Source organism: Coptis chinensis, chromosome 4 (genome assembly GCF_015680905.1).
Source record: "Coptis chinensis isolate HL-2020 chromosome 4, ASM1568090v1, whole genome shotgun sequence".
NCBI classification, from domain to species: Eukaryota; Viridiplantae; Streptophyta; class Magnoliopsida; order Ranunculales; family Ranunculaceae; genus Coptis; species Coptis chinensis.
This window is the reverse complement of record NC_141459.1, coordinates 67,377,171-67,449,259: the sequence shown is the minus strand read 5'-3', so window position 1 is coordinate 67,449,259 and position 72,089 is coordinate 67,377,171. Positions and strand designations below refer to the sequence as shown.

The window sequence follows — 72,089 nt, the reverse complement described above, 5'->3', positions numbered from 1 at the left end:
CGGTCCTCGTTCGAATAGTGGATAAGATAGAAAGGCCAGTATACTTCCAGAGTAAGACGTTGTTGGACGCAGAAACCAGATACAGTCGAGTGGAGAAGTACGCCCTCGCCTTGGTATTTTCAGCTCTGTTTGAAGCCCTACTTTGAAGCCCACGCAGTCGTGAATCACGAACTTGCCGTTGAAGCAGGCTTTGAGAGCAGAGAAGTCGGGAAGAATGCTAAAATGGGCTGTGATGCTAAGTTCGTATGACATCCAATATCAGGTGAGAACAGCGGAGAAGGCTCAGGCAGTGGCGGAGATCTTGGCAGAGTTTCCCGCAGAGGATCCGACATGGGGGGAGGAGATGGTTTTGGAATCAGAGAGGGAAGAGGAGCCGGATAGCTTTAACCCATGGGATGAACAAAATGGTTGGAGAGTGTTTGCGGATGGCTCCGCGACGGATGTGGGCAGCGGGATTGGGGCAGTATTGGTCACGCCGGACAACAACCGGCTAGAGCTGACAATGAAATTGGGTTTCGCAGCATCCAACAACGAAGCGGAGTATGAGGCGGTAATCGCCGGCATGAGAATGGCCGAGGGCCTGGGGGTGAAGGAACTCGTTGTATACTCCGACTCTAATTTGGTAGTATGCCAGGCGAATGGAGGGTTCACAGCGAGGTGCCCGAGGATGGCTAGGTATTTGGGAGTCTTGGCGGCTCGGCGTCCGAGGTTCACGAATCCGCCGCATTATTTGAATCGAGGGAGAATCGCCATCGCGACGCTCACCGCGCGTGGCGCGGCGCCATGCCGGATCCGAGGAAAAAGGACCCTCCGAAAGAAGAAGAAGCTGGACAGGCCGAGTTTCGAGGAGGCATGGGGAGTGATAAACACCGCGGAGTGTGACGATGGGTGGATAATGCCAATCAAACGGTTTTTGACAGGGGGTGAGGGGATTTGCCCCAGAGAAAGACGAAAGCTGGAACAGACATCTCGTAGATACGTACTGGTGGGAGGGGAATTGTATCGGAGGAACTTCAGTGGACCTTTGTTAAGATGCTTGGGGCCGGAACAGGCTCAGGAGGTGGTCAGTGAGGTGCATGAAGGGGACTGTGGGAGCCACTCGGCAGGCAGGACAACGGTACATAGGTTGCTAACACAAGGCTACTTCTGGCCCCACATGAAAAGAGACGCCGTAGAAATCGCCAAAAAATGTGAGAAATGCCAGAGGTTTTCTCAGTCTATATTGGCCCCAGCAGAGCCACTGCACAGCGTATCTAGCCCGTGGCCGTTCGCAATGTGGGCCCTTGACATAGTGGGACCGCTGCCCATGGCTCGAGGTAAGAGGAGATTCTTGTTGGCCGCGACGGATTACTTTACGAAGTGGATCGAAGCGGTGCCGTTGCAGCAGGTGAAAGAGGTGCAAGTGATCAAGTTCTTGTGGGAAAACATCATATGCCGTTTTGGGGTGCCCTACACTATCATTGCGGATAATGGAACCCAGTTCACGGGATCAAGGGTTAGGAATTTTCTGCAAACGTATCATATCAAACAAGGGTTCTCGGCCCCCTACAACCCTGAGGAAACGGGCAAGCGGAATCCTCTAACAAAACCATACTCAACAATCTTAAGAGAAAACTGGAAGGCAAGAAGGGGGCCTGGGCCGACAAATTAAATCGGGTGCTTTGGGCGTATCGGACAACCCCGCGGACCTTGACCAAGGAGACCCCTTTTGCGTTGGCGTATGGAGTAGAGGCTGTGACACCGACGGAAATGGTGGCAGCCATAACTAGGACCGCGGCTGTAAATGATGGATCAAACTGGGGCATCCTGGCCAGAGACATGAATCTAATCGGAAGAGAGGAGAGACACCGCCGAAGTAAAGCCGGAAGAGTATCGGCCACCGCTTGCAAAGGCAATACAACAAGAACTTGAGATTGAGGAAATTTGTGGTGGGGAGACAAGGTGCTTAGGCAAGTGACACCCGCACAAAAGAGAAGGCCGAAGGAAAATTGGGTCCGACACGGGAAGGGCCATATGTGGTGATCGAGGTAGGGGTACTGTGCACTTACAGATTACAAACTGTGGAGGGCACAGGATGTGGATAGGCCGTGGAATGTAAGGTTGCTGAAAAAAATTTTACGAGTAGATGTAATGGGGGAATGGTTTGAGCTATTTGTACATATATAAAACCGTAGCACTTTTGAGTTAAATATTGTTGCTTGAGTTCTCTTTGCCCCTCAGAGTGAAGGGAAGGGAGGGGTTGAGCCCTCCAAGGACGAGAGGTCCCAATGTTAGTGAGGCACAATTAGGTGCCTCACGAAAACGAGTTCCCCGCAGTGCCGGGGTGAGAGGAGTTGCCCCGGACCTATAGGGGACAAAGGCGAAGGGAAGCAAAGAGGCTTCCATTGACGCCCGTGAGGCGAGTGCCCGCCCAGAGTTAGAGAAAGTAGAGGGAGGCCCGGTCCGAAAGTGGGGCAAGCAAATCAAACATTCCCTACCAGTGGGGTCAAGTACACTAATAGGGCCTGGCTATTGTTCAATCATGAGTAAGAGTAGCAGAAGAAACACTCCAGACAATCAAACATAACATAATATAAACATCCCGACAATAGGGGATGGAAAGACAGAAAAAAAAAATTGTAGCAAAAGGAGTGTTACAAAATAGCGTCGAGGAAAGCCTAGCCAGGGCCAAAAACAAGCTAATTTCCTTCTGCGGTGCTTTCTCGGACCACGGACTCGGCGGCCTCGGCTATGACTACATCCACCGCCTCATTTATCGCCTCAGAGACCAGCGTGGCTACATCAGACATGGCAGGAGGGGAGTCCGGGATGGGCACGGAGACATCGGGTAGAGGAGCCGCGGCAGGGGCTTTAGGAAGGAGACGGCCCTCTCGGGTAAGCCGGTCAAATTCCTCCTTGACCTTCTTGGCCACCCTCTTTTCGGCCTGGGCCCTAAAGCTGTCCCGGAGCTCGTCCATATCGGCTTCGTGTTGATTCAGAAGAACCGACACTTCCTCTTGATGCTTCAGGGAGAGGGCAGCCAGAGCAGCGGCGTGCGTCGCTTGGAGGGTCTCGCGCTGATTACTCAAGCGGTCATTAACCTGGTCCATGTAAGCAAGGTGGGCGGTTTCTGCACCTTTCAGCTCGTCCTAGGCCCTCAGTGTGTCCATCTCCGCGGCAGCCTTATCCTTCTCCAGCTGGGCGACCTCCTTGTCCAGTTCATCAATCCGCACCCGGGCGCCGAAGAGGCCGCGGATCATGTAGGAGATGTCCAAACTCATCTGTGGAAGAGAATAGAAGTTAGAATACTCAAGGAGAAGGGAGACACTAGAATGAAAAGAGAGGATCACCTTTTCCCAGCCCATGTAGAATGAGGTCCGATGAGACTCGAAGTTGCCACCGTCAGCGTATGCCATGTCTTTGGGGAGATGAGACCCAAAGAATAGGGAGGAGGCCACCGCAGGATTTTCCAAGGCAGAGTCGTTGATGGTTAGGTGGCGGTTGCGGAGTTTGAAAGTGGGACGAAGGGGGGAACGGGCCTGCGGGCACCGCTTCTCAATCGATCTGCCGCCTCTTTCCACGGCGGCCCCGCTACCGAGAAGCCGCGGTAGGCGGAGGGGCATGGGTAGTGGGGGGACCCTCTTCAGGAGCTGAGGGCCGTGAACGTTTGGGGGCGGTGGAAGGAGAGGAGGGAGCAGCAGCAAGGGGGGCAGTAATGGGGACGACATCGTCATCCGAAGTCAGCCAAAAAAGCTTGCGTTTGTGGGCACCATATCCGAAGAGTCTTGAGAGAAGCGCTTGGAAGGGAATGAGAGGATGAGTATTGGTCTTCCCAGGTGGTCAGGGATCGATATGGAGTAGGGGCGGCGGCGGGAGAAGGGTTCTTAGGAGCAGATTTGGGGCGGAGTGGGGGTTTCGTGGTACGGCGTTTTCCCTTGGGGAGTGGGTTGATACGTGGTTTTCTTTCTTTGGGAGGAGGGGGACGGAAAAAGGGGACGCAGTATTTTCCAATGGATCGCAGTTCGGGATCAGCCAATAGCGGGGTGGCGGTGGCAGGGTCAACCCCAAGTATCACGGCCTGAGCAGGTCCCAAATCGCGGAGCTTCTGGAAGGTGGTGGAAGAAATGCTGTGGTAAGGTCGCGACTTTGAGTTGGGGCGCCAACCTGAAAAAGAGAGCTGCCAAGTCAGTCGAGAAGACAAAAGATATACATCTAGGGGGTGAAGATAAAGAGAGAGACTCACCACTGGGAAGAAAAGCCAAGTGGTTAAGGTTCAGTTCAGAGGGAAGATCTGCGGAGAGAAAGTTGCCTGAGATATAAAGAGGGTAGTGGTGCCACAGTTTGTCAGAGGAAGTGATATGAAGAATAAAGTAGCGCTTCCCCGGATGGACGCAGAAAGAGTGATAGCCGACACCGACCTCCTTGGTGCTCTTTTTGATGAAAAAGTGAGCAGTCATGTCGCGAACCGTTATCTTGGGTACTTCGGAACAGTTGTAGTAGTTCGCAGCATACATGACCCTCCAGAAATTGCCGATGCCTTGACAAGGGGGGATGTTAAAATGATTACACACCTCGACATCGAGGCGGGTGAGGGGCAATCGCAGGCCGGCAACGATTTGGCCTACCGTGGCCACAAGGCACCCCGGCCTGTAGGGAACTAGGTGTGGGAAGTGAGTTAGGTCAAGCACATGCTCTAGGATGACGTCAGCGGGTATTCCATAAGCCGCTTTAACAGCTTCTAGGTTAGGTCTACGTCCGCGCGGCGGAGGCGGCGGGAGTGCAAAGGCTTGACCAGAGGTGGAAGGAGCCTCGGTCTGGTCGGGGAGAGGGGGGGAAGCACGGCTATGGGACTGGGAAGAGGAAGAGGTGGCGGATCTCACTGTCGACATCGCGGTCGGAGTGGAAGACACACAGTTACAACAAGGCGGATAAGGAAGGGAAATGAACAGACTCTAACGCCAAGAACCAAGGAGAAATGCGCAATATAGCAAGTAAAGGGAGCTAGAGAGAAGAGAAAACCAACCTGAGGTAGGAGAAAAGCAGCCGGAGTAAGAATTCCCACAGAGGAGACCGGAGAAACGACGATCACGAGAGCTACCAGGGTTGAAAAATAAGGAGAGAGGTAAAAGGGGGAAGTGGAAAGAAACTGAAAGGCAAGAGAAAGGCAAAGTGAGAGAAGAAGAATCGAGCGGGCTTTTTATAAGAGGAGAGGGTAAAAAGGTAATTTGAGGGGAGCTGAAATCGAGGGGACACGAAAAGGAACCAGCCAATGAAGGACGCGTGGATGCACAAGAATCGAGGGGGCGGCAGCTGTAGTCACATGGGAACTCGTGAATCCAGCGGTGAAAGGAAGATGGAAGGCCACAGGAAAAAGATTAATGGAGGGGGCTCTCGACTCCCCGACCAACATACCGTCGCGGACTCGAGAGGGGGCATCTGTAGTGACAGTATATATCAACTGAATAGGAGTAGGGAGTTGGGCCGAAGCAGCGTAGCGTCGTAGTCCGTGATCCACCAGATCAGGCTGAAAGCATGGGGTCGCGGTACGGAAACCCTACACATGGAGCTATTAGGACCGCGAGATGGAGGGACAGGTGGAGGGCCATGATGGAGGGAAAGAAAGGTATAAAGAGGAATAGTGGGTGAGAGAGAAGGGGGAGGATTCATTAACCTAGAGAGGGGAGGAACTAAAGGGAGAGGAAAGAAAAGAAAAGAAAGTTCAAGGAGAGAGTAGTGGGGAAGGGGAAGAGAATCCCTTCTGAACAAAATAGGTTGTAACAGTAACCGAGTTGTTTTCTTGAACTAATTAAATATCCCACAATTAACCTGCTTTTCTTAAATTTTGTGAGATTAGAGTAGCCCTTAATGGGTGGGAAGATTCTCACTATAGCGTAGTTCGACACATGGCGACAGATATGATCAACAAATTTGAAAAGTATTGGAGCTCTCTTTGATCTTAGCATAATGGCTGTAGGGAATGTGTTTGGATATATCCACGGTATAAGATGAAAAGGGCTGAATTCTATTTTCCTCTTATTTTTCCAAATGGTGTGGAAAAAGAAATTAAAATTGTTCAAGATCTTTGTGCTAACTTGTTAAAAGATTATCAAACTAATGAGAAATCAAATGTGGAAGCTCTTCATAGAGGTGAAACTTCAAGTGAAGGGTTTTCTGTATCACAAGGGGTTCATGGAAAGAAAGGATGTCGTTTAACTAATAAGTTCGACTTGTTTGTTTCAAGTAGTACTTCTACTACTGAACATATTAAGTCAGAGCTTGAATATTATTTGGAGGACCCTATCTTACCCAGAACAGATGCCTTCGACTTATTGGCTTGGTGGAAAACAAATGGAATTAAATATCCTACTTTGCTTGCTATTGCTAGAGATGTTTTAGCCATTCATGTGACTACCATTGCTTCAGAGTCTGCTTTCAATACTGGTGGTAGAATTGAAAGTCTGCATCATATAGTAGTAGACTCCTTCCAAAGACATGGGAGATCTTAATGTGTGCTCAAGATTAGTTATGGGGTGAAATTTCAAGTAGCTAAACCTACTTATGAAAAAGTTTAACTATATTTTTTTTGTTAGTTAATGTGAGCTAATTAATCATTTTGTTAAGGGTAAACAAGTACCCCCTTTCCCCTCTCCAAAAACACAGTAGGGGATGCCGGATGCCCTAATTTCTCATATGGGGGGGGATAATACTAGTTAACCTTTTTTTAATTCTTTTAGTGTTAGGATAAATGATAGAGAAAAGTATTTACATGAAATCATGTTGATCTCATTTTGATTATATATATTGATACAGTATTTACATGAAATCATGTTGATCTCATTTTGATTATATATATTGATACTACTTGCTATTATTTATTGTTGTAGGATGGAGGTTGCACTGGTCCTTGAGACAGAATCATGAAGTCATGAACAATAAAACAATTTTTTGGTTTTTGTGGTGGTCTGGTAGAAGAGGCTTCTGTTATGCTTTTTGTCTTCTGCCACCTTTTTTCTTTTAAAGGGGGAATTACCTTATATTAGAAAGAAACAATGAAATACAACAAACTTTTGTTTTCTATGTACGATTTATTACAGGTCGTAGGATCATAAGTTATAGAGTATGTACATAACTAGTTGACACTAGAAGTGGAAGGAGAACCGAGCAAGCCACCAGGACAAACATTATACCAGCCGTAGACCTGCAGTACCTTCAATTAGGGGTGTAAAACGGTGCGGGTCGAGTCAACCGCGGATCAAACAATAACGGGGCAGGGCGGGGGGTTGAAGGTCCGGCAGTCTCCTGCGGGGCAGGTCAAAATCTCAAGGTCCATACCGTCACCCAACCTGTTGGGGCAGTTCTTGGGGCGGGGCGGATAACGGGTCGGTTTTCTAAAATGGGTAAACAGCATCTTCTCCACCCATCTTTCTCAAAAAAAAAAAAAAAATAGAAAAACACCAATCTATGAAATTGATATACGAAACTCCATTATCCCATGCTACTGGACTTTGTGTATCCAGATCACCCTAAAAATCAAATCAATTATAAATTTCCAATATAAATTGAACAAAACTTACCTCCTTTTCAATGAGTTTGGTGAAGAATTTCTCAGCTTGAAGAGCTGAAACATCACCACAGTAATCAAGCCAGACTAAAACATGTCCTTTTATAATTTATATCTAATAGAAACAGCGCCGATGCGAAATTACCAGATGTGAAATTACCAACGTTAGATCGAAATCGAATGAGTCTTCAAAAAAATACCACTTCATTAATTATATAGGGCACTTGCTAATTTTTGTTTATAGTTCTTCATCAATTCAGAAACGTCGGTCGAATTACAAAAGTGGTAAGCAAAATTATAGTTCTTCGTCAGTTCAGAAATGCCAGTCGAATTACAAAAGTGATAAGCAAAATTACAAAAGTGGTAAGCAAAATTACAGAGTGACTTCGATCTAATCTAGATTTAAAAATTCCATTTCCTTTCTGATAATCTCTCCATCGTCATCTTCTTCTACAATTGTGGCATCTTCCGCTCTAAACCAATCTTCAAGGCTCACAAGAGACTCCACTAATGGTGGCACCATTCGGCTTCGATAATCACTAAGAACTCATCCCCCGGTAGAAAATATTGATTCCGATGCAACTGTACTCATTGGAACTGTTAATACATCACGTGTTATTCTTTAGAGTATTGGAAACCTTTGTTTGTTCATTTTCCACCAAACCAAAACATTAAAATCATCTCCAAATTCTGTAATATTGGGTTCCGATAGATATCGTACTAGTTCGGATCCAGTTGAACTAGTAGATTTCATACAACCTTGTAGAAAAGTCCATGTACCTCCTTGGCCAAAATTAGAACTACTAGGCCTACTACTACTTGTACTAGTAGTACTAATATTTGCATTATTAGCATCAATATGGTATTGAACATATTCTTCATAGAGTTCGACAATTTCATCTTTAATAACAGTACTAGTATCAAAACATTTAGCAATTTCAGTAGAATTTTGAAAATTACTTAGAATAATTGATTGCATTATATCTAGTCCATCATATTTTGCCCTAGGATCTAAAATATAAGCAATTTTATATAATGTCGGAGTTTTCCCCAATATTTCACAAATTTCTTTTCCATTGTTTCAACAATGGTTTCAAACCCACTAATACCTCTATAAGTATCAAAAACCATGCTAATACTAGCCAAATCATGTATTGTCATGTTAACAGTTATATAATAAATACCATAAAAGAAAACAGTAGCATCATTAAACACACTTAAAAAATCTCTAATCATTTCAGCCATATTCCAATCCTCATCATATACAGGTTGTGGACATCTTTTATCATTCAAATATTTTTTAATTGTGTCATAATAAGGAATAGCCTCTTTTAACATTTTATGAGTAGAATTCCATCTATGTTGGACATCAATAGGAAGTCTTCTAGGAGTTAGATTTGCAACACTACAGGCTTCATGAAATGCTTGATATCTTGATGGAGCATTGAAAATTTGCAAATTATCCCTAATACGAGTTACTACTCCATGAATTTCGGGAATTTTTAAACCATCTTGAACAATTAAATTTAAAATATGACAACTACAACGGACATGGAAAAGTGAACCATCTAAAGGCAATTTCAATGAATGTTTCAAAATATTAACGACACTATTATTTGAACTTGCATTATCTAAAGAAATGGAAAATATTTTATCATGAATGCCCAATCTATGAAGTTTCTCAACAATATAACTAGCAACTTCTTCACCCGTATGTGGATAATCTATTTGAGCAAAACAAACAATTCTTTTGTTCAATTTCCACTCCAAATCAATATAGTGAGCCGTAATTGTACAATAACCCATATTTTGGTTTGATGTCCATAAATCCGAAGTCAAACAAATTTTTTCATTCAAGTTTCTTAAAGTATACTTTAATTTATCTTTTTCCTCTATAAAAGTTTTGATAACATCCGCTCTAACCATATTACGTGAAAATTTTACAAATTGAGGACATAAAGATTTACGTACCATATTTTCAAATTTGGGGCATTCGGCGGTTGTAAATGGAATTTCTTTTTTCACAATCCATCTCACAATTTCTCTTCTAGCCACATCTTGAGCAAAATTAAAAGCAATAAGTTGACCATTGGGGCTCCTAGTTAAACTTGGTTGACTAAGGTCAAGTTTTCTTTTTTTAGCACAAGCTAATGTATGATCTCTAAGACTACTAGTACCATCATTTGCATTTGCACTCAATAACTTTGCACACATATGACATCTACCTTTTTTGTTCCATACTTTATTTTTATGATCATAAATTTCTAAAAGATCATAATTTTGCCAAACCGGTGATTTTTTTTTTTTTTTTTTTTTCTTCTAACTCCCTAGGTTGAAGACCTGCTGACGTTTGAAGACTATTAGGAGTTGGTAATGTAACCATTTCACCAATTGAGGGATCAAAATTTGGAAAATACCCCGATTGGTAAGTTGGATCACTCTCATGAATATTATCATTAAAATATGGATTATCACTAACACTATCTCCACCTTCCATATTAAAAATTTAGTGAGATAAAGAAAACTTGACTATGAAAATTAAATATTGATACTAATACACATGCATAATATATATTATAAATAACAAGAAGGGGGTTTTTGGAAGAGATATATAATAAATGACAATAGTTATAAAAAAAAAAGTGAAGAAATAACTAACCGGAATATAATTGTAACTTATGAAGTCCAAAATAACTTAAGAATATATCTTGAAAGAGTAACTTGATTGCTTGAGACTTGAGTGTTGAGTACTTGAGTGTGAGAGCTTGAGAATAATATTTAAAATTGAGAGAGTTAGAGAGTTTGTGAATTTGTGAGATAAAAATACAAACAAGTGGGTATTTTTCATTGGAAATTGACAATTTTAACATCAAAATATAGTTGTTGGGGTTCCAACTGTCATATATTAAGGCCAAGAGAGTCATTTTCTCAAAATATAGTTGTTATAGTTTTGAATGTTGAGCAATTTACAATTGTAACATCAAAATATAGTTGTTGGGGGGTCTAATTGCCATATATTAAAGCCAAAATAGCCATTTGTGATTTGTGATATCGATTTCACTCGAAGTTGCATTCTTAGACTCCTAGTTTGATGATTGGAGAGATGTACGACCAATGTCTACAAAATTAACTAAAACTCAAATTAGGACTGTACTCGGTAAAACGTGTAATAACCAACGTGCCACATGTGCTGATGACTGATGTGCCTCTCCTCATATAGTTTTCACATGTGGTGATGATTGATGTGCACAGTATAGTTGGAAAGTTAATTGTAGTACACTCATAGTCCGGATTTCAAAATCGTCCCAAATCAATGTTGGACACAATTCAAAAAATTGCAAGGTTGGGTGGGGTCATGTCCTATTTGACCATTGGGGCGGGGTCAACGGGTGGAGTAAATGGCTTTTGGAACAATGCAGGTCGGGCGGTTGGACAGGTCGGGTTGGAAGACAATACCTACACCCATACCCAAGCCGCATAGAAACGGGGGCGGGATGGGGTCAAAGATGGTTTACCTGCTGGGTGATGGGTCAACGATTTTTTTTACACCCCTACCTTCAATTGTTTTATTGCCAATTTTGCTCCACTTAAGGACTCCATACTTGTGGCCCGCCATATTGGAAGATGTTATTTTATTTTATTTTTTTGTAAAGCAGAGTTTTATGTCATTATGTGTACTTGCAAATTTAATCTACCTAGACTACTGTGAAGGCTTATATATTAGTTTTTATTTTATTAAATGTTCTAAATTTTTTGAGTACAATTAGTTAGTCAGGTGAGTATGGTGAATATGATGAGTACAAGTCATGATTTTTTTTTTTTTTGTTTCAAAATTGGTTAATGGGGAATGGGGAGGGTATGGGACCCAATATCCATACAGGGCGGGAATGGGGAATCCCCGACTACTCTCAAGTAAGGATTGGGGTGCGTATGGGGAATAAAATTGAAGTTGTGGATGGAGATGGCAAACCCTCTCCCGACCTGCCCCATTTGCATCCGTATCCATAGTCTCACAAAGGATGATGCATTAGGAAAATTGTATGAGTGTCTTTGTGATTAATACAAGTGGGGGTCTGCCTAACCCTAACTTACTATCATTAAAAATATTTTTTTTTTTTTTTTAAACCAAGAATCGACTAGAATAATAATAATAATAAACCAAAAACTGTTCTTTCACAAACCATAATACAACCTAACCACAACTCAGATAAAGACTAAACTACCCTTTTGTGTAGATCACAAGGTCTATTTATATTGTAATAAAATGATACGAAACTAAAATAGCCTATCTGCGTGTGCCCATAACTTAGAGAAGAAACCATCTGCGCCAGCCCATCAAGTGTACGCAACTAAACAACTGAAACATCATCCGCATCTGCTAGAACCTATACTGCATTAGTTTGTGATCGACTTTATCATACATTCTTTTTACTAATATGAATAAAAAAATCAGAAAAAAAAAATAATATTAGAGCATATATGGCCATAACCTAAATACCCTGTTATTATATTATTACGACATGGGCCAAAAACTAAAAAAACCCTTAATTAATTGAATATAATTATGATATGTACAATTCAAGAATATCTTGATTCTCAACCATTTCAAAATTTTAATCCAATACACCTAAGTACTCTATTATACCCATCTACATTTTGGTTCTCTGGTGGGTCAGGAACTTTTGGAACAACATCCCGAAGCCTCGCTAGTGGACCTGTAATCTCTCTCAGCAGAGGAGCTATATCGGTTATAATTCTTGAAATATTAGATGCGGGGGGAATCCACTCGATGCGTTCCTCCAAATAACCTGTTTTAGTGAGGAATTCCAAGGCAAGTCTTACTCTCTCTCCAAACTCTTCAGGTGGACTCTGTTCAAACTTTTAAAGATAGTAGTTGGGAGTTGAATGAGCAATGCGTGCAACATGTCCACAAACAATGTCTCTATGGAAGTATACAGATGTTGAACAGATAAACAACTTTCCAGATCTAAGTAGTCTATGATTACACTAGCTTGAGACGTCATAGTACCAGGATACAATTTCTCCCTCAATGTTGTAATGATGTTTATTGCATGGGGCACACCCGGATCCAAATCAGAAGCAAGTTGAGCATTTGTGCGAGCACCAACACCAATGAAGTCATTGGGTAGCAAGCAACTAAAGTCACCCCCAACCCACAAAGCTTTTGCGTATGATTGTCTTTTGTTATTTTTCGAATTTTTGGGTTGTAGAGTTTCGTCGATGAAAAAAATGATTTCCTTGGCTTCACGAAATACATTTAGTATACTTCTAAGATGGCTAGGTATGGAAGCTTCAGCAATTTTTATGAGGAGTGCAATTGAAAGAGAACACACTTCAATACGAACATCATCTCGATATTTAATCTCCATGGGCTTCACATTCGGAAAAGGGTAATGCACATTGGGAGAAGGATATTTATCTGAAAGATATCGCAATAAATGATTTAGTGACTCACTATGAAAAACCTCCTTCCATCTGATTATATCATCAACTCCTCTCCGCACTATATATACTCACTAGCTGCAATTACACCTTCATGAAGAAGATCCTCAAAATATTCCAGTTTATCCTTTTGGAAGCCACCAAAAACCAAACGCACCAGCACTGATGGGAACACAATCGACAACATAACTAGCAAGACCACCCGCAGGATTTGAGTTGCAAAAAACTTTCGTAGTCTAAGCCACTTGGACCCCTTTCCTAATGTTTGATTCATTTGTCTCTCTTCATCATCATACAGGAAAGACACAATCATATTTTCGAATTCCATCCGACTATACAAGCTTAGCCATCTAAAGACAACCGCAAAAGTTCCTATGATGACAGTGATAATTTGGGCTGCAACTATTAATTTCATAGACCAATGATAATCAGAATTCCCTTGACAGAATTTCAACTGCTTCAAAATGAGTGATCTAAATGTAGCTTGCATTATAATGACTAAACACGTTAGGCAAACTGTGCCATTGGCGGCATTGATTGGGTGGATGCTTATATTAAATTGTGGATCTGAGCAATAAGCATACAAGTAGCACAATTTCAATCTTTCAAACATGCTATTGCTGCCCTTTGTGAAGAGATCCTTATATCAATCAAAGCTAATTCTCTTCTGAACTTTAAACATCAAAGCAATGTACCACATCATCAGGAGCAACAAAAACATTAAAACCAAGATTATGATATGTTCCTTGAAGAAGAGGACAATCACACCAGTTCGTAGTTGTATACAGAAATTGACAGCTACGATAATTACAAATAGGCTCAAAGACACCATATTTGTGAAACATTCAGACTCGCTGTTAACGCCAAGAGAAGGCACTAGAAAGCCCATAGAGATGCATAAAAATGCAGTCCCAGTAAGTTTTGAAAGTTGATCTCTGGGACTAGGCATACTGGTTGTTAGATCGACTGTGAGTTTGGTTGCTATACCAAGCAGAATGAGTGTAAGAGAATTGAGTTGGAATGACTTACAAGGAAGCCATTGCTTGATAGTAAGAGAATTGAGTTTGAATGACTTACAGGAAAGTCATCCCTTAATATCCCAAAATCCAGATCCAATATCATAAAGCATCATTAACGCGCAAAAGATCGAAGCTCCAACAATGTATAAACCAATAGCAGGCACAGGAGAAGAATAGTGAGCACCTTCTATTTTTCCATTGATGCAACCATGGTTTGCCATTTTTTTCCTTTGTTCTTCTGTGTGACTTTGTCTCAGACGCGGAGAAATAGTGGGCTCCGCTTATCAATGCAATTGGTAACAAGCTGAAATTCTTTTTACAGACCAAACGCATCACTAATTTGTAAGTCAATGGCTCACTAGTCTGAGCATTTGCAATGAAGGTGAATATAATCCCCCCCTTATCATCACCGCCACCTCATCACTTATTCACCCTCTTTTCACCAAAACGGTGAAAAACAAAGTGAAGCTGTGTAATGCAAAGGTGAATAAAATATCTCAGACGGGATGTTAGATTCTGTCTAGAGGTTTTTGATTGAGACGGAATGTAACATCTCGTCTGGTATTTTATAACGAGATGGGATGTCTGATGAGTCAATATGAACAAACGCGAACAAGCTCCATTTTCACTTTCTTCCCAACCTCCATTGCGATTTTCTAGCCTCCATTAACAACTTTTTCTCACAAAATTCAATTCCTAATGACTGCTCCATCCCCCAATGCATTCCCACCAACCTCACCAAATGAAGAGCACTCCCGATGGTTTGGAAATGTCAAAATATACAAAAAAAGGGGCAAAAAGGATCGTCGTCAAGAACACAAAATGTGGGCGAGGAGGACGAAATTGAACTTGGGTTCAATTTTCCACCGCATTGTGAAATCGAGGAACACCCACCATTAGCGTCAACATCGGTCCCAAGACGTAGCAAATCGAAAGTGGGTGAGTCTCAAAATAAGTTTTAGATTATTTTTTATGTTAATTATTATTATTTATGTTAGTTTATATCAAGTTTGTTGTTGTGTAATTAGTTTGAATTTGTCGCATTGTTTTAAAAAAAATTAGTTGTAATTATATCGTATTACGTATTGGTTGAATGTTTACACCTATGGAAAGTGCGTTGTGCACTTCCAAATGTTGTGTCGTGGTGGCGTTGTATGAAATCAAAAACAGATCCTAATTTTTTCACGGTTACCAACATTATAGTTGCCACACCATTTTGGAACTTTTTGAATTCTAATTTGGGACAAAATGATCAAGCGTTGTTGTTTGGAATAGTTGAGCAGTGGTGGCAAACTACCCACACATTCTATTTCCCATGGGGTGAGCTTGGGATTACCCCTCTTGATTTCACAATGCTCACGGGTTTCCCAATTGGTTATGGAGATGTCGTTCCTTTTTATGAAAATTTAGAGGTTTTTACTACGGCGATGAGTTTCTTTGAAGATTTTGATTTGGTAGAAGATGATGAGGAAGACGGGTTTTTAAGATTATCGACTGAGCAGTTTAAGGGAAGAGCTATAAGTATGAGTTGGTTTACTTCGAGATACTTGAATAGGCTCAAGGAGAAGCCGAAAGACTATCATATTGGTGAGGAGTCGATCCACGAATATGTACGTGCCTTCCTCTTCTACTTTGTTAGTGCGGTATTATTCTGATATGCTGCTAGTTATTTACGTATCGAGTGGATGGCCGCTGTCTCAGACGTAGAGAGGATGTAGGATTATGACTGGGGTCAATCCATCTTGGCATACCTTTACCGCCGGCTAGACCTCCACAAATTGAGGAGACTAAAAGCCGCTAAAAGGCAATTTGTGCGACTTTGTTTGGATTATACCGGCAAGTCTTATTTATTAAGTTATTATTTCATTTCATTTATTTATCTAATTATTAATGTTGACATATATATATTGACATATATATATATATATATATATATATTATATATATATATATATATATATATTTTATCTATTGATTTAGTGTTGGTGGTACGAACATTTTCGTGTGATGCATCCTGTGTTGAAGAGGTTGGAAGAGAATGAGACTCATGACCTGATTCCACATATTCAAGCATGGGGGCTTCATCGTAGGCAGAGGGGGTATGAGGATCTATCGCATAATATTCATAACACTCGTCAACAGATTGAGATTTTAGGAGCTACCCGGATTAAGTGGCAACCCTGGGCCGAGTCCTTCATATTTCAGACCCTTTATGCGGATATTCCAGATGTTCTAGAGAACACTGAGTACTGTAGACTATCCTATATGTGTCATAGAGCAAGGTTTCTTTCTCGGGCCGCTTAAATGATACTTGTAGGTCAGATAGAATCGCATGGTACCTTGGGGACGGATGTTGGCGGCAAGTATCTGGAGAGATTGTTATACCTTACCCACCACCCATAGATATGACAGCCTCTGATATTCTTCCTGCTGCTCTTTCACACTATAGAGCAAACCCAAATGATTGGCTAGACGCATCAGCTTTCATTTTTACGGGAGACTATGATTTGTATTGGAAGATGGTTGGTCGAGGTCTCTTGCTAGGTGCTTTATACCGGGGCACCAATTTTGAAGGAGTTACTTTTGAAGCATTGAGGCCTGACATTCATTTCCTAGAAGGAATGGAGTTGCCACAGTCACAGCCCAGGGTGTTTCATGATATTCAGATGTCGCAAAGAACTACACAGATATTTGATGGTCTGACCTTTGGCACTGGAGCATGATTACTTCTCAGGGGCAAGATATGAGCATACCTATTCCACCAGTAGATGCCGTATTGGTAGCAGATTCGTCAGTACAGTTTGAGCAGTTAACCAAGGTTAGTATGGTTTGAATTTATTCATGATTTTTTATTATTATTATTCACTATAACCCCTAACATGCATTTGTTTTGTTAAACAGGATGAAGTAAGGTCGGAGCTCCTTAACTACAGCTCTCTCAGTTATGCCATGTGTGCGTCCTTCATGGAGTCCTCTCATCGCAATTTTGAGTACTTACAAGAAGAGCAAAATCGAACTTTGCAGTTTCAAAGACGTGTGCAAGAGTTGGAGAATGTTGCAAGTGCTGATATTCACCTTTTTGATATGTTAGAGATTTGAATCTCTTCCTTGGCCAAAATGCGAAAACAAAGTATTTCCTTACTCACAATCTTCATGTTCATATAATTTGGAGTAGGGATTCGAACCAACCTAAATTCTACGACCACTTACAACTTAGTTTTACTCCTTTAGGAAACTAGTAAGTTTAACTATGATTGTGTAAATACTAAATACTTGGTTTCTTTACTACACAAAAATTGAAAACATTAAGTTACGTAAACATGCAACTAAGACACGATAAAATTTTACTTAAAACGAAAGTGGAGAGTTAATTCTCCTCATGTGAAAATAACTTTTGTTATTTGATTTTAGTAAATGCATCTTAATTTTCCTAGAACTCTTAGACAAGTCCTAATAAAAGAAAACTTAATCCCTAACATATATGACTCATCTCTAAGCTTCATACATGCTAGCATGTAGAACCAAAGCAATAACTTATCTCTAAGCTCATCACTTTGATCTCTAACTAGACTCTACACCAACTATCATTTTGGGATAAGATGTAGGTCTAGTTGTTCTTCCTAAACAACTTACTAAACCAAATAACAAAGATTTTCCCTCACATGAGTATTATTAACTCCCCACAAAGGGAAGGTTAGCTCATGATCCTTGGGATAAAGGATAACAAGTGTAGAATGTAAAAAGAGAGAGAGAGAGAGAGAGAGAGAGAAGAAAAAAGAAGAAAATATCTATATAAACTCACTTGCATTTAGATTTGTTTTTTAACTAGAAGAACACAAGGTTTCCTCCATTAAAACTATTACAAGCTTTCTACCAAAAACTAAAAACTAAAATAAAATCTAAGACTAAGGAACTAAAATAATACATGGTAAAGGAAAAGAAGTCAAGGGAGTAAATGGAGTGTCCCCCCCTTGTTTTGTTTTCTTCTCCATTTGAGAGAAATCTCATTTCCTCCCACGTGAAACACCAAACTACATTTACTTCCTTCTTAACCACACAATCCACAACAAAGTGACACCTATCTTTTTTTCACTATTAACACCTAATCTCATCTAACTTTATTAACTACATGCAAGGTGTCACTTTTGCACCAATTATTTGCAACTTTGTCTTGACTTGCATGATGACTCATCAAATCTTACGGGCCTGCATAGTGTCTACATGCAGTCCAGTGGCGGTTTGGTTTTTTGACAATTTTACAACTTCCCGTCTATGCGTAGAGTTCATCGCCCTAATTGTCTGAGCAGCTCACTTGTCGCATTCGGAGTCCTAGTTCAAGAGGTGGGAGCTTCAGAAGTTTGATGCTGCTGTGCGGATTTGTTGGGCTTCACATGGCTGATTTGGAATGATTCATATATACATCGTTCCCTGTACTTTAACGCAGGTTTAACCAATATTTTCATGTTTACTGCGAAGACCTGCAAAAGTATGAAAACATACTTATTTCATAATTATTAAACATATAATTAACCAAATTTATATGTCTCAATGGGGTTTAATATTACAGTTTTGGGTGTTTATCAAGTGCCACACCTCAAGCTCAACCTCAACCTCAACCAGAGAGGCGAGAACGACGTAGGGGGGAGAGCTCTTCGACCGAGCCTTCTCGTAGGGGGAGGAGGTCTAAGTAGATATTTTTTTGTACTTTGTAATAACTATGCGCCATTACTTGTCTTATGGCATTTGGGATTGTTGTTTGTAACGACTTTTTTATTAGTAGGTTATTTTTTTGATGAGTTTTGGATATGAATATGTCATTAAACAAAGGAGGTTATGTCCAAAAAATTTCAGAAATTATAAGTTAGTTTTTTTTACCGAGTTTTTGTGTTAGACTTGGGTGTTGTTCATGATTGTTGTTTGTCTTATTTATTATTTCCAAAGTATATTAGTAGGTTTTGGATATGAATATGTCAATAAAACAAATGAGGTTATAGAAAAAAAAAATTCAGAAATTATAAGTTCGTATGTTTCCAAAAATTTCACATTCGTTTCACTCATTTCACTCATTCCAAAAGTTCGTAGGTTAGGCTAGATCTCGCATTTCACTTATTTCCTGTCTTGGTTGCACCTGAAAATTTTTTGATGGAATATCACTCATTTTTGCAAGTGGTTTGGTTCTGATAGGTTCTGACAGGAATTGTGTATGGTGTAGACCGAGACGGAATGTAACATCCCGTCTGGTATTTTTAGACCGAGACAGAATGTAACATCCCGTCTAGTTAATAGGTCCTTCTCACTGCACCTTTTACTATTCCATACATTGGAATTATGGATGGTGGCCCATAAATTGGAATTATTGAGGGTACATTTGGATAGACATTTGGATAAAATGTGTTGTCACTTAGAGAGTGAACAAAAATCTGATAAAATGTGTTGTCAATTGGAGAGTGGACCAAAATCGAACTATCACATGTGACCTTATCACATGTGATCTTACATTTCATATTTCGCTTTACTCTTCTTTCTTTTAGATGAAACAAACAAACAACCATCTTCTTCCCCACAACCAGGCTAAAAATAGAAAAAATGTCTAGAGAAGAAAAAATTGCATTTAACCAAAGGTTATGGGGAGGATCTAGTAGTAATAGTTCATCTTCTTGTTTTACCAGGTCGTCTTCTGGTACTTCTGCTGAAGATGACTACATAGAAAGAGTAAGAGATGAGCATAATGATATGGTGAGGCGAAGGAGGAGGTTGCAGTTATTATCCACTGTTGGGGCATTAATGACTCAAGCAGCCATTGAAATTGAAGATGTGGATACAGACAGTTCCGGCCCCCACAAATGTGGCCCAATAAAATCCCAATTCAATATAAAGCTCACGCTCAAAGTCCATGCTACAAAAAAACCCACGCTCAAAGCCCATGCTCAGAGCTTATCTACAAAAAGCCCACGCTCAAAGTCTATGCTCAAAGCCTACATACCTACACATAAAATCAATATCAATTGCGCACATGTTTTGCGAGTCAAACAACTTCGTCCACATTCAAGATTCACTCCCATCAACTTCATATCGTGTGATAGTTCTCCCGCCAGTTCTCCAACTTCATCCCACGATTAGACAGTTCTCCCGCCAGTTTTCCAAGTTCATCCCACGATTAGACAGTTCTCCCACTAGTTTTCCAACTTCATCCCACGATTGGACAGTTCTCCCGCCAGTTCTCCAACTTCATCCCACGATTAGACAGTTCTCCCGCCAGTTTTCCAACTTCATCCCACGATTGGACAGTTCTCCCACTAGTTCTCCAACTTTATCCCACAATTGGACAATTCTCCTGCCAGTTCTCCAACTTTATCCCACGATTGGAATATTGGAGAACGAGGAAGTAACTATCACCAATCCTACCTATAAAATCCAACCTTCATCATTTTTCCAGAACTACGCATCGAGACTTGATCCCAAGACAATACAATATTTGGGTACGTAGGCAACTTCAAACCGAAGTCCAGTCTCAACTCTCACCAACAACCATCCCCTTCACAATCTCTTCCGAAAAGATCACTTCCAACCCAACCGGTGTGTTTTGGCAAATCTTGTCGAAACGTATTTGGCGCCGTCTATGGGGATACCCTCAACCACAAAACAAAAGTTATGTCAATGGCTTCTCGAAAAACAAACAACGGTGAAAGTATCCCTTTTACCGCACAAGTTCAGCACTCCCCTTCTGTTGGGAATTCACTTTCGAAGTCCGATGGTCCTCAGCCATCTGCGACTGAGAGAGTGGATATCTATGTATACTATCCATCAACTCAAGTCGACCGTCGTCTCCGACAATTGGAGAGCAAGAATAACAATCTAAAGAAACAGCTGCGTCAACTTCTCGAAGATGATTCAGGGTCCACGGCAAAAAGTGTTTGGGATCGTTTGAACACTGAAGCATCTCTGTCAAAGACTCCAAGTATAAACTCCCACACCAAGAGAAACCGTGCGAGTCGCTTATGAAAGGCTTCGCGCAAACAGAATGTGCAACATCGAAAGCCAACACTTTCTAGTGTAATCATAAGCGAATCCACAAACTCCTTTGACGACCTTGATGCCGATAACCTTTGAAGGATCACCAACTCACAAAAGATCTCATGACGAAAATCGGTTTAGCCGATTTGAACCGTACTAAGGGAGATCAGCAAAATATCTATATAGGTGGGCAAGGTAGACTACCCAACCAACCAAAAACACATGAAGTTCCTACCCCAAGCTCTAGGAGGGGTAGGCAAGCCACTGCAAGTCCTCGTCACAACAGCAGTATGCGCCGATCTCGACAGCAGCACTATCCACCAAGCAGTTCTAGTTCACAACCTAGTCGCCCAAGTTGTAGTCCCAATCCAAGAGCTTATTGTCAGCCAAAGTATGTTGACAATGGTAGCCATGGAGATGGAGACTCACTTGCATCAGGTCAAGAAAATAGTTGTGACAGTCCAGCACTCCGTCTGTATTCTCCTGATGTTCACCATAGGAGACGAAGGAACCGATCTCCACTACTGCCTCAGTCACCTTCACCTGCATGGACGGGTCGACGAGAACTCACTCCACCTCCTCCAAAGAAATCTTGGCCAAAACGTCCACAGTTCGGTCGTGACCATCGTCGAGAGAATGTTCCATTTTTTGAACGACGTCTCCATGAAATGATACTGAAAGCTGTTAATGATAAAGAATCATGAGAAAACAAAATATGAAATCTCGCTATAGAGAGTGGTATCGATTCTCTCTTCTCTCTCCAAATCCAAACAACCGTTCATCACAAGGACTTTAAGCAACCAGAATTTGAAAAGTATGATGAGATTGATGGAGATCCTTTGATGCATCTTGTTAATTACAGAATCAAGATGATCTTATAGACTTTCGACGATGCTCTTCTTTGCAAGTTATTCCCGTCCACACTCATTGGAATTGAGTCGATGAGATGGTTTAACATGCTTCCAGAAAGATCCATCCACAATTTTACTGATCTTGCATATAAGTTTGCCGAGCATTTTCGTCAAAATTGGAAAGAACCAAAAAATATTGATTCTCTATTCAGTATTAAACAACAATAGGACGAAAAGCTGAGTAAGTTTGTTGTGAGATTTCAGAAAGCGGCTATTGAAATTCTAGATGCATCTGATATTCTTGTCATTTATGCTTTCAAGGAAGGCATTAATTATGATAGGGACGGCGTTTACAACTCTATAGTAAAATACGTCCCAACAACTCGTTATGAACTTTTTGCTCGAACTCAACAGTTTATTCGAGTTGAAGATGATGCATCGGCACGAGTTCATAGAGATAGGGATCGGATAAGCAAGCCGCAGGAACAAAGTCAAAAACCAAAGTTTCAACAAACTACCGATCAAAAGTTCAAGAGTGATAGTAGGCCACAACAATGGAAGGCAAAGAACAAAAGAAATTTCCCGAGTTAAAGCTTACCACCCTCAACGAGAAGTATGTTGTTATCTATGAGAATATTAAGGGGAAAGAATATCTTATCTCCACCTTTTCCTCTCTCCGAAGATACCAAGGCTGCACGTGAAAAATCACTGTGGTGCAAATTCCACGACGATTTTGGTCATGAAATTGAACAATGTCGATCTCTAAGGGGTAGAATCCAAGGTTTGATCGAGAAGGGTATGCTCCAGGATTACGTGCTGGGTAAAACGAAACAAGTTTTAGTCGTGACCGCACACAATGTAATCAAAGTCGGTCATGCCAAAGTTGATTCAATGTCTAACACCCAGCGCAAGAATTTCAATCACTCCAAGATCACTGATCTCAGCCACCACTATGTTAATAGTGGATATGATTTTCTCCACGGTATGGGTACTGAAACTTATGAGGAAGGACCTCTATGTTGGACTGACAATGATCTGATAGGAGTGCACCATCCTCATTATAATGTTGTTGTAATACAAGCTTTTGTTGGAATTCATCGTGTGCAGAAAATCATGATCGATACAGGTAGTTCGGCAAGTGTGATCTACAAGCGTTATTACAAAGGACTTAATCTCCCCGAGAAAATGATAGTTCCCAATCCAAATCCAATCATTGGCTTCGATGGGACAGCAGCAAAATCAATTGGTAGATGCTCTCTTCCGGTGACATTAATGAACAAGGAAGTTACAATTGATTTTCTTCTCATGGATTATAACTCCTCCTACAATGTCATTCTGGGAAGAGATTGGATCCACTCAGTGGGAGCTGTCGTTTCTACTTTCCATCAGGCTATCAAGTTCTGGTGTGATGGTATGGTATACAAAGTTCGAAGTGATCAGATAGCAGCTTTAAAGTGTCATAAGTCTGTACTCGAAGATTATAAAGATTCGAAAGTCAAGGGCAACACCATTCTAAATGTCGATGGGGTAAAAAACCAATTACACAATTTCATTGGCCGGGTAAACACTATGGAGCAGCGTTTAGGTGGCCCCCCGACCATCGACAGGCTCCTCGAAGTACAGATCGACAACAAGGAAGAAGAAACCACTTTTATTTCTGTGGAAATTTCCAAGAAGGAACAGGATGAACTCATTGAGCTTTTGAAGAAAAATTGCACAGTGTTTGCATGGACGGTCGAACAAATGTCGGGGATTGATCCTTCACTTGCATGTCACAAGCTAGATATCGACAAAACATAAAAGCCAGTGCGTCAGAAGCCTCGCCGAATGGATCCCGATCGAAAGCTCAAAGTGAAAGAAGAGATCGACAAACTTCTAAGTGTTAATTTTATTAGGCCTGTACTATATCCGAAATGGATATCCAATGTAGTAGCAGTCCCTAAGAAAAATGGGAAACTTAGAATTTGTGTTGATTTTACTAATGTCAATAAAAAATGTCCTGTTCACCCGTATCCCTTGCCTCGTATTTCTGAAATGGTTGATGCCACTTCAGGGTTTATACAAATTTCTTTTATGGATGCCTCAATTGGATTTTATCAAATTGCATTAGTTGAAGATGAACAAGAACTTGCAACTTTCATAACAGACCAAGGCTTATTTTGCTATAAGGTAATGCCTTTCGGTCTAAAAAATGCACCGGCAACATATCAGAAATTCATAAATACATCATTTTCAGACTTCTTAGGCAAGTTTATGGAAGCTTATATTGACGATATGGTCATCAAGTCACATGAAGAGTTTTCTCACCTTCATCACTTGCAAAAATTCTTTGATCGGCTTGTGTATATTCGAATGCGTCTAAATCCAACAAAATGCGCATTTGGGTTAGCATCGGGTAAATTTCTTGGATATCTTATGACCAAACGAGGCATTAAAGCTAATCATGATCAAATCTGTGCAATTACCGAAATGCCCTTGCCAAAAACAAAGAAGTAGATCCAACAACTTACAGGTAGGATAGCCACTTTGGGTAGATTTATCTCAAAATATTCAGATCGGCTCCACCCCTTTTTTCAAGCCATTAAGGGATCACCACAATGGACAGATGAGTGTGACATAGCTTTTCAGAAAATGAAAGAATACCCAGTACAGCCGCCAATTCTTGCTAGTCCGACCACCGGACAAACAATTGGCATCTATTTGGTAGCTTCAGAAATAGCTGTGAGTGCCATCTTATTCATTGATGATGAAAATGAAAAACCAATTTTCTTCATAAGTAAGACCCTTACAGCTCCAGAATCAAGGTATTCACAAATTGAGAAAATAGCTCTCTCACTTGTCCATAGTGCACGAATATTGAAGCCTTATTTCCAAGGGCGTATCATCAATGTCTACACTAAATACCCCGTGAGAAAAGTTCTTCGAAATGCTGATTCGAGTCGATTAGCAGAATGGGAAACATATTTGAGTGCCTACGAAATTATCTACAAAGCCCGATCATCTGAGAAAGGCCACGCAATGGCATCACTTATGGCCGATTTTTCTGTCGATGACATACCGACCATGGAAGAACAGTTTGAGGAACCTCCTCCTAATCCACAACAAGGATCGGCTGATCCATCCACAAGTGCCGACCCTTCTTTATGGATTCTACACACGGACGGTTCCAAGAACAAATCAGGTTCAGGTCTTGGTTGTGTTTTGATTCGACCTGATGACGAGAAAATTGAAAAATTTGTTCACCTCGGATTTTGCGCATCAAACAATGAAGCTGAATATGAACCGGTTCTTTATGCAATGCAAACAGCACTTGACCTAGGGGCGACAAAGATCGAGTTATTCACTGACTCAAAGCTTGTTGCGAATCAATTTGGTGGATCTTTTGTTGCTCAAAATGATAGGATGGCTGCATATGTCCAAAAAATGCATGAGCTATCCATTCATTTCAAATCCATTACAGTTCACAATCGCTCTCGCAATGATAATCGTCACGCCGATGCCTTAGCCTATCTCTCTACCGCAGTTGATAACAACAATGAAAGAAAAATCTATATTGATTTCCAACCTTTTCCAAGCATAACTGTTATAGAAGAACATTTTCAAAACTTATATATTGCTCATCTATGCTATTTCCAGACGACATCTCGGAATTTCAAATTCGAGCAAGTAAATGCCGTAACAACAAGGAAAAGAAAGAGAGAAGAGCTAGCTCAATCGGCCGACACAAGTTCAGAATCTCACTCAGAGGAAGCAGCTCAAGAAGATTTAGCCGACCATCAAGATTTGTCCGATCGTCGTTTTGAGAGTGATTCTCCACTCACACAGGATGCCGACCAAAGCAATGTTGATATGGAAGATGAATCCCATGAAGCAGATAATTCTCCAGAAGTACCACATTTGGATCTCCAATCTATCGATGGTCATTCTTCACCAGATGATTAGAAAACTACTTATTTAGAATTTCTGCAACATGGAACTCTACCTGAGGATTTGTAACTTTCCTACAAAATTAAGAAAGATGCTTGGAAATTTGTCATAATTCCAAATTCTAAAGGCAAGCTCCTACTTTATAGGAAAGCAAACAATTTCAGTCCTCTTCTCAGATGTCTTTCCAAAGATCATGGTCATCTAGCTCTCGAAGAAATACACTCTGGACTTTGTGGAAACCATTATGGGGGATGTAGTCTTTCACATAAAGCCATGACTCAAGGATACTGGTGGCCTAGCATGCAAAGACACTCAGCGGAATTTGCACAAAAATGCATACCATGTCAAAAACATGCAAATATGGGCAAACTTCCAGCAACGAAACTCCACCCAATTCTAAGCCCTTGGCCTTTTGCAAAATGGGGCTCGGATATTGTGGGACCCCTACTAAAGGATCTTGGAAGTGTACGATTCTTATTGGTTGCGACTGATTATTTCACTAAATGGGTAGAAGCTCAACCGCTTGTCAACATCTCAGCAACAGATGTACGGCGTTTCTTATGGAAAGACATCGTTTGTCGCTTTGGAATTCCATCTAACATCGTCTTTGACAACGGTAAACAATTTGATGTGGAAGAAATTCACAAATTTTGCGCCTCACTAAAAATTCAGCATAATTTTTCTGCTCCATATTATCCACAAGAAAATGGACAAGCAGAAGCAACCAATAAGACGATTCTCTCGACTTTGAAGAAGAAGCTTAATAAAGCAAAAGGAAATTGGGTTAAAGAGTTGCCAGCAGTGCTTTGGGCTTATCGCACCACTCCAAAGCATTCTACCAATCTTTCCCCTTTCAACCTAGCTTATAGCATGGATGTTGTCCTCCCGACAGAATTAATTGCACCAACTACAAGGACAGAAGCGGTACAAACTGGAAACAATGATGCTGCTCTAACTTTGGTGGCAGACTCAATCGATAAAACTCGAGAAGAAGCTTTACAATGTCTAATAAAATATCAGGCAGACATGAAATGCAAATATGATAGAAAGCTTCGCCTCAAGAGTTTTGAACCAGAAGATTGAGTACTTAGCTAAAAACAGAAGCTCATTGAATCTGGGAAGCTGTCAGAGAATTGGGAAGGACCGTTCATCATTGATAGGCGAGCATCTAAAGGGTCTTATTTCCTTCGTAAAATCACTAGAGAAAAATTTGCCAAGCCATGGAATGCTTTTCATTTGAAAAAGTTTTATCGTTGAATGTTTTGTTTTTCATTCATTGTAATCATTTCATAATTCAATAAAATTCGATCCATCTTTCGTTTTAACTAGGAATCAAGTATCCCAAATTTCATTACGTTATCATTATACTTTAGGGGCGGCAACACCCCAAATTTCATTACGTTATCATTACACTTACACTGTGGGGGCGACGACACCCCAAATTTAATTACGCTATCATTACACTGTGGGGGCGACGACACCCCAAATTTCATTACGTTATCATTACACTTACACTGTGGGGGTGACGACACCCCAAATTTAATTACGATATCATTATACTATGGGGGCAGCAACACCCCAAATTTCATTACGCTATCATTACACTATGGGGGCGGCGACACCCCAAATTTCATTATGTTATCATTAAACAATGGGGGCGGCGACACCCCAAATTTCATTACGTTATCATTATATTATGGGGGAGCGCGACACCCCAATTACGTTATCCTTAATACTTATATCTATTTTGCCGACCTACCTCAAGGCCAGATTATCCAACTTTTATATATTTTGACCGACCCCTTATATTTCGATATATTCTGATTACCAATTTAATAAAAAAAAAATAGATAAAATCCAAATATCATGAATACAGTGGAAAAAATAAACATAATCGAGAAAGAAATAACCGTAACCTAACCTCACATCATCCTAACAATAAAAATTAAAAACTTCACTCAAGAAGTTGCGGCATAATGCTATCCTCCACTAGAACTGGAACACTTTTTAAATCCGACGGTGATACATCTTCCAATTTCCTATAACACATAGTATAATAATCTGACAACTGCTGCAATTTTTCCCGTTTCTCAAAATCTCTCGATTTCCAAAGTCTAACACTTGCCGATGCTTCATGAAATAACGACCCAGATTTCTTTGTTTCAACTGCATGCTTCTCAATCATATCACCCTTCTCTTCACACCCAACCCTAAAATTTTCCACCCTCTCATGATATTTATCTAGCTCCTTCTTCAAAAATGCATTCTCTTCCAATAGTACCTTGTTGTCTCCTCTAATCCCCTCAGCCTCGTAAACTTGTTTAGCCAATTCCAATTTCTCACATTTTAAAATCTCAACTTCATCACTCAAAACCTTTTGCTCCTTGAGAACAACAATTTCTTGATTCTGTTTCGACAATTCAGCTTTCATAATATTCATTTTCATCTCATAGTCGTGTAAAACTACTTCATTTCTCATAAGTACTCCTCTCAATCGTTCATTCTCCTGAAAGATGAGCTCTTTCTCCCTCCAAATATTTCTCAATCTCGCATATTCACTAGTTTTAATCTTATAATTTTCTTTAACTTCTAAGATTTCTTTAGCACAATCCCCAAGCTTCGACGCCTAAGAGAACAAAAATAATGTGAAAAAAAAAACACACACACACACACATGCACACACACACAAAATTACCTCTGCAAGCTTTGAATTCAACATATTAACTGTTTTTACAAAATCTACACTTCGTTGATAATCCAAACACAATAACTCTGGATATGAAATATTAGACAAAATGATTAAAAATAATAATATATAATAATAAGTAAATACTATAAAAATAAATATTCAACATCTAACCTTTAATTACCAAGGCTTGCATGTCTGGAGTGATGAGCACAGGCATTGTAGAATTGCCGCTCATCCCTGGCTGCAATGAAGAAGGTACAGTTGAGCCAACAATGATGTTGGTACTAACCACAGTAGACACTTCTGTTGACACACCTGCATCAGTGTCAACAAAAGTCGGCAATCCAGCATTAGTGCGAACAATAGTAGACACTTCAAAATTTGTACCAACAATCGTTGACACTTCTATTGACACACCTGCATCGGTGTCAACAACAGAAGTCGGCAATCCAGCACTAGTGCAAACAACAGTTGATACTAAACTCGACACACCAGTAATGGTGCCATCTGCAGAAGTTGCTACACCAGCATTGGTGCCAACAACAGGTGTTGGAACTCCAAAACTACTTCCACCAAAAGGAGTTGGCACTCCAAAATTGATCCTGACAACAGAAGTTGAACCCATTGTATCTCCACCATCGTCAACTTTTCCCATCTACATTACCAAAAGAAAAATTAAACAATCAATAACGAAAATAATTCTAAATCACAAAAACAAGATCAACACTAACATCAAGTTCAGATATACTGTTAGTCATCGCTTCCCCACCGATATCATCATCATCATCACTATCATGCAAATCAGTAGTTTTTTGTGCCGGAAGACAAAAAACCTGTCATAATGAAACGTCATTCCAAAACATATTATATGTATTACATATATGATATTTTAAAAGAAATATTATATACATGCCATTTCTCGATCCTCAATCCCTTCCTCAATTTTACTTGAGTTATCCCTAGCTATATTTTCCCTCTTTTTTTTTTTTTCGCGGCTTCTTTTCTTATTTCTAATATTTTTCTTGTCCGCTATCATCCGAAATCATCTCCTTCTACTTCTTCATCATCTTCACCATATCATCTACAATAACATTCTTTCTCTTTTTTTGAGCCACGATGGGGTGCTAATTCCCTAGGCTCATTAAGCAGTCCAGTTTCTATATCATGATAATAATCTACAATATCGTCTGGAAACGACAGATAATAGACATCAGCATTATGACTAAACAAACTAACAAATTTCTTTTTTATCATCTCGCTACTAAATAATGATATATTTGGAAACTTCAGAATATCCCCTATAAAAAAAAGCGAACAAGATAATCATAATGTGATGCTAACTATTTAAAATAATTATAAGAATATTGAGTTAACATCTTACCTGATATATTGTTAGGATAATCAATATTTTCGAACCTCCAATTGCCTTTGATCTTAAAACCATACAATTTTGCATTCTTGTAGTTCGAAGGCATCCCATAAAACCGATAATTTTGATTGTGATGGTTATGATATCCCAACGCATAACTTTTAAAAGAAGCCTTGTTTTGCCGCAGAGGCTTCAATAACTCAAACAAAAGGTCTGAAGACATACTCCTTTGATAAACCTTACAAATCCTCGCTATACGGGCAAAGATAGCCCAATAGCCAGGAGATAATTGTAAAGGATGCAATCTCCATCGAGCTAATAACTCAGAAACTGATTTTCGAAATGGAACACTACAGCCAAGCCAAAAATGTGAAAACAATAAAATTATCTCATTCTTTTCACACTTTTGGTCGATATCGCTACCAACATACTCAATAGATACATCATCACCAATATCATACTTTGCTCTCAAACTATTTGCATCAATACCCTTTGCCACCCTATTCATATTAAAATCCCCTTTATCACCCCATTTTCTCTTCAAGTTATACTTCATCTCCATTAAACAAATATTTTCAATACTGTCAAAAGATAAGAAAAGTATCAAACCCTACTATCACAAACTAAAAAAAAAAATCTAACATTTTTACAAACCTCGATTCAATTGATCAAACCCGCAAGCACGTTATCACCTTGTTAAGCACTAGAATCTCCAAAGTACACACCTTTTTATTAGAAAGAGAATAAAACACAAATAAATCTGATAAACGCGGTGTGTTTTGGCAAATCTTGTCAAAACACAGACAAACGTGGTGGATCTGTGAAGGGCAGAGAGTACACGTTTAGAGATGGTGGTGATTTTAGTAAACAAAAGATAATAAAGGATTACTTCCCAACACCTTGTAGGTGACCTCCTCATAAGTTTAGGTGAAGGTACAGGATGACAAGAGAGTTTTTTATGTATATGTTGAAAACTGTTGCATCATTCGACGATTACTTTAAAGACAAGGTGGATGGATTGGGTCGGCAAGCAATTTCTGGGTTACAGAAGGGACTAGCTGCAGTTGCACAATTAGCAACTGGTTGTTCTTCTGATTCAACGGATGAGTATTTACAATTTGGAGATTCCACAACAAATGTATCTATGAAGCATTGGTGCAAGGCAATAATCACGGCATTTGAGGAAGAGTACTTGAGACGACCAACTGAGGCAGACACTGCTAGGATATTAGTTGAAAATGCGGCAAGGGATTTTCCAAGAATGCTTGGATCAATCGACTGTATGTACTGGGTGTGGAAGAATTGTCCAACTGGATGGGCTGGAATATATGTAGGGTACAAGAAGGAACCAACTTTGGTACTTGAAGTCGTTACAGACAAACACTGTTGGATCTGGCATTGCTTCTTCGGCCTATCAGGTTCGCATAATGACATTAATGTGCTTCATCGTTCTCATGTTTTTGAATCATTAGAGCAAGGTGAGGCTCCTGCTATTGCATTTAATGTGAATGGTAATGACTATGATATGGGATATTATCTTGCTGATGGTATTTACCCAAAATGGGACACATTTGTTCAAGACATTCGTTATCCAAGAAATAAGCATAAAAAGATCTTTACTCAACGTCAAGAAGCTGCAAGAAAGGATGTTGAAAGGACGTTTTTAGTTTTGCAGGCACGATGGCATATTGTTAAGGCTTCTGCGCATTGTCATAGTGTTGTTGTTCTTTGAGACATAATGAAGGCATGCATTATAATGCATAATATGATTGTTGAGAATGAACGTGAAAGTGGAGTTTGGAATTGGAAAGGTTAGAGGAAATAAACAATACCTGCGCTCTTTTAGGAAGATGATGGTTTTCATTTTGTCTATCAAATGATTGAAGCAAGAAATAAGATCAGAAATGAAGTTACACATACTAATCGTCAAAAGGACTTAGTTGAACATGTTTTTAATTGGACTGGCATTGAAGAAACAGCAGATCCGGTACCAATTTATGATCCAAATTGATCGGATCTAGAGGAGGGAGAAGGAGGCGAAAATGAAAATGAAAATGAAAATGAAAGTGTATTTCCTATGTATTTCCTAACGTGAACTATGAAGTTCCAACTTAATGTATTGTCTATGTATTTTCTAATGTATTTCCTATGTAATTCCAATAAGTTCTAAGTTGTGTTTAATGAGTTGTGTTTTAATGAACTATATTACAATGTATTTTAATTTTATTGGTAATTGTATTTCTATGAAAATAATTATATTGGAAAGAACATACATACTGTATTAATTAAAAAAAACAATGAAATAAAAATACATAGTTCATTAATTAAAAATACAATGAAATCAAAATACATAGTTCATTAAAAAGACAGTGAAATTAAAATACATAGTGCATTAATTAAAATACATAGTGTTTTAATTAAAATAAAATATTATATATTACATAAGCTTAGTTAGAGCTAGAACCACCTCTAGCCCTTGCCCATTCAACACGTATTTCAGCTTGTTGTTGCTCGATTAAAAAAGCGGTATCGCAATGGAATACACATGTATTGGTTGCTAAAATCTTAGCTTCATATTGCATCTTTTGAAGCCGATTTTTTTCCAATTGAACTTGATTTTTTTCCATTTGAATCCGATTTTTTTCTTCTCTTTCCATCACAGTTCTTTAACCATATGCAAGTTCCCTTTCCCTAAGTTCTAAGCATTTTTGTGTTTCATTTGCATCCTGTGCAAATGTATCTTCTAAACGTGTAAAGTAACCCTCCAACATACCAACTGATTTTTCTTGGTTTCTCTTGGACTTGGCTTTCTTCAATCCAAGAGGACGCTCCATTTCTTGAGGACGCTCTATTTCTTGAGAACCCTCCAATTCAACTCCACCAACACTTGGTGAATTAGAAGTTGAATCTTCACCATCATTTTTGCGACCTTTTCCCTTTGTAGTTGGTACGTCATCCTTACCTCGAACAACTAAAAAATAAAATGGCGGTAATTAGACTAAAATAATCACTAAGACTAAGATAATTAAACTAAAATAATAATTAGACTAAGATAATAATTAGACTAAGACTAACATGGAAATAATAAATACACTAAGATAATTAGACTAAGACAGAAATAATTAGACTAAGACTAAGATAATCAATAAATTCCAAATTGACAAAGTTGTAATTACCCGGCTTTGTATTGTTGTACAATTTGCATGTCAAGCCTCCACCGCATCCACAATTGCAACAAACGTGTTCATCATTTTTGAAATATATTTCCATCTACTGCTAATTGAATTGGAAGACCTATCCGACCCACGTGCTTGATTGAACTCGTTTGTTACACGATTCTAAATTCCTTTTGCATTTTGGAAAGCACCAACAATGGAGTCTTCACTAATTTTGATCCATGCAAGACATAGAGCTTGATCTTCGGACATGCTAAAGTGAGTTTTTGCTTTTGCTTGAGTGCTACCACTTGCTTGAGATGATGCCATTTGATATTTTGTTTTTTTGAAGAACTGATTTTAAAGAAGAAGAAGAAATATGATATATGATTGTTGGAAGTGTGTGTGAGTTGAAATGAAACAAATGTTGTATATATACCAAAGTTTTTTATTTTGACCGTTCTAACTTTCTGACCGTTGGTGAACTAACCGTTAGGACTACGGACGGGATGTTTGATTCCGTCTGGAAAAAAAGAAATATAGCGAGACGGGATGTTGGATTCCGTCTGGTGAGTTTTGTAAGCCATACAGAATTCAAGATCCCGTTCGAAGTTAACAAGTCATCCACTATCTCGGTGGAAAGTTTTACCTTGAAATCAACTGGGGACTATAGTCACCAGGTATTCACCAGTGCATTGCACAACCATTTTTGCACCAAACTGGTGACTATAGTCACAAACTCCTTATAATCCCTGCATTGCAAATGCTCACACAGACTCACAGGCTCACAGCTGCACATATTACACTTTTCAATGAATATCATTTCTTATATTGTATACAAGGACAAGAGTTGTCTGTGCTAGTGGATAATTGGACCTTAATCTCTACTACTTATAAGTGGCGTGGGTGAGTTAGCCGGTTGCATTGTCTATCGGTTTCCCCTGCTCATTTTTTTGACACGTGTAAAGCAAAAAAAAAAAATCAGTTCTGAAGTTTGACCTCTCTATCGGTTATGTCTATTTTGTGTTTTTCCTACTCATTTTTTGACACGTTTCAAACAAAAAAAAAATCAGTTCTAAACTTTTGTTTGTTTTTGGGTTATAAAGTTTTGTTTGTTTGCAAAGCACATGCATGATTTCTAGTTTGACTTAATTACGGAGCATATTATAACTTTCATTCACGTGGAGGCACAGACATTACATCTAAAATACTATAATAATCACGACTCTCATCTACAGTAGGACAACAGTGAAATATTATTATTTTATGTACCTCTTGGTCTCTTCGTCATTTTTTGTCTGATTTAATATAATTTTACCTTTATACCTTTCAATATTTACAAATTTAGTTATGTTTACTTTTTGGATTAGTCAACTATTTGGGATGAACTAACAGCATCATGTGCGGAACCGCACATGCATCATGCTAGTAATTATATAATATGTACTTATACTCCTTTAAAAGGTGTGGGCGAGCTAGCCGAAGTAGCTGTCTATAATTACTAGCCTTGAGCACGTGGTTCCTCAGGTACGGTGTCTCTCACAAAAAACAGAAAACATCATGTGTACAGGGGTCAGGAAATTAGCAATGGTTAGAACTGATGGACAACTCTTTTAGCTAGCTCGCCCACACCGGTTTGAAGGGGGAGTATAGATGAATTAAGCATCTCTAAGCTGTCTAATATATTTATGCGATTTGACAACTTCTGAAAGTCATATATAGAGAAATGTTGATTGCGACAAACTATGAAAGTTTGAAACTACCATTAGGAATCCTTAAACTTGTTGCATTTTCTACTGTTACGGGTTCTTTTCAGTTTCTAACAGTGTACCAATATTAGAACGGCCACTGGTAGTTCTCTTGTTTTTTGTTTCTTGTTTATGAACAACTAAGGTATGCTCGTGCCGCACGACACTGATGAACCCGATGCGCCTTCGATGCTACCTAGTACGTACTATCTCCTCGTGTGAAACAATTCTTCGGCGCTACCTAGTACATAATATGCATGACTCAAAATGATCAGTCCCAAATTGCACGTATGAAACACCCACTACATAGTATGATCAACCCCATCAACAACATTTGAATAGTCATAGAATCCAATCCAGATGATCGTGGGTCCTTTTTAAAGAAGAAGTCAATAATCAACACATGCAAGCCAGACTATGAAGATGTGTAACAAAGTAATGCCCCCTCAAGTACTTCTAACAAGATAGAAAGAATGAGAAGATCAATCGAATAAATGACACGGGAATAGAAAGAAAAAAAAAACACCCACCTATATAACATGATACAAAACAACTACATCTAGAACATATACAAGAAGTTATATCCTAATCCATTTTCAAGGAGTTACTTTCATGTATCTCTCATACAAAGTTTACTTATTGATTGAACAATTTAGCAATGTTTCTGCTGTGTTCTAGTAACTAATAGCATTGTCGATCAAGTAATCAGGAAACATGTAACTGTTCCTTTGCATTGTCATACTCTACTGCAATCTATATAGTACTTTAAGGTTGTAATTATTATCTTGTCACCTTGATGTAAGATTTTTCGCAACTATGAAGATGATAATAGCATAGTAGTGTACAGAGGAACGTAGTTTCATGATCTAGTATGGTAAAAGCACCTTGCAAACACAAACTTATTTTGAATGTAAAACTTAACATCAAGCATGTATTTATTTCCAATTAATATCAGAGAGTCAAACAATGAAAAGGAGATGTAGCTAGGTTCTTTAATCATTAAACGTTAAAAGGATCTCAATGAAATTCCAGAACAAATACTCACCATTTGCTTGGAACATATCAAAATATTTCCCAGAGGAAAAGAAACAAACCCTAACACATTAATCTCATCATTTCTAAACCATGAAATCAAAGCAAAAACAGAAATGCATGCAGACTAAGCCTATATTCATGCAGCACCGCAACATCCAATGAATTAAGCTCAGTGATTTTTTGCTCCCAGCGATATTGCTCCAAGGCCTCCAAGCGGACTCTAGAGCCAACCACCTGTCAGTAAAATAAGAAAGCCGGATAGCCAAAACCATCGAAAATCTTGACTTCCTATTTTATCCCTATAAAATATAAAATGAAAAAGAGAAAGTCTTGGGCAATGGGCTTCTAAGCCTCCTCCTTATTTTTTTCCAGGAGGAAACAAAGATTGTTCACTTGTTTTGAGTAAACACTACAAATTTTAATTTAGTAAAAATATATATGATATCAATATCACAATTACCAAACCGAATCAAGGTTTGATTTTAGTTGTGAATGAGCGAGAACTTGATGAATACAAGGTAGAGTCAAACTAACCCGATCGCGGAATCAATGCACTCGGTGGAGAAGATGAAGAGAAATTCTATTTTTATTTTGATATAAGGTAAGGGACAAATTAGGAAGTTGGAAATAAAGTTCGGTTCTTAAAAGGCTGGGTTTCTAGTTATGATGGACAGGTGGTTGGCTCTAGAGTCCCCTTGGAGGCCTTGGAGCAATATCGCTGGGAGCAAAAAATCACTCAGCTCAGACTACGCCTCTAAGAGTAATACATAAATTAAGGAGGCCCTATATTCCCGGAATTACATTCGATGTGACTTTGAATATATCTGACTATCAAGAGCTCCAAGACGTGATGAAAAAATCAAATCAGCCAACAATGCTAGAATTTTGGTGTTGGATTCACACAAAAAGGAGTATAATGACAGCAACAGACATTTATCAAATCAAATATCTCCCTTCCTCAATTTACCAGGAAGACCAATTTGTAATCAAATAATACTTTCTAAAATCTCCTTTCTTGCAGTTGTTGTGAAGATAGAAATCAAATGAGTTCTGAATATAAGCTCATTCCATTATGGTTCTACTAAACATCTTTGAAGGAAGAAGTGTGTTTATCACACTATCAACAGTAATCTCCAACAAAACACAAATAAAGCATTGCCTATCAACTTTGGTTTTCATGAAACAGGAATTATACTATTTCTTCATTACAGTTAAGTACGTTGGTACTTTACAATATTATATTGTCTAAATCAAAAGAAAATAAAAGTTTAGCAAGTAAAACTCACACTGAAGATATTTTGCCTAAACTTTCATCTTTGCACCACCTTTGATCAACAACCATGGACTCAAACACTTCCAAGAGATTCTCCAACTGTTGGCAATCATTCCTAAGTGCTTTCATGGCACACACAATACTCTCAATGGTGGATAAACATATGAAGTCATAAGCTCTAATGGAGATTAGATGGCCACCTTGCTATGACAATGAATAACTGGAGTGATCACGAAAGCAAAAGGTTAAGGACAAAAAAAAGGAAAGCACTTGGAAAATATGTACAAATATATGAACTCAAAAATAATCAGACTACAAAGATACAATTGAGAAGAAGATAAATCCAACATATAATCAGACTACAAGGATACAATTGAGAAGAAGAAAAATCCAACATGTGACCAGCTATGTTTTTCCATGGCTATATCAAAACCCATATATATGAATTTGCAGGAAAATATGATTAGGTCACAACAAGTACTAAGATGTAATAAAGCTTAAAATTATTAATATCAGGTAATGCGACAATAATAAGAAACCAAGCACGGTTACTAATCACTTACACAAAAGTTTCTGCTAACGATGATATCAAATGGAAGCAAAAATTCATTGTGAGTTTTCTGATAGATTTGAGAAGGTGTAGTGCTTCATAACCTGAAAAAATATGTTAAGAAACACAAATATAAAAAAAAAAAAAAAAAAAACAAAATAACTAGTAGTTATAGACTTTCTGCCAAGGATATTATTTTCAAATCACAAAACAACTTACCATTCCTGTGAACAATATTGACACAATAGCAGAAAGATCAAGACCTTCTGCAAGCATGAAAAACGAAAAAACTAGAAGGGAGGAGACATGGATACCTGGTTCTAAATCACGGATGACTCTCTTCAGTCGCGGGTTCTCGACAAGATGAGAAAAGGGGTGGGAGTGATAGCGGCGGTTAAGGCAGATAGAAAATATGATCCGATCGCATGGATCCAGATGTTGTGGATAGAAGTTGTTGGGATTACTTTAATCCTACATCTTTAACATGCTAATCTATTATTGATCAAAAAAGAAATTAAAAGAAAAATACCTTCAAGGCCGCCGGAATTGGAGATTGACAATAAATAGAAACTTTCTAAAGCTGAATCCAAATCACTTAATTAGTATTCAGCCTTCTAGTAGTATTCACCACACAATACACTACAAAACACTTTTGCTTTTCTCCTACTTTTAGTTGTACTTTTCCTGGAAAGACTAATCGTCCCTTTCTCCAAAGAGTCATTCTCTTATATAGAGAAACTTTGAAAATACCTTAGTGTGTGTGGAGTGGCCGGGATCCACTTAGGATTTCAAGTCTTATCTTAAGAGGACAAGTCCTTGTCATACAAGTACTTGTACTTGATATATTAAAACACTTTTAATATATATCTCTTTAATATGGAAAGTGCCCATTAACAAATCCATATTTACAATAAGGCCCTTGGAACTTTCAAGAAAGTCTTTTCCTACTATTAATTATATCTAAGTCCCTCCACCTTACTTGTATTCACAATTAGACCATTGGGAATTTCTTCTTCACTATCACACCCATGTCTAATTGACCCAATTTGACATTTAATATTAATTGAGCATTAAGAAACTATTTTTTATACCGGCCGGGTTTGAGCTCAATTAGTTATGTCACAATTTCCTAATACATAACTCCGTAGAGTGGTGGATCCTTTATTAGAATTCGTGATTCAAGACGTCCTACATTTATTACCCAAAACGTTAAGTCTAGTCTATGAATAGGCATTACTTTTTAATGTCTCAAAGTAATAAATTTGAGACACAATGAATTTTCACAATTCCTCAAGTCTAGGGATTAATTGGTAGAGTGAGATTTGCACACTAACCTTAACAGCGAATTTATAGTGTGTTCTCACTTTGATCCCCCAGTGTCAGTCATGTGACTACACCAATATTCAAACTTAGAGTCATATTCAAATGATTGAGATATCATCCTATCGTATAGCACTTATGTATATTACAGTCTTATAAGTGAAGCGTCCGACTTCACCCCTAACTGTGAGTATTCTAGATAAATAGATACAATCAAATCTCCCGCACATGACTCTTCATATGCTTGATTGTTTTAATTCTATTACCTATGGAACTTATGGTTCCATCATATGATATTAGTCCACCCATATGCATAATATAATAAGATTCGTGTATTTAATTAAGCATCATCATGTATAATCAATAAATGTTCATTGGCTTTGTAAAGACCAAATATCCTAACAGAAGCAACATACCAGCTGGGAGCCACTCTTTCTGCCATGTCATATTTTGCTGAAAAAGGATTGCAGCCGTTGGATCGGCCCTTTGGGCCCCACACCATTCTGTTTTATTAGATAGATTGACTCTCTAAAATATTAGCGTTCCATCATCTAGAAAATAGAAATGGATATTGGAAGACATACGTCCTATACTTGCAATTAGGAGACCCGGGCCTATCTGGCAGATCGGCGCTCTGGTAGTATTTGGTTTTCAAATACATGCACAAGGGCTGATCTGCTTCTGTGAGCCCACATTATGTCATTTTGTGTCACGCAACTTCGGCACCTTGAACCAAGGCCCAAAATGTCGTCGATATATCTGATATATCGCCAATATATATCCTTTTTTTGGTACGCCGACATGGATATATTCGATATATCTCAACCGAATATTGAATCCTTTTTTTCCCGATATATATTGTAATTTCTAATATAATGATATATATCAACCGATATAAATTATTGATTTTGACCAAATATTGTTGACTTTGACCGATATAATCGACGATATTTTCAATATAATCGACGATATTTCCGATATATCGACATACAGAACAAAATTTTGACTGGTCAACAAAAAAATAGATATTTCTAATATTTTTCGATATATATCGATTTTTGGGTACATCGAAATATTCACCGAATTTGATATTTTGGGCCTTGCCTTGAACAAATATGAGTCCTTTGGATAAACATAAAGAATAACCAGAAAAAATGCACGTTCTCTGCCGTCTGCATGCATATTTCAAATAAAACTTCTAGAAGAGCGAGCATATATATACTGTCAAAACAAGTATTTAAGTTCCCTCGTGTTTGACAACTTTATTTTATGCGAGCACTGGCACATCATAATAAAGTACATAGTAGCAAGGCCCAAAATATCGCCGATATATATCGTTTTTTGGTACACCGATATGGATATATTCGATATATCTCAACCGAATATTGAATCTTTTTTTTCCCGATATATATCGCAATTTCCGATATAACGATATATATCGACCGATATATATATATACGATATATTCGATATAAATTGTTGACTTTGACCGATATTATTGACTTTGACCGATATATTGATGATATTTCCGATATATCGACATACAAAACAAAATTTTGACTGGTCAACAAAAAAATAGATATCTCCGATATTTCTGATATATCCGATATATATCGGTTTTTGGGTACATTGAAATATTCACCGAATTCGATATTTTGGGCCTTGCATAGTAGCACATCATTAGACTGAACTGTTGCTACAAGGTATACCCCGTGATTCACCATCCTTGCTGCTTTGAGTCGGGCAAATGCACAACACCAACTTGAGTTATGCGTTACTGGCTTAGTGTGAGCCAACTTTGGGTTGCAAAGCAGCAAGACTGAAGGAGTGAGGCACTCTACAATCTGCTTCACATTCTAAGTAGCACTCAGCATGAGTGTGTGTTTGTCCGTCCACAACAGAAAATCAATAGAAACACATTGCAATGAAGAAATTCGGTAACTGACCAATTTCATTCTAAATCTATGTGATTGAGGATAACGTTCCTTTTAGTACATTATCGCCTTAACATTCCAAAAATTTCTTAATTATCTGTCAATGCAGATAGAATCTATTATGATAGGATCATCCATGATTATTGTTTAACGACCAATCAATGGCTATTCAGAGTTCTATATAGTTTGAATTACTGGCATCAAACCGGACATCACCAGTGAAGTATACTCACGAGTAACAATCCAGGCGCAGGTTGTCCATGACTCCATGTTCACTCAAGAACAACCAGTGGAACAGTGTATACTACAATATTTAGGTAACGCTCTTCTAGCGTGACTCTTCATACTGCCGTAGTTATTCTGAATAAGAATTGCATGTTCTACTTAAGGAAAAAAACTCGCTCATGTTCTAAACAAGCACGTCCAGACCAGCCAGACAGTCACTCCTTTGCAACTTTCATTGTCCAAATGGGTTTTTGAGTTCTTGCTTACAACCTTGCAACTATCTCTTACACAGTCAGACACACACACACACACATGAAACAAGAATATGAGTAAAACATAACACTGTTTTTCTACGATAAAAACAGATGAACACACCAGAGTGCAGTTTATTCAAATGAACTTCATCATACAAGTTTGGCGGCAATCAATCCACAACTATGTATGGTATGTCCACAACCCCATACAACAACCAGTTTATACTCAGAGTTGATCGAATCCAACAAGTAAAATAGAAAGTGAACAACAGATAAATGGAAGGACAGGGCCTGATATGGGGCGGCCCTATGCCCTAGTGATGAGAGACGGAATCGGATGAAGAATAAAACTTATTGTAGGCAGCCTCACCAACAAGATAGATACCGAAAGCTACAAGTGCAATGCCAAGGCCAGGAGTTGCATGCCTCAGTTGGTTACCCACCATCGGATGCTTCCTCCATTCGTCCCTCCTCTTGAAGAACTCTCCTGTAGGCCCCAACTGCTTCCCCATTATCTTTCTACTCTGGCGTTCGAACAACCTCTATTATGTTCACTTCTCACTTTTTCAGGTAACCAGTATACTGGAATACGGTGAGCACTGGCTGTATATTGCAAAGGCCACAATGAGATGTGTAACACAAAAGAAGTGTTAGTACGAATTATCCAAATAATTGCATAACCATGCCTTTTCACAGTCATGGAAAAACTTGTTTCTAAGTGAAAAAATAATAATAATAATAATTCCATAAATTAACACAAGTCATGAAAAATGAGAATTGGTCTCCAACTACAAGAACATTTTATATACCCATATTTACTTCTAAAGCTTAAAGGAATTTTCGAAATCATTTTTTTCATCATAAAGACACAAATAGCGTATAAACTTAGATAACTGTGTCAGAGTTACCATCAGTATGAAGCTGGTCTATCCAAAATATATACATATCCTTCCATATTGAAAAAAATATAAAACAAATTTGAACTACACAAAATAGTAAAGTGTGAATTGGTATCGTAATTCCTGAAAAAATGCATCTATTTATCATGTATCCATTCTATAAGGTGCCCTTCAAGCTTAAAATGTCAGGCAAAGTCTGTGACACGTGTATACAATTCAATTTATAAATAATGGAAAAGAAAGATACAAACCTAAGTAACATGGACACTTCATGTTCTTAAAAAAGTCTGTGTCGGACACACAAACACACGGACAAACGTCTCGGACACGTTGTGCATACAATTTCAAACTAGGGTTTCTTCTATACACTAAAAGACTAAAAAAAATCTATTAACATAGTTAAAACTACATGATATGCGACTTTCATGATTATTTATTTTTAAGGAGGCGCTTTGGAAGGTCTTGAGCCCAAAATTAGTTGTCTAACTAAAGAATAGAAATAGTCTCCTTTTTAATTAGTTGTGTCCCCGTGTCCCACTTCATATAGGTCGCCGTGTCAGAAACTCCATATCGATGTCGGACACCGACGTGTGTATCCATGTCAATGAGACTTAGATACAAACTAATATACTAAAAAAACAAAATTATTATCCACAGACGTAGGATCAAATAAAATTAATGCCTAACCGCTTCAAAAGCATAGAAAGTACCTTCAATATCACTAAGAAAATATTAACACAAAACCATTGCCCAACTTTATCCTTACAACAGAGTAGATCCCAACAAAAAAGACTGCAGATGTTTAGAAAGCCTAAGAAACATTTCAGTTTTTCCGTGAACAAAATTACACATCTGTCCAACTAACATAAAAGGACACAACCCACCCCAAAAAAACAAAGAAATGCCACTACCATGAAGAAGATCTGAATCTTCACCCAAGTGATATGATTCTGTTGATATTGTCGGAAACCAATTTAAATACCATGAAGTACATACAAAAAGATGAATACTTCACAGTTGCTACCAATAGGAGAGAAACCATATTGACATAAATAACCTCAAGACGACTATTGATAAAGCTTGGGCCATAAGGCTCCACTAACAGGTTGTTTTCTTGTTTAGCCCTAGTCACCCTTGCAAAACGCAGGCTTCAGAAGTGCAAGAAAAAAACTTGTTGCAACTACTGTTTCTGAACATTGCATGACAATTAATTTGACTTTTGTAGTATTATAGTGCACCCCAGAACAAACAGTACAAGACCTGATGTCCAGTGCAGCCCAGAAAATTGCATGAACTTTCACCAATAGCACCTATTCAATAACAATTCCCTCTTGTCAAACATCCCACCTTTCCCTTTACCAATTCTTAGCATAAACAATGCTAAGTACCTTCCCTTAACAGCTCAAATTTTATCTCTTTATTTTCAAATTTTAATTAATATTAGCATTTGGCATTCGGGGTTCCAATATATCAGTTGATATGTATAAATGTTGGGCTTTGGTCTAATAATTTAATGAGAAAGAACACAATTTCCTTTTCTTTTTTTCTTTTTTTTTATAAAAGTAAAATTTATTAATATAGGGAAAGACCAGAGAGAGAGGCCACTACAGGTGGTGTATAGTGAGGCAGATCCTCAACTATAGCAAGAACAAGACTACAACAGTTTACAAAAGTTCATCAAAACAAACAGCATACCAATTACAAACTAGAAGTCAGATATGGAAGAGCATGATTCGTGCCTCTACAAGAAAATAAAAACCAATCAAAATGTTCTAACTATCTATAGTTGCAGCCCTAATATCCTCATTTCTATGCATTCTCAAATACCCTCTTCCAGGGGCGAACCTAGAGCCAGGGGCTATTTCCCTCAGACTTTTTTAAGAAAAAAAAAAAAAAAAAAAAAAAACTATATATAATTAAAGAAAGTGACGAGAAAAAAAGAAAAAAGAAATTTACTTGTTTCTCTCATTTCATTCCTCTTTCCCTTCATGACCTCAAGGAAGCATTCACACTCGTGTAAATACCATTTCACTGTTTTTTTTTGATCGGCAAAACAATATTTTATATTAATAATAGTGACGTAGTGTGAGAGATTCACACTACAAAATTACAGACATACAAAGACTAAGCCATCACAGGCTCACAACATCCCATCTAAATACAAGATCTTCCAATTTTAATCCCCTACAAATCGGTAGATACGACACGCAATTCTCTTATTTTAAAGTTTAAGTTCAATTCTCAAGCATAGGGAAAAAAAATATAAACCTAAAACAAAAACCTCAAAAGAAAAACAAATAGATCGCACGAGACATTGGTTCCTTAAAATAATTTCTAAAGTTTAAACTTCATAGTAGAAATCCCTGCCCCCCCCCACCCCACGTGTAAATTTCCTGGTTCCGCTCCTGCAATCTTCTGCTGTCCCCTGTTCCCAAATAGGCTGTAAAAATTTTCCTCTACTCCATGAACATAGGAGTTTCAACTTCTCATCTTTCATTCAAAAGAACTCCAAAACATTGGGGAGCTAGAGAGGAACATATAACGTTGAACTTTCAATATCAGTCCAATAAAACTCCAGAAAATGTTCGTTTAAACGTAGGGAAACACAACCAACTACTGGAAAGTGTTTTCAATACCCACATCGTTAATTCATCACTATATAATACAGAAAGCAAAAACAGATAAAAAGAAAAAGACAGGTGTCGTAATCTGATACGGACATACAGTAAATCATGAATGAACAAATTATAAACCAAAAATTAAATAAAAGATGGACAAAAAAACAAACCTCAGGAGTTGAATTGATGGAAATGAGAGGACAATTAACAGCAGCACACCCTTGCAGATGAAAAGAGATGTGGAGCGTGCGTGGCAACATATATTGGGCCTTGGGCCCCGACCTTAAAGTATCGGCCCATGTCTAAACGCAGCCCAAGTTACCTTACCCGCTTTCTTCCAGTCAAGTTGTGACTGTAATCTTGTTATCCAAAACACAACTGTGGAAGCAAAGAAACGAGGATGGCAACTATGGAAGCACTTCAGAGCTCAATGACATCACTTTCTCTCTCCTCAAACTCCTTCTTTGGCCAACGCCTCTCACCTTCTCTTTACTCCTCCTTGCCGGTATGCACTCTTTTTCCCCCCTCTCTGCATTTTAACTTTGTTATGTTGTCACTAAATCAACTGTGAAACTATTCACGAAGTTTATTAAGGGGCAGGGGCATTTGGAACTGTTATGTACCTTGAATCCTTGACCGCCAGGGTATGAACATCAGTCGTCCTAAGTAACAACCAATCTAACAATGAAGGCTTACATGCCTTTATATAATGAACCATGTTCTTAATTCTAATTGAAAAGAAAAATAGAAACCTTGCTAAATACCTATTAATGAAACCAATAAGAACTAATGGAATAGAAACTAGTTACTAATTCTTAAGCTAATAACCAATTAAGAAGTAGGAGGAAGCCTTCTTGATGATGTCATCATGCTCCTGTATCACTTTGGTTGTTTAAGAGCAGTTGTTATCTGAAATTAGAATGGACGTGTCGGTGTTTTTTTAAGTGAGAGGAATCTGTTAGATTGGCTGTACATTCTGTGTATGCTGGGCAGTTAAATCGCTGAGTACTCACCAAGTACTCGCTACTCCCTACTTAGCCGACTAGTCTAACAATTTAATCCCATAAGTGATCAGGTACAAAAAATTGCCGAGTACTCGGCCAATAAGCCGATACACATCCAACTCGACATTTCGCTGATTATATCAACCCCCGATTCTTTAAATTTCTACAATTTAATCGTATTTATTTTAGTTGATTGAGTGTTTTGATTGTTTATTAATTGATTGGGTTCTTAGTTGGCTCCATTATCTTGGTATTTCAATGTTAAATATATTTAACAGGTATTTGTAAAGAAATATAGTGTTCGGAAAAATCGCCCGATTAATGTTGATTAATCCCCCACCGACTAGACCTAGTCATTATTCGCTCTTCGACCGAGTAGCGACCGATTACTGATTTAACTGCAGTGTGTATGAGTAGGGACTTTTAACCTAGACATGGTAGGCATTCTTGGTTCTTAGTTTTAGGAGCCATGATTGCGGTCACAGTATACATTATAGCATGAGCATTCTCTTGCTCCAAAGTGTTTGGTTTATAATGCACGTGCTAAAGAAAATGGTTATATTACGTTTTTTCTTCTTGCGAGGTTCCCAATTGTTGTGGCTTTGACTACTTGGTTAAAGATTTGCGTTGTCTTAGGTGCTAAACTTGGTGGATTTTGGCTAGTTTGCTTACACAAATAGTTTGAATCTGTGGTTAAAGAATACTCATACGAAAAACTGGAAGGTAGAGGACATGTATTTAATCAATGCAAACGATTCTTCTTCACCTGAGATATTTTCCTAAGATCGGTTTGCTTTTAAGCAAACCATTTGGAGGTTGATTCTTTCTTAACTTAAAAAATATTGAATACCTCAATTTTTTTCCTTTATAATCTATTCTGAAACATGTTTTCAAAAAAAAATCCAGAATTTCACGATATCAACCTTTCCCTGAAGATTATCATGAGAAGTGGTTCTTGTGCACCTTTAAAATAGAGTAATGTGGTCCTGTCTGGTTGCCGCTTGTAATATTTCAGTCGATATGCCCATGAAATTAATGCGTTAATCATTTGTTCCTGCTGCCTCTTATCCTATCATTTATGTGGCTTCCAATGTGTTGCAAGCATATTTTGTGTGTCCCACATTTTAAGCAACTGCCTAAACTAGACAAATCTTTTGCTACCCGTCTCTCCAGCAGCTATACCAACAAAGTCAACCGTAGGTGGGTGGGTGGGTGGGTGTGTTGGGGTGTCGGGGTGGGGAGGAAGCTGGGGTATTGGCCAATGTGTTGAAATCATCCTTTATATTCACCAAAATCTAGCCTCATTTCTGTCAAAGGTGATGCCTAGACACGCTTAGGCACCCCCTAGTCAGTTTTCTTTTGGCGAACCGCCTCTCCTTTTCAAGGGACCGCCTTGCATTTTATTATGTTTTTTCCCTTGAAAAGTTAGAGCCCACTTCAAGAATGAGAGTAAAATCAGGAAATCTAGTTATGTTAGTAACAGTTGATGAAATTACTTCCTAGGCGGTGTGATGCCTGTGTTATGACGTGTTTTTTGAGTTCGTACAACATACGCATATGATGCGGACATCAATAGGCCCAAGCCCAGATGCATAAAGTGACGTCTATCTTTTTAGTAGTATTTTGTTTTTAGAATGCCATGTGGCATGTTACTATTGGTTTATTGCTTTCTAGGATAGTTATAAATAAGGGGCTCGAGGTTAGGGTTAGACAGTTGATGTTTAGTAGTGATTTTCTTTCTCAGAGCCAATAAAAGAGACTTTTTTTATTTTAGGGTTCTTAATTGTTTTTCATGTAAGTTGTAGATTTCTTCTTCTTAATCGCTTCCACTTATAAATCTACATCAAATCTGGTATCGGAGCACGAATCGTTCATAAGTAAAATTCAATTTTCTTTATTTCTTCTTCTTCTTCTTCGTTTTTTTTAGAAAATTTTCGTGTTAGTGTTCATCGGGTATTGTTTACCGAAAACTCTATTCACCGGCACTGTTTATAGTGTTACTGTTCACCCGAGATTGATTTTCCGTTTTTTTCCTCTTTTCTCGTTAAAGATTCAATTTTTCTTGTTTTAGAGTAAAGTTTCAATTTTTATGCCATACATAAGGAAGCCAGAGATGCAGCATCTAGAAGAAAACGTGCAGGGTTTGAATGCCAAGTTTGAAGCTATGCAAGAATCATTGAATGCGATTCTGGTTGCCCAGTAACAAAATTCTAGTGTTTCTCAAGGGGTTGGTTTGCCTTTGCCTTAGTCACAACAAGTGCCACCAACATCAATGGCGCCTCAGAATTTTCAAGCACCGCCAATATCTATGCCATTCAGTTATCATTCGGATTTCTATCAACAACAGCTAATGTATCAGGGTTATTCTCCTTATTATCAGTCTTGGAATCCTAGTCAGCATCAATCTGGGATATGCACCTAACCCTAATCTGGGATATGCGCCTATGCCAAACTATCTTCAACAAGAATTTTCTAGGTTACAGACTGCTCCTCCTTCCGTGCTGCAGGGTCTTGAAGTGGTGGGTGCGCCTATTGTGACTACAATACTCTCACCTCCTACCTTGGTCACTACTACTGCACCAGCAGACACTACAATAATTCCAACAGCCACAGCCACAGCCACAAATACTGTCTTGCTAGAATAGGTTGCACACCAGTATCAACCACTACGTCCTTTTGATGTTCGGTCTGGTCACTCGACTCCTCACCCAGGTCTTACTGATACAGCTGCAACAACAGGCCAGAAACGAGTTGAACAATGGCTCCAGCATGACCATCCAGTCCAGGTTCCTCCATTGGATCACGAACCTTTTAATCTTCCTCCTGTTATTCCTCCTAGGTATGGAGGCAGACCTAATTCTGTGCCAGGTTTACCACAACTCCAACCATTGGAGCGATTTGTTCCCCCTCAGTGACAACATGTTATTGTACAACCGCAAATGCAACCTGTGGGCCAACATCAGCTACACGGTCTACCGCCAGTACATTACATGCAGGAGGGTCTTTTTATTTAGCCGAACCACTTGGGTGTTGGCTATGGCATGGCTCCTAGAGGACGTGGTCATGGCGGTGCAAATAGAGGCAGGGGTGGTCGCCCACCTCATAATCAGCATGTTCCCCCTTAACAAGCTAGGCGAGATCAACTTCCTCCACCACCACTCAGGCGACATGCTAGTGATACTCTCTCTCTTTTTTCTGACAGTGATTCTTCAGATGACAGTGCACCTACAACTGGTAATCGTGTACTTACTGATTTAAATATTGTTGATCGTTTAATTCGTTTGTTAGAAAAAAATAATCATGGTGATATTAAGATTGATGTACCTGAGTTTGATGGGAAGATGGATGCTGATGTATTTGTGGATTGGTTAACCCGAATTGAAAAGATTTTTGAATACAAGAGTATTTCGGGTGCCAAGTGTGTTCTACTGGTAGCTACAAAATTAGGGGGTTATGCGCAAGTATGGTGGGATGAATACCAAAGAGGTCGCACTGTTAAGGGCAAGAAATTGGTGCAACGTTGGTCTAAGATGAAACGAGCATTGCACAAAGAGTTTGTTCCTAATAATTATGAATTTGATTTGTTTAATTGCCTACATAATTTGCGGCAAAATTTGTCTACTGTTCAAGAATACACTGAAGCTTTCAATCTTCTATGCACTCGCCTAAATATGACTGAGACCGAAGAATTTAAGGTCTATAGATATGTCAATGGCTTACAGAAGTGCATTCAAGCTGATTTGTCCTTTGTTGATATTCAAAACATGGCAAATGCAATTACTTATGCTAGAAAGTCAGAAGATCTCCACAAGTTGTCCAATTCATCATCATCTTCTGTTGCTCTATCAACTGTTTGTACTGCCTCTACTATAGTTCATCCTGTCAGTGCATTTTCTGCATCTAGGAAGTGTTTTGAGTGTGGTGTTATTGGCCACATTGCTGTTGAATGCTCAAAGAAAAAGCGCCCTGTTTTATTCGCAGAAGGAGACGACTGTTTTATTTGCAGAAAGAGACGACGATATTGGAGAGGTTACTGAGGAACCACTTGACACTGCTCCAGATTTCCAGCATGAGGCGTTATCAGTCTTTCCTGCTTCTGACGCTCCACCATTGTAGTTTGTGGACAAAATCTTTCAACTTGGGGAGTGTGCTGCGGACATCAATAGGCCCAAGCCCAGATGCAGATGCATAAAGAGGCGTCCATCTTTTTAGTAGTCTTTTGTTTTTAGAATGTCATGTGGCATATTACTATTGGTTTATTGCTTTCTAGGATAGTTATAAATAAGAGGCTTGAGGTTAGGGTTAGGGTTAGACAATTGATGTTTAGCAGATTTTCTTTCTCAGAGTCAATAAAAGAGACTTCTTTGTTTTATGGTTCTTAATTGTTTTTCATATAAGTTGTAGATTTCTTCTTCTTAATCGCTTCCGCTCATAAATCTACATCACATAGCTTAGGCACCATCTAGGCATTTTTGGGCAGTCCACATCCCCACCTCGCATAACGCCTTCGACAGCATAGCTCTTATTTTCCAATATTTTAGGCTTCTTTGTTCACAGTAGTACTTTAGTGACAAATACTTAATGGAAGAAGATACTACGTCCTTTTCTGGGAAAATGTTTTCAGAGAAATGCATACTGTACCTGACTTCATAAGTTTAGCATGTTGGTCGATTGTGTTCTGGTCTATATTTTTAATCTTGATACTGGAGTATAATTCGACTAACTACAAAGTAAAACGGGGAAAAACAATTACAGAGAAAACATTCATCTGCTTCAAATGAAGTACCTTAGGGCTTAGCTCCAGGCTTTGGTTCAATTGTCAGTTTATAATGTTTTTCATCTTTGATATGCAGGTCAAATCTGTGGAAAAGCCATGTCTCATTGTAATGAGGGTTAGTATATCGGATCTTTTTCTCGTCTCTTAGCATGTTAATATATATTTAGATTTGCTTTTCTTTCTTCTTTTGCACTAGGGAGAAAAATAAAATGAACAAAGTAGACTAGTGAATTTTCTTAAAGGAAGATTCATAGCGTTAGGATACCTTTATATCAGTGTTGGTGTCAGAATAATGTGTCAAATCTGTGCCTGTGAAAATCATCAGGGACCTGTTTGTTCAAAATATTGACAACAAAACACTATTTGGTTAACTTGGAGTGTTGTATTGGGATAGAATAACTGAAAATTAAACTGAACAGTAAACACACAAGAAGCCTTTTATGAATCGATGTTTTTTGTTTTCGTAGATTTTCTAGAAAATTACAGTAGAAGGGTGACACTAGCTTGAGTTGTGTTAGTGCACATGGATATTCAGCCATTTCGTATGATGGAGAAATATAATAATGATGATATGAGTTTGATCCCAGGGAAAACTGTTGTTATTTTTGTGATTTAGATATTTTTTTCCTAATAATCAATTGTAGGAAACTAAGAAAAACCATGATCGGTCGATACTCCGTATTTACTAATTGGATAAAGAGGGAATTATCTTATTTAATTTGCTTGGTTTTGAAAACTGATTAAAAGAACCGATTAAAAAAAAAGTTAATAAAAAAAATGATTAAAAGAGAGTTAAAGTTGGAAAGATTAGTGTTGAATTGGAACAAAACGGTGTCATTCCACTTAGCTGTTTCACTATTACTCTATTAGTGAGAAATGCTGGACTAAAATGCTAATTGGTTTACCATAGTGAGAAACCCCAAAAGTGATTGCGTATATCCTTGGTCTTTAGAGTATCCTTACCATTGATAACTTTAGAAAGTGGGAAATGTTTGTGGTCAGTCTTCGTCTTTTGTGAGTGAGGGCTAGGGACTCTGTGAACCATGTGTTATATGATGTCCTCTCCTGGTATATTTGGTCACTTGGTCAGCTATCCATCTCGAATCTAGAGTTTCTTTGGCTGCCCAGCTGGGTATAAGTTTTCTTAAGACTTGAGATCTTGGTCTTTGCTTTTCCTCAAGGAACCAACTTTGGAGTTTTTGTGGGGTTTTTGGATTGTGTGTAACCGACAACATTTTAAACCGCAATGACTCAGGAGGAGGTTATATTATCAATTACGTGTTCCTTTATTGGTGGTCGAAAGTCTTCAAGGAGCTTAGATGACACACTTTTGATGCTTGTGTAGCTTGGTGGCATTGTTTGTTGTTTTGTATATGGAGGAGTACCGATAAAAAAAAATTATATGGAGGAGTGATGGTTGTTTTGGGACTTGAGTGGGTGATTGTATTATTTTTCTTTCTACCTGTAGGCCTTCTCATACTTCGGTTAGTAGCGCAATTTCATTTTGCCATGACCCAAGAACAACAAAAAAGAAAAATAAAAAGTTCATCGTGTCTAATATCTTATTTAAACGAATATATGTGTGCCTCTTACTCCCAGAGTTTGTTACAGTATGTATTTAGGTGCCTACTGATCCTAACTGTTAATTTTGTACTGATTCAGCTTAAGCGATGGGAGCGGAAAGAGTGTAAACCAAACAGTCTTCCTATGCTACAGAAAATGCATGTGAGGATAGGCGACACAGTGAAAATTATCTCTGGACACGAGAAGGGTAAAATTGGAGAGGTAACCCGGCTTTTTAAGCATAATAGCACTATCATTATAAAAGACATTAACTTGAAGACAAAGCACATGAAGAGCAGAGAACAAGGAGAGCCAGGACAAATTGTCAAGGTTAGTTTTCGCTTCATCAAAATCTATGTATCATCAGTTCCACATTGTTTACACGAAGTTTTCAGAATGCTATGTAGCAATACTCTGTTTTTGTGTATCCCTTGAATTAGTTACGTTTTTCCACATTGTTTGCCGTCCATTTTATTGAGGGCACCTAATCCTTCATGATGCAACATTTAACTTTCTCAAAGTCAACTAAGAATTTTAAATCTGGCTTATTAGGTTGAAGGACCAGTTCACAGCTCAAATGTGATGCTCTACTCAAAAGACCAGAATGTTGCAAGCCGTGTGGGTCATAAAATCCTTCAGGATGGAACGCGGGTCCGCTACCTCATAAAAACTGGAGAAATAATCGATAGCAAAGAGAAATGGACTAAAGTTTTCAAAGAGAAAAAGGAGGTCGAAAAGGCTGATTCCTTAGCTTAGTTTTAGCAAGTACTTTGTGCATTTTGTTGATGGAAGGTTTTATTTATTTTGAGCATTTGCTTTCTTGTTTTGTAATTTTTTGTAATGATTCTGTCGAAGTAGGCCTAGCGTACCTAATTGAAACTGTATTTGTAGATTTTGCTGACAAAGATATACATGTCAGGTAATGCCTAATTCAATTTGTATTGTAGATTTAGTTAATGGTATCTTTTCTTTTCGTTGTCCATGGCCAATCTTGTCTTGTTTCCAGATGTGTTTCGTGTTGTGTGTTATGTGTTATGTTATAGTTTCTTCTCTCAGCTCGGGAGTGTCCCATTTTGTTCACACACTCTGCATGTAGTATACTAACCTGTTGGTGTTAGTATCCCTTGTGACTGAATAATGCGGCCTCGTTGGCCAATTGAGCGTGGGTGCCTAACCATCGACTTTGTTCCATAACCCCACTAGATTTAGAAAAGTAACCGAAAAAAAAAAGTAAAAAGAAAAATGTTAGATGGTTAATGTGGGGGTAAGTTTCAAAACCCACTAGATATAGGACGTAATAGAAGGGTTTTGTTTTTTTGTCATGTTTATACTAGAGAAAATGATCGAAAAATACATGGAGCTTTGCACTTGTTTTCAAAACAGGCTATGTATATTTTTTTTATTCAAATAAACGTTGTAATTTGATTCTTTGAGGTTTAACTATTGATTTGGTCAATGTAATTTACATTTTTTTTCGATTTGGTGACTATTTTTTTTTTGTAATCTAATTTGAACTGTATTTTAAAAAAAATTCAATTTGGTGACTCTGTTAAATAGCTACTCTGATTTTTCTAAGAGCAAGTCCAATGGGGGCTATATGGGCTGCTAACAGCAAATATAACACCCCAACCACAAAAATGGCATTCTAATGGGGCTGCTAAAAGGGTCTTAAATTTGGAAGGAGTAAAAAACCCAGCCAAACTTAAGACCTTTGCTAAGAAAATGCCATAATAAGTTCCGAGAGATTTGACGGTATAGTTTCGCCTATCTATTGGTTATTTATGTATAGAGGCGTAAACTATGTCTGCTCTCTCGCTTTTAATTAAATGGATGGATTGGTAGAAACTCGCCTCAGACTGGAAGACGCAAAAGCTGATAAATATTGTTCTTCTTTTCATATACAAATTCATATCTATTCCACTCCATTCATTCCATTCCACTCACTCCACAATCCATTACCATTCATTCCATAACTCAACAATCCATACATCCATTCAACTAACCAAAATTCATTCATTAAACAAATATGATTCAATTCATTCAACTAAACAAAATCCATAGAAGTCAATTAAAACACACATAAAAACAAATTCTAAACTAATTTCCGCTCGAACCCTCGCCAGCTTGCCTCTTCTTTGATTTACTCGCTCGCCGTGATTCTCGCAATGTCAGTTCTAGCACCTGCGCTTCTAACTCCACGACTCTATCATGTGTCTTTTTCTTCTCTTCTCGCTCGGCCACCAAATAATGATAGTATTCGTCGGTTGTAGTCATAAACGAATCGCGCATCCCATGCATCATTAGTTGCGACTCGACATATCGCACTTTAAGTGTAGCCTACAAAAAAATCAATAACTTTAAGAAAAATCATCACTATAAACCAAATATAATTCAAGTTTCAAAATATAAACCAAATACTAACCTTATCTAGAATGCCAAAATCTGGGACAAGGTTCGGAAGATAACTTTGATCAACATGCCCTGGGATGTAACTATGTCATAGCCCCAGGGGTTATCCGGATCAGAAGGAGCTAGAACAAAAGCCTCGTAAGGACCTTGAGATGAAGAGTAGGGCTCAACAGGGTGTGGGATATGCAAATCACTTCTAATAGCCTTATGTCCCACAAAGTCCATGTTAGCAGCTCTGTACATATTAGTAGGCAATATAGGACCCCTTGAGACGCGAACCCAGTAACTATCGTAGTCACCATTCACATCTAAATATAGAGAAGCTTGTGGCCACAAGTCTTCATGCACTCTAAGATAGGACCTCCACTGACTGGCTCTTCCCAATGGACACATATTCTCCGGAGGAAGGTGTGGGATGAAAGGTGTCCCAACGATTTGGTGCCAACACCTATCACCCAGGTACCACACGATGATACCACCAAACTCAAAGACGATTCGGCGCATTGTAAGATTATTCGAACGACTTACACAGTGAATCGCCTCACGTAACCAAACATCATCTATGGTATCTCCCTTCACATCATCAACATTTAATTCCATATATTGAGTATGAAACCATGGTGTCCACTGTATCGCCAATGCTGACCTAGTCTCGAGTTAGTTACGATCTAAGTGAATGTTATGGTGTCCTTGACCACTTTGGCGATCTTTAATTAAGTCATTCATCCATGCTCTAATCCATGGGACGATATCACGGTCCATGTTTGGTCTCAGAAGAGGAGCCATGGTAGGTACGTGCTCATGCCATCAATACTATCATAAAAACAAATATCAAATCAAACTTGTACGTAATTTAAAAATTATAATACTATCATAAAGTTATAATACTAAAAATTTAAAACTTACTTGTAAAAGAGGGGTGAAGCCACCACATTGACCACCCGCAACATTAGCTGTGACTCGACACGCTTGATCCAACGCGTAAATCAAGGCTCCAAACATAGCACCACCCCAATCATACTGATGCATGTATTCTAACTAATACAAACACTCTATCCAACCTAATCTCAGTGAACTATCACCCGTGGGGAAGAAACACTGCGTGATTAAGTAAAAATAGAATGCTCTCAAATATCTCTCCCGATCTATACCCGTTAGGCGCCAACCTTGGTCACTTCTCCTTCGTCTTCTCCATGAACTCATTCACAAAAAAGGAGGGTTTGATACCCCCTTTAGCCCAATACTCCGGCCTTATATTCGGGCAACACTGCTGTGCATAATCAAAAGTCGCGAACCGACCTTCTCCAAACGTAACGGCCTTTCCCCTTCCCGTGAGCATAGTAACATCCATTGGAGTGATGCCTATCTCATCTTGTGAAAAGTGGAAAGTGTGAGTTGTGTCCCACCACCGCTTAATCAAAAGCATATATCAAACCATGGTCGGCGTTTTGATAACCACATCGAAACAATGACCCAAATGGAGATTGTAAAATTTCATTTCTTATGCCTTCAAAACAATCTCCTTTGGCAACCATTATCTTCCACCAATTGTTCACGGATGCCCAACAACACCGCAATTTCATCTCCCCCCCTCTCTAAACATTTATTCATTAAAATTAAAGAAAATACAAATTATGATGTTAAAAAAATCAAATTTAATGATCAAATGCTTACCATATTTACACAATGAAAGATGTGAGTTTCCGGGTTTCTAGCTAATTAGTGGATCAACTGGGTCTGGAAATTCAATTACTGGAGGGTTTTGCAAATTATAGACTTCATTAATGTTTTCATCCTCATCGACCTTTAGCGCTGACGTCGACTCTTGTGTCAATCTACTAACTGATTTTCGACCGAAAAACCGTTTACCCTTGTTACTCATTTTGCGTGACATCTGCAATTCAATCAACAATATCCTCTTTATAACTTCAATTTAAACAAAATGCACAATTTCAAAATAACATTCATCAATTCCAACATTCTAATTTCAACATTCTAACTAACATTCATTCAATTCAATTCAATTCTAATTCAAACTAACATTCAATTCAATTCAAACTAACATTCATTCAATTCAATTCTAAAATCAAATTTGCAATTCTAATTCAATTCTAAAATCAATTCAATTCTAACATTCATTCAATTCAATTCTAAAATCAAATTTGCAATTCTAATTCATTTCTAAAATCAATTCAATTAACATTTCTAAAATTGAATTTCAATAAGAGAGTGAAACTTACGATTGAATTTCTCGAGTTTATTTTTAGTAGTGAGGGATTGAGGAATGAAGGAGTGAATTGTTTTTGTTTTTGGTTTTTGGGAGTGAAGATGAGTGAGGGATTGAGGAATGAAGGAGTGAAGTGTTTTTGTTTTTGGTTTTTGGGAGTGAAGATGAGTGAGGGATTGAGGAATTGAAGAAGTGAATTGAGAAGAAAAGATTCGTGCATTATAGCGTCTGTCATGTACAGACAACGGAATTTATGCCGTCTGTTGCAATTTAACTTACAGACGGCATAAACTCTGCCGTATCCTGAACTTAACAGCTTCTAAAAGTCTCCATTGGATGGGTTTTTCGGATTTGGACTGCTAAAGGGCTATGTGGCACCTTTTAGCAGCCGATTATAACTGCTCCATTAGACTTGCTCTAACATAGTTAACCATTTTCAAATGTGGCATTTTCTTTTTTTTTTCTTCAATACTGATGTGGCCATTTCTTCCAATATTGGTCATCTTCTCCCTCACATAAAGGTCTGTTCTCAATTTGCCAACCGCCATTATGGAAAATAAAAATAAAAAAGAGGACAGAAGGAGAAATTAATCTAGCGAGTTGGATTCAAATACCTATATCTTTCTTCTTCAACATGTGAAAAATAATGTTTCTCATGCTTTATCTTCTGTAATTTGTTAAAGGTTTCCAACATATATTGTTTTCTTTAAACCTGTGTGTACGTATTCAATTTGACATGGGTATCTTCAAACTGACTTCTTTCATTGCTTCTACTTCAATTGTATAAAGAATCTAAATACCCATTTTCAAATTTGTGGGTTTTCTTTTGGTTATCAAATTCAATTTGGTTAAATATGGGAGATTAGTGAAACTCTGGAACACCCAACAATGGTTTCTTGTTTGAACCACCGAGCCACTGTTTTTTTCATGAATCGGACGGTTCTAACCGGCAGCCATCACCACCATCAAAGGTTTTAGTTTCAAATTTCAAGCTTAACTTGCAAGACTTTGAAATCCAACACAAAAAACATGTTTTTATTTAAGAAATTTAATGCAAATATATTGGGGTAATTTCCCAAGTAGTAACCCATAATGTCAATGTGTTCCGAAGTATTAACCACTCTCCAATTTTGACTTTTCAACCTAACTTTGGACACTTTTGCCCTTCTCCTTATTTTCATCCAATGCCCACGTGGACCGGCAACACTCTCTTTCTACTGTTAGTAAATAATTTGTGATTTTAACTGATTTGAAGTGATTTGATGGGTGTGTGGATAGATACCACATATTATCTTAGAGATGAAGAGATGCAAATTAACGGTCATGAACGCATCTGTGGTTTAAAAGCATCAAGATTCGTAAACATTAAGATGGACGGTTTACAGTAACACTGTTCATATACTCTTTTTATTATCAAAAAAATATTTTTAATAAGAAAAATATAGAGATATTAACAAGAACCAACAAAAACATGAATTATGGTAAAAAATAATAAGATTCTTGTAAAAATAACAAGATAAAAATCATGAATTAAACCAACCCATGTATTAAACCCTTAAACCATCAACAAAGGATGAAAACAAAACAAAATCTACACAGCATCCACAAGACATGTTCTGGTTCCACAACTATCAACAATAAAAATAGCAAAAACACCAGAAACTAAGACAAAACATAAACCCAAACATAAACACAAAACATAACAACCCTTAATCTTCATCATCTTCATCTTCCTCCTCGTCTTCATCATCGCCATCATCACCAGAACTGGAACTATCATCATCATGTTGGTCTTACCACATGTAATCAGTAGGGTCTTCATCAAAATAAGGATTAAACATCACTTTATCGTCTTCTTCTTCTTCTTCATCAGTGTAGTCATCACTAGAATAACTATCCCACATTTTGTCGTCCTCGTCACTTGAGTAATCAGTGGTTTCATCGCTTGAACAGTTAGGGAATCCAGGAAGAGGCATGTTGATAAAAAACGATGGAGAGAAAAGTTTTAATTTTAGTAGATTGTTGCTACCAGTAAGAAGCTTAGAATGTGAGAGAGATCAAATTTTAGATGACTAATACCCATTACTATTTCGAAGTGGTTTTAAAGATAAATGTTTGCGGGAAACGATGCGTTGTAATTATGTGGGGTGGTTAGTTTTCTTTTCACCCTTCTTAATGTACCGTAAATGGTCATCATAACATAGAAAAAATGAAGGGACAGGCAAGACCAAATTAATTTAGAAAATGAAGCGAATTTTGACCCTTTGTCAAACCCAATGTAATTCGTTTGTTGCCATATTAGAGGACATGCAAGTATGCAACTCCAGGGCTTGCAGCTTGAATAAATTAACCTATAAATGGATGGATTGAATGAATAATTAATGGGTACCCATAATTAATTATCAATGTACATGAAAGTTACTGATAGTCCTAAGGCCATAATATAGTTATTAATTGGATAGAGGAATATGACCATCATTATTTTGGCGGGAAATTTGAGGATTGACATGTGTCCCTAATTTGTAGAAGACCTTTTATTTATTTAAAGGCAATCAAACCTTTTTTTTTTTTTTTTTTTTTTTTTTTTTCAAATACCCATGTTTATTTTATGATATTTAGTGGCAAGCATGCTTTGGCATGCTAAAAATCTTCATGTAGAATGTTAATCTTTATACTGATTTTTTTTACCTTATTAGAATTAATTATGTAGACAATGTATAGTAAAGTTGTTGATAGTTCTAGGTTTGGAATATGTTTATTCATTTGATAGAGTGATCAACATGGACATCAGTATTTTGGCGGGAAATGAAGTTGGGTACCCAATGAAGTTTGACACGTGGAGGGAAATAACCTTGGAACGTACGTGTCACAGTAACCGAAACTTAAAGAAATCAATTGGGAATTAGGGGGGAAAACTGTCCTAGTGAACCTCAATTTGGAAACCCTAATTTTCAGTTTTACTTCAATTTCCATATTATAACCCTCCTTTACGGTTCGAATATATTGGTGGAGAAATGAGGAAGCTTAACCTGACATGTAGAATGTAATTAGATAAAATACAAAAATTATTTGGTGGATTAAGTAAGGAAGAAAGGGAGGATTTTGAGAATTTCTGTTTTCGAAGTTTTTTGCAAATCCAAAAAAACATGCACGCAACAACTACACTAGTTTGTGCCATAGTTAGCCATAAAGTTGGTAGACTTTGCTATTGGATTGGTAACAAAGATTTGGTGTTCAAGAAGAGTGATGTTGCATTGATTATGGGTCTTAGTGTAAACTCTGTTGCTAACTCATTCTACACCACTGACATGAAGAACAACACATTGGAATTTCGTGCTAGGTTTTTTAAAGGAAGCACTGTTAGTGAGACAGAAATATTAGATGCTTTAGTGGTGGAAAAATCCAGTGGTAGTGAAGATAAAAGTGATATATTTAGGCTCAATAGGTTGTATGTGCTACTCCAAGTTGTGCTTCCTGGATCTTCTAGGACTGTAGATGGAAGGTATGTTGATCTTGCAGAGGACCTAGCTGCTTTTGATCAGTTTCCATGGGGCACACCTTGCTCTGAGATGTTGGAATACTGTTTGGATGATATTTACAAAAATGTGTTAGCTGAGAAAGACTCCTTGGCAATTTATGGTTGTGTTATTTGTTTTGATATTTGGGCATACCTTCACATCCCCTCTCTTGGGGCTCGTAGGGCATTGAATGGTAAATTCCTAAGAATACTTGATTGAGTTCAGTTGCCTCCCAAGAACATACATTTCCAGACTTGGAAGAAGAAGCTCGAGCCTCTTAAGGGTAAGGTTGTTGCCTTTGACACTTTGGATATTGAAGAAGAAGAAATAAATGAAGATGTAATGAAGGTGGCTTTCAACCAACAGGCCACACAAAGTGCTGCTTCGGTTTCAAAGGAGATGCTTCAAAGACAGGCACACCTACTGAAAGGCCTTGTAAGCATATCATTGAAACTCTGCATTATTTATTATTTGACATAAACTTTGCATTGTTGATTATAAACTCTACATTGTTAATTATATTCTGCAAATGGATACATCAGCATTGCATTTTTAATTATTTGACATCTGTTGCATTCATAAGAAAGGTTCTTAAACTGAAAATATCAGGAAGTATATATTACATTTGTGTTGACCCACAGGATAGGTTCTTAAACTTGATATATCAAAAATTCTATGGTAGTTTTATGTTAACTGAAAAGATAGGTTCGTAAACTAGATATATCAGGAACTTTATGTTAGTGCTCATAAGATAGATAGGACTCTATGATACACTAGCAATTATATATTAGTCTATACATATGTTTACTCCAACTAACTTTTAAATACAGGTTAGGGTGGCTCGGAATGACATCAAGTCTGAAATTAGGACAGGTATGGAGACAATACTGCAAGGGGTTTTACAGGGTGGGAAGAAAAGTGGATTGGGTGAATGATAAATGTAAAATGAATAGTCTACCTACGAAATGAACGATGAATTCACAACGTAAGTAAACTAAACTAACCTTCGTGTCTATTATCAAAGCTTCTACTCTCGATGCAAATTGCACTAAGTGGAGTAGGAAGTTCGTTCCAATCCTAGTTCCCTAGCATGGATTGTTTTCTAAGTCTAAGAAATCAGTCTTAAGTCAATGAGAGCTTTACGAAATGTTATGCTATCAAGACGCGTTATTTTAAATAACTAGATATAATAAATAACAAGATAAAATATAAACTAAAGATAATCTACGAAGCTACGGAAATACGATTGTTTTACTCTAGATAAAGAAATAGAGGGGAATTAAATCCACCTCGAATCCAACTTAATAACCTAGTATAGATTGTCGTATCTCGATTCTTATGTTTTAACGGCAAGAATTTCGAGTCTAATCCCTAGTGTTCATGGCATTCCTACCGGATACTAACTAGCATGTGAGGTCGTCCACCCATTCTCATGGCGAAACACGACCTTCTAGAGTGGAATATATTCTACTACCAAATTCTATACTAACCACTAAGTTTTCATCAAGGCTTCATCAACCCCTCTAATGGAGGTTTAGCCTTGAGTCATCAAACCAACATTTCCCATTGAATCTAAACTAAACATAATGTAAGAAATTGAGATTTACTTAGTTAACAATAATGAATCTAATTTAATGGCTGGAATGGAATAATAACAAGAATTTAATTTAGATCTAGAATGGAATTGACAAAATTCGAAATTGACAACTAACTATTTTATTAATCTAATCAATCAAGAACAATCATTCAAAGATTTAATCTAAAACAGGAATTGAAATGGAACTAAAACTTAATCTATTAATAAAACTAGATCTAGAATTCTATATATTAATTTAGGTCTAACTAGCTACCATTAACAAAGAATGAAGCTTTTGTTTTATACATCCAGATCCAAAAATCGTGCATGGGCTTGGAGCCATGTTTTGGGCGCGAGAATCGGGCCCAAAACCCAATTCTTCGGTCCAAAAGGCCTCTTCAGCTGCAGTTCGCTTCAACAGACTTTTTGTCCACTTCTGCTCCTCTGATTGGGTCAAGGCTTGGACCATTGGAAAGTTCTTTCCGAGCCGGTCGTTTTGACATAAGGTAGGCCCAATTCCGAGGTCTGAGTCCAAAGATATGGCATTCGGAAGTTCTGCTGACTGTTGCTCCTTTATCTCGCTAAAGTGGCGCAGTTAAGCACATAATGGACTTTAAAGCCTGAAATGCATAACAACACGTAATCAGTATTAACTCTTACTTATTATTCACATAATTGGTCTAACAGTATGATTATTAAGGGGTTAAAACTACAGTTTTGGGCTCTTATCAAACCACCCCAAACAGCATTTTGCTTGTCCTCAAGCAAAGATGAGAAATTAGAATAAGTGACCAAAAATGGAGTTCTAACTACTCTCGTTTCGCTGAGTGCGATTGCATTGACCATATGCAACAAGGCCTTAAACCACTAGGAATTCCCTAGTGGACGAAGTTATAGCCTCGTGAGAGTTTTCCATGAAGGTACTCACAAACTTCATCTATACTACAACGACTAAGAAATAAAACTATTGTTTTCTCATTCATGTCTCAACTATCTATACATCTCACTAGCAAATACATAAGAATAACCGGTCGAGGAACCCTAAGCTAATATATGCATAATAATCAATCATCTAAAATAAACATATAACAATGAGTAATACTATGAAATGTAATAGCGAGTCCGTTTAAAAACTCGAATAAGCGTCCTTAAGTAGGTCCTCGCATAAATGTCAAGACAAAACCACTCTGATTTTTCCACTCAAGTTTAAGCTACTCCGATTAATGCGTGGGCACACTTTACCTTACAATCTCAATGACAACAAGGAAGCCGGAGTCGATCAAACACATCTGCCACTTACTATCACACTAACCTATTCCTAATTGAGCTAGAGGTCTTTATTAGGTGTTGCGGGGATTAGGAGATGGTTTAAGAAGGAAGGAAATGGATATTCAAAAAGGACAAGTCTGAGATAATAGAGTCTTCATATTATGTAACTAGAGAAACCTTGTTATTTACTTTTGCTTCTACATTTTGTTTCCATCCTTAGCCATATTTTTTTTTTTTTTCTTTGGCTTTTGACTCCCTTTATTCTATTTTTGGAGTTTAGATTTATTTCTATATTTTTTTTTTCTTTTTCTTTTTCTTTGGATGGAAACTTCTTTTCTTTATTTCCGGAAGCAACTAACTAATTTTTGTTTACACAGGTTTTTCTCTTCTTCTTTCTTCATCATTCTATTCTCAGACTTATTCTAAATTGGGTAGGTTGATTTATTATTTTTTTTTATTTTGTTTTGTTTTTGTAACAGGGTAAAGGAATTGTGGGTTATGGAAGGGCTAATGAAAGGCTCAGAGGGGCGACTAGCGGAAAATAATTCATAGGTTTGAATTTCTGGCTATATCGATCCAAAGAGGGCCTAAATTCTCGCTTAGGATATGGCATAGTGATCAAGCAAGTGGACGTGTGATTTCTCTATCCGGATTTTACTTCTCCCTTGTGTCATTTCTCAAATGTTTCGCTCATATAAGGCTTTAGGCTATATTCTCACAGGATTTGTAGAATAAGTACTCTAGCCTAGATTTCAAACTTCTGCTAACAATCATAGATACTCATGTAATAAATTTATAGATAGATGCAAAGATTATTACCTACATATTAACCTAAGTTTCTAACAATTATTCTGATGCAAAAGCTATGTGAGACTTCTAAATTGTTAAGAGCATGGAGAAAGAAAACAATACCAATATTCCTAAGTGTATAGCATACTTTTATTTATTTATTTTATTTATATTTTTGAATTTTTGAAATTTTAACTAGAAAACAAGTGCATATTATACATATCTATATCCTAACAGATGTCTTAATTACACGTGTTTCTATGCCCCCCCCCCCCCAAACAAGAAGCATGCTTTGTCCTCAAAGCATTTAAATAAAGAGGGTAGGAAAAATACCATTGAAGCACGTGAAATTCAGGAACATCTGCAAAACAAAGTTAAAACATACAAATATAGTAATAAAAATACTGACGCAACTCTATAAGAGTTCCACCCATTATGGGGTTAACAGAATTAAATTGCTTGGGACATAAGCAGACACTAACTTAACTAAAACTTACCTGCACCCCAGCATCTACTCGTCATCCTCCTCTTCTATATGAGGTTCTTTCGCATCCCCCATGCCATAACAACTTGCCACCTTCCCTGGGTGTATCATCAACTAGTGCTAACCTCTCTAGTGTTATTTGGTCCGATGGGGTGTAAGGGGCAACCAAATGTGGTTGCACCTGCCATCCCGCCAAGTCATGGCTCGGAATGATCTTACCACCGCGATTGGTGGGTCTCATGATTTCGACCCTTTCCCAATCATTGTAATCGCGTGTCTGCGAGAATATGGGTAGGCAAGCCGCGAAAGGCGGCAAACCAAGGCAGGCATAAGAAGGTACTTATGCCTCAAGGAATGGCCTCGCCCGAGTAGCAACTAAAACTTCGGGGAATGTCATACCGACGACGTCCCCCGGCTAAAGCAAGGAAAACGTCACCAGCGATATTATTGGCGTAAACCGCCGTTCCTAGAATGTTCATCATGATGAACAACATGGTTGTGCCTACATTCAGCGATAGGCTACTTTCGGGCGATGTTATATTGGTCTTGGTCCATGATACTGAAACACCCTCCCCCCCATACTCATGGAAATAAGCATATTCATATAGGTATGAGTTATCGTCATATATCCCCACGTGTGCATAGGGTCGGGTAATGGCAACCCAAAAACAAAGCTATCAATTGCTTACTTGAATTTCATAGTCGTGCCATCAATAGCAAGGGAAAATTTTTGTTCTCCTTCTTGGGTACAATAAAAAGTAATATTATTATAGAAGAATTCAGTTAGCTTAGGTGAAAAAGAATCGTCATCACTCACCAGAAGATGCCGCCATCCTAACTGCACGATCCGCTCGTGGAACGATGCTCCATAGGTATCGGTTCCCATCAAGTCTTCAAATGACTGTTCAGGAATCACTATAGGAGGTGTCATCTCAAAACTACTGTGTAGAACAACTGCGAAACCCTGGAAGAAACCTCAGAAAAATTGGAATTTCCTGTGTTTATCGATGGATGCTGGCGGCGCTATTATAGAGCGCGCGTGAGTCGCTCTTAGGTTTTGAAATTACGGTGTTTGGCGGTCGTCGCTCTTGGTGGCGCTGGCTCTGAGATTTTTCGTATTACAGTGTTTTAGGGCGAAGTCGCTCTACTTGAAGCTTGGCGCTCGAACAAAATTTCGACAAAAGTGTAAAGGCGGCGAAAGCTCACAAGAAGCGCGGCGGCGCTAAAAATCTTGAAACTGAGTTGACAAGAGAAACAAGAAGAAAAAGCTTGGAGTAAAAAGTGAGAGATGATTGTGGGGTGTAGTGTGGGTTGTGAGTGTAGAAAGATGGAAGTTTAAATAGGTTCTGGGTTTCCAAAACGAATCGGCAAGTTGCCAAATTGTTTTAAGGCAATTTCCGGAACTTGAAAACTGCCAAACCCGAAAACGGAAACTATCCATAGTTTTGATTTCCTAACAACCATGGTATCTTTTAAACTTGGTTTAGCATAGTAACTTCTAAACTCTCCTACATATCATGCTACCACTACAAAAAATCATAGCTATGCCGATATCGGCCTAATTTTCAACTCTAACTCCAAGACAACCTTACGAAAGATGATCAAAATAAATTATATTAAAATAATATGAAATCCAAGCAATCTAAAACAAACAACTTAATATTTAAATCTAACTACTGAAATAAAATTCCACTAACAAAACAATAAAAAACAATGAAATAACGAGGACCTGGCCGATGGTGAACACCTAGGCGTGTGAAGAAGATGGTCCCTGAGATGGAGACTGGTTCTGTGGTGAAGAATGGCTTGAGCCATCTGGCCTGCGGCGACGACGCTCATGCCTCTCGACTCAGCTGAGACAGACTCATCCACGAGTGGCATGCGTCGTAGCATCTCTATCCTGAACAAACGCGCTGTGCTTCCATCTCAGTCTTGAGTACTGCATACTGGGCTTGGTGATTCTGGTGGATAATCTCCAAGTTAGACAAGATATCTTCCTGACCCCTTTCGAGCATTTCAACTCTCGTCTGAAAGTTCGTTTGCTTATTTTGAATTACAATTTGTCTATGTCGGATATCTTCACGGATATCGATAACTGCATCGCAACCCAGTTTTGCGGCATTATCATTCGCTTCTAAATTAGAAGTATGACTATCGAAATTATCCTCAACCAACCATGTCATATCTTCGCCTTCATTATTCGACTCAACAGTATTCTCTGCGCAGACAACGGCCAAGTCTCTTGGATGCATTCCTTATAAATACTTGCATTAGAATGCAATTTGATCTTAATAGGAGCAGATTTAGCGACAGCTCTAAATGAGAGCATAATCTTAGTGATCAATACGGGAAGAGGCGCCATGCTCTTTCCCACTCCTCTAATCACATTCAAAATTACATCGAGGATGCAGAAATTACACTCATTCGTTTGCAAAATCCAGAGAAGGTGCAGACACTGAAGTCCGATGTCGCTGACTTTGTCTTTGCCGAGGACGTTCCTACCAATCCACTGAGCTACAGCCAGTTGATTGGTTCTCAGGGTCGTCTGGCGAACGCAATGAGATATCGTATTGTATTCACCCTCTATGACCGTATCTTTCATCAAAACAGGAACTGCAGTATACTGGGATTCCTGTTTGGTCGTATCTAGGTTGGTTACAGGCGTGATTCCTAATAGCTCAGCCAACAACTGTCTCGTTACTTCCCTCCTCGTTCCTGCTATCCTAATGAAAATCCTATTTCCCTCCAATTCTCGTTTCTTATAAAACTGTTCTACCAAATCATAGTGATAGAAATCCCCGGTCGAATACCACAGTCTGTTCCAATCCCTCTTAATCATATTGGCGTCGTAAAATGGTGCGAAATGGTCGGCCTCAAACGCGTGCTCCGGCAACATTCTTCGTCGTAGCGCCATTGGAGTTTGAACCGATTTGGGGTTTGTAGATGGAGGTGGATGCAAGTTTGATGAAAAACAAGGAGAAACAATGGTGGTGGCGGTGGTGGTTACGGTGGAGGTTTGAAAACTTGAATTGGTGGGTGGTTTCTTGGTGGAATGGTTGGAGCTTGTGTTGGTGTTTCACAAGGGCGTGGGATGTCTTTCTATTTTGATGTATTCTATTTTTATTTTTATTCTATTTTTTTTTTTTTTTGGTTGCTAGGGTTTGAATTTAAATTTGTGAGAAACGGTTGGAGAAGATGAACTCGCGATTTGGATTTTGGAAAGGGCCTTGGCGCCTGTAGGTGAGCGAGTTGGGCCCAAGCCCATTCGATTTTTCGACTTTAAAATCGATTTTCAAAACTTCAAACTAAATTTGCAGCCGTTATTATCGTCCGATTTTTGCGAATGAGATATGGAAATGATCGAGGAGAAATTTCCAATCCAATGATCCATAAACTACTCTATTCCGACCGTGGGTGACATATAAGATAGTGGAAAACGCCTCGAAGTGCGTGCATGGCGTAAGTTATGCGAACAAATGAACACTAAATTAGATGACGTCAACCCCAATGAACTATACTAATGGACCTAAGCAACGCAAAAGGAAGGTTCGAGCAATCCGGATGCAAGGATCGACTGCCCACCCCCAAACAAATTTTTAAACACAAAATTTGTTTTAACATGGGTCGTTTAAAGTCAGATTCCCAAGACTTGTTGGATTGCTAGTTTTATGGGTTTAGATATATATCTATATCTAAAAATGAAAACAATTATTATTATTATTATTATTATTATTATTTATTATTTTTATTTATTTATTATTTATTTATTTATTTATTTATTTATTTATTTATTTATTATTTATTATTATTATTATTTTTTTTTTTGAACTATAAGCAAAAACATTAAGCAAATAAAGACATAATTCACACCATAGAGAAACATGACTCAAAATCCGAGAAAACATGCAAGAGTGGAAAACGTGAAATATGTGAACCGTGGACTTAGGATCCGGTTACTGACCCACACACTCCATAGGGAGGGCCCGGTTACCTTAATGGTGCACTTACCATTAAATGGAAGTGAAAGGAAGTACACCAATGACAAGGGTCATTCCTCATATATAGGGTCCCGTAAAAAGGACTTCCTCTATATCGAGGGACGAAGTTAAGTGAAAATGTTTTAATCGTTGACCGTTAACTTGAAAGGTACTGTTGTCCTTGGGATTTACCAAAGGTAATTGCCCCGTAGGGGTGACTTTAGTAACCAGAAAAGGACCAGACCAACGGGTTTTAGTTTCCCTGGGAAAATATGTAGACGGGAGTTGTAAAGCAAAACCTTTTGTCCGACCACAAACTCTTTGCGCAAGATATGCTTATCATGAACACGTTTCATGTTAGCTTTATAATCCTTCGCGAGATCGTAAGAATCGCTACGGATTTCTTCAAGCTCATTTAATTGTAACTTGCGTTTGACACCCGCCTCATCAATATTGTAGTTAAGGCTTTTATAGCCCACAGAGCACGGTGCTCTAATTCAACGGGCAAATGACATGGTTTCCCAAATACAAGTCTAAAGGGAGACATACCTATAGGAGTTTTGAAAGCAGTTCTATATGCCCATAAGGCATCCGATAGGCACGCTTTGACCCCGATCTTTCCTATCAGGGTTTACTGTTGTTTCTAAAATCTTTTTGATTTCCCTATTAGAAACTTCTACTTGTCCGCTAGTTTGTGGATGATAAGGAGTTGCTACTTTGTGTGTAACTCCATACTTTTTCACTAGGGATGCAACAACTCTGTTGCAAAAATGTGTTCCACCATCACTAATGATGGCTTTAGGAATGCCAAACCGGACAAAAATATATTCTTTAATAAAAAAATACCACGGTCTTATGGTCATTGCTACGGCAAGCTAGGGCCTCTATCCATTTAGACCGTAATCCACGGCAACTAGAATATAAATATAACCGTGGGAAACAGGGGAAAGGGCCCATGAAATCAATACCCCAAACATCAAAAATTTCTACTATCAAGATTGGATTTAATGGCATCATATTACGCTTCATGATTAAGCCCAAGTTGTTGGCAACGAATAATACCGTCTTGCAATGCACTTGGGCATCCTTAAAAGGGTAGGCCAATAAAATCCACATTGAAGGACTTTAGCGGCTGTTTTCATTCCACTAAAGTGGCCACCACACTCTTTGTCATGGCGAACGATAGAACTTCATTATATTCCCAATCGGGAATGCAACGACGAATAATCTGATCCGCACAATACTTAAAAGGTAGGGCTCATCCCAAGTATAATAACTTGACTCGGCCAAGAACTTCTTCGTTCATTTCTTGTCCAATTATAAGGCATAACATCAGCCGCTAAATAATTTCACGATGTCCGCATACCACGGTGATGAAAAATAGCATCTGAGATGCTCATCGGGGAAAAGAGTCCGGTATGGACTCGGAATCACTACTATCGTCATTTGTAAGTCTAGATAAGTGGTCGGCAACTACGTTTTTGACCCCTCTTTTGTCCTTTATTTCTAATGTGAACTCTTGCAGGAGAAGAATCCATCGGATTAATCTCTGCTTAGCATCCTTCTTTGCAAGAAGGTACCTAAGGGCTGCATGGTCCGTGTAAACTAAAGTTTTAGAACCAACCAAATAAGGACGAAACTTATCTAAAGCGTAAATGACAGCTAAGAATTCTTTTTCAGTAGTTGAATAATTCCGTTGAGCATCGTTTAATGTTTTACTAGCATAATAAATAACAGTGGACTTATTATCTAGTTTACGTCCCCAAGACGGCACCAACTATATAGTCACTAGCATCACACATGAGTTCGAAAGGTTTAGACCAATCGGAGGCTGTATAATAGGTGCGATGGTTAGGGCGGCTTTAAAGGTTTCAAAAGCCTGTTTACGATTAAAATTAAAATCAAAGATTGCATCCTTCAAAAAAGCAGGTTAGTTAAAGGCCTAGCTATTTTCGAAAAAATCTTTAATGAAACGCCTATAAAACCCCTGCATGGCCTAGAAAGGCTCTAATCTCACCGGACAGTCCGTGGTTTTAGGTAGAATTAAGCTATCTTATCTAGTTTGGCTTTATCTACTTGATGCCATCACTAGATACACTATATGACCTAGTACTATGCCCTTTTGACCATGAAATGACACTTTTCCCAATTTAAAAAGCGAGGCTCTTTTCTTCACACCGTGTCAAGACCTTAGGCGAGGTTAGACAAACATTCTATAAAGGAGTCTCCATAGATAGAAAAATCATCCATGAACACTTCCATAAAGCTCTACCATGTCACTAAATATATGAAGCATACATCATTTGGAAGGTACCGGGGGGGCATTACAAAGGCCAAAAGGCATTCGTTTATAGGCATATGTTCGAAAGGGACATGTGAAGGTTATCTTTTCTTGGTCATCAATATCAATAATAATCTGAAAATAGCCGAGTAGCCATCCGTAAAACAATAAAAGGCATGACCAGACTAGACGTTCTAGCATCCGATCTATAAATGGTAAGGAAAGTGATCCTTTTCGTGTCATAGCATTTAAATGTCATGTAATCAATACTGATTCTCCATTTCATAGGACCTTGAGTGACAACATAGTCACCCTTCCCGTTACGCACCATGGTAACTCCCGATTTCTTAGGAACTACATGAATGGGACTTACCCATTCACTATCGGAGATTGGGTATATAATACCCGCATCGAAAAATCGCAAAGACTTCTTCCCTAACCACCTCTTTCATGGCGGGGTTCAAGCGTGCCGAGGTTCGCGCGAAGTCTTGGCGTTATCCTCAAATGGATAATGATGAGTGCAAACATTGGGGTCAATTCCCTTAATATCGGCTAGGGACCAACCAATCGCAGACCGATGTTCCCTAATCACCCTTATTAAACATGTCTCTTCATCCTTAGTTAACGAGAGAAGATATAATTATCGGGTGACTACCATCGGATCAAGTTGAATATATTTTAACTCCGGGAAGAGGTTTAAGACCGGTGTGGGCGGAATGTCCGTTGATGTTTCATAAGTGTCCTTATCTTGCGTAATGAAGACTTGCTTAGGTAGCAAGTCTTAAGTAATCGATATATATGGAGCAACCGGCGGGGTCTATAATTGGTGTGGACTCGGGGATGGTGTTGACTTCCTCTAAGTAGGAGTTATTTACAAAATCGAAGGTCCAAAAGAAAGGAATTTGTACATATTGTTTTCGAAACGTGTTGTTAAAATAATCTTGAGCTAAACTCTTGATCATGCTAACCTCCCCATCTACGTAATCATCCGTAACTGTTTCATCATTTTAAAACATTTACCTCGACGGATTGATGGCCAAAAAGATAAGGACATCTTTCCATCGCGACAATTTATAAAGCGCATTGGCGGTTGCCAAGAAGGGGCGCCCTAAAATGATCGGTCTGAGTCATTAGCGACTTCTGTATCGAGGATAACAAAAATCGCCAGGATAGTAGAAATCCTGAACCTTAACAAGCATGTTTTTCCACTACACCTTTAGGATACTTAATTGACTGTCCCGCTAATTGCAACGTTATTTTTGTAGGTTGCATTTCTGTAGACCTATTTGTTTATACAAGTAATACGGGGAGTAAGTTAACACTTTCGCCCCG

At 38.4% G+C, this 72,089-nt stretch overlaps 2 protein-coding genes and 1 long non-coding RNA gene across 3 annotated transcripts; 1 reads left to right on the top strand and 2 right to left on the bottom strand.

Annotated features, from left to right (window-relative positions):
• Positions 1-12,020: 12,020 nt before the first annotated feature.
• LOC147504501 (uncharacterized) lies at positions 12,021-14,368 on the bottom strand. The gene is made up of 2 exons (XR_015193057.1): positions 14,081-14,368; positions 12,021-13,984 (listed from the first exon to the last, which is right to left on the bottom strand). It is a non-coding gene; the product is annotated as an uncharacterized LOC147504501 (long non-coding RNA).
• A 27,070-nt stretch (positions 14,369-41,438) lies between these two features.
• LOC147504500 (NADH dehydrogenase [ubiquinone] 1 beta subcomplex subunit 3-B-like) lies at positions 41,439-45,194 on the bottom strand. The gene is made up of 2 exons (XM_086557351.1): positions 45,054-45,194; positions 41,439-41,969 (listed from the first exon to the last, which is right to left on the bottom strand). The coding sequence occupies exon 2, from the start codon at positions 41,876-41,878 to the stop codon at positions 41,681-41,683; it is 198 nt and encodes a 65-aa protein (XP_086413477.1). The 5' UTR covers positions 41,879-41,969; positions 45,054-45,194; the 3' UTR covers positions 41,439-41,680.
• RPL24 (Translation protein SH3-like family protein) lies at positions 45,058-53,207 on the top strand. Its single transcript, XM_086557350.1, has 4 exons — positions 45,058-45,388; positions 50,741-50,779; positions 52,327-52,557; positions 52,780-53,207. The coding sequence occupies exons 1-4, from the start codon at positions 45,284-45,286 to the stop codon at positions 52,981-52,983; spliced, it is 579 nt and encodes a 192-aa protein (XP_086413476.1). The 5' UTR covers positions 45,058-45,283; the 3' UTR covers positions 52,984-53,207.
• Positions 53,208-72,089: the final 18,882 nt, after the last annotated feature.

Excerpts from the sequence above, each read along its gene's own strand:
- LOC147504500 (XM_086557351.1), bottom strand. The coding sequence starts at position 41,878 with ATGGGGAAGCAGTTGGGGCCTACAGGAGAGTTCTTCAAGAGGAGGGAC.
- RPL24 (XM_086557350.1), top strand. The coding sequence starts at position 45,284 with ATGGCAACTATGGAAGCACTTCAGAGCTCAATGACATCACTTTCTCTC. Across the intron at positions 45,389-50,740 it reads CTCTTTACTCCTCCTTGCCG|GTCAAATCTGTGGAAAAGCC; the intron begins GTATGCACTCTT and ends TTTGATATGCAG. Across the intron at positions 50,780-52,326 it reads CATGTCTCATTGTAATGAGG|CTTAAGCGATGGGAGCGGAA; the intron begins GTTAGTATATCG and ends GTACTGATTCAG.